At 42.0% G+C, this 72,089-nt stretch overlaps 1 long non-coding RNA gene across 1 annotated transcript; it reads right to left on the reverse strand.

The window, feature by feature from the left end:
- Positions 1-27,680: 27,680 nt before the first annotated feature.
- LOC122565410 (uncharacterized) lies at positions 27,681-33,143 on the reverse strand. The gene is made up of 3 exons (XR_006316163.2): positions 32,653-33,143; positions 30,077-30,144; positions 27,681-28,959 (listed from the first exon to the last, which is right to left on the reverse strand). It is a non-coding gene; the product is annotated as an uncharacterized LOC122565410 (long non-coding RNA).
- Positions 33,144-72,089: the final 38,946 nt, after the last annotated feature.

Consider the following 72,089-nt stretch of genomic DNA (forward strand, 5'->3'; position numbering starts at 1 on the left):
TTCCCACAATCAGTGGTAACTGAACCATAAGAGAGCAGAATCAAAGTGTACCCTTAATCTGCAGGGATTCCCCGTTGATGGTTCTCAGCCTAGACAATGACTTATAGAAACTAAAGGGTTGGAGTCCAGAGCAAATGTTGTTAAACACTGGTTCTGTAATCACTGATACAGCCGTGCCAGTATCAACCTCCATTAAATTAGATTACATTTCCTGCAGTGTGGAGACAGGCTCTTCAGCCCAACATGTCCACACTGACTTGACTCTCTGAAGAGTAATCCACCCAGCCCCATTTCCCTTTGACTAATGCAACTAACAGTATGAGCAACTTAGCATGGCCAATTCACTTGATCTGCACATCGTTGGACTGTGGGAGGAAACCCACGCAGACACTGGGAGAATGTGCAAGCTCCACACAGACAGTAACCAAAGGCTGGAATTGAACCTGGGACGCTGGTGCTGTGAGGGAACAGTGCTAACCACTGAGCCACTGTGCCACCCCAAATTGGTGGCTATTTAACCAGATGTTTGTTTTGATTGGTTCTGATTTGGATATTGCTAAGCAATTTAACTGCTCCAAACTATACATTTCCAGTGTGCGTACTCTCCTGGATACTAGCCTATGAGTTCTTTTAATCAGTTCAGGTCTAGTGGGAGTCTTTTGCTGTCTCAAGTTCGTGTACTCGCAGCAACTAGAATAGCTTGCTATCCCGGATCCGAAAGAAAAAATTCACCATTTGGGCGAGGCTTAGCTTTTTTTGTGGTCTTGCTGTGGGCCAACTTAGAGTGCCTTTGTTCAGGATGTGTCCTGAGTGAGTCTATGTAATTGTCTTCACTCAAGTGGTGTTCCCCAAGCTCAGTCGAACTGCCAAGGGTGTCCACTTCCATCAGAATATCCTGTAACACAAAAGCTTCACTTACCGCATTTTCTAATGACAAAATCAGTTATGGTACAGGTCATTCTGCTATCACATGTGTTTTGTTACTGCAAATTCGCTATAACACGATTGACAAATTGGGGACATTTTTTCTACAGCAGAAACTTTTAAAACGTGTGTTGGCTGTAACGCGATTACATCGCCAACACTTTAAACACTGTTTCAAAAGTACAATTTTTCTATAACATGGGGTTGCACAAGAATACAACCATTACATTATAGAAGAACTACTTTGTACCTGTTAGAAGTCCAGTTGAGCTTTTGCATGTTTACATCATTAATCCCACATACTAAACGGTCTCTCAGCATCTTACTTAGGGTTAAACCAAAGACACAAGTCTCTGCCAGTCGTCTTAACTTCGTCAAACATCCCTATATTGATTCCTCTGGTTCTTGAACTGCCAAGTAAAACTGACAGCATCTCATAATTAGTGGAGGCTTGGGGTTATAATGTTCCTTAGCAAAATCCGTCAACACTTGAAAGCTTGAACTGGTATCTCAGAGAAAGTTAGGCTCCTAACAACCAAAAATGCTGAGAGTGAGGAGAATGCTTCATTGCTTTCCATCTGCATGGAAAAAATAATGCATTCTTTCCACATAATTGGCCTAGTCTTTGGCGACAGGATTGAACAAGTCAAACTTCCCAATAGCCGCATGGTGTCAGAAATGCTTACCCAATTAAAAGATGTGAATGAATCTCTTCAGGGGTGCATTTCTCTCTTCTTGCCACTGAAATAACTCCATGAAGGCCAGTGTCCCACAACTGAGTCCTGCTTTATTTACGTGAGCATGGTATATTGCACTGATTGAGCCAGCTTAAAGCCAGCTCCAAGAGTAAACAGAACCTTTGATACTCCTGTTTATATCTGGCAGCCAGAGCTCCCTGATTGGACCAGGTTAACAGCCCCAGTCAGGGAATTCATATTCTATGAGGCCCACCTGACTGACCTCAATCCAATCAATAAAGAACCAGAAAACAAGAGTCAGCTCATGCCCATGAGGTCACTGCCCTATTTTAATAGGTATTAATTATAATTTATTTCTGAGTTACTGCACCACACTGTCTACTGTTGCATTATTGGTTAACATTTCAAATGAAGAAATTAATACTGGGATACAACTCCTAAAACCTACACATAACATTTTTAAAATAAGGGTTTATGCATTTAAAACAGAAATGAGGCAAAAAACCTCACATAGAGGTACATGTGTCTTTGGAGTTCTCTTCCAGTGAAGATGGTAGAAGCAGATTCTTTGAATATTACTAAGGCAGAGGTAGATAGATTGCTGTTAAGCAAGGGATGTGTGGACATCCACAGTAAGTGGTTCTGGTGATGTGAGGTCACAGCCAACTCTGCCATGATTTTATTGAATGATAGAGCAGATTCAAACTGTCAATTTGTCACATGACTCATAGCATTGAACCGTACTGCCTTTTTAAAGAGATGATTTTGTATCAATGGAGAGTTTGGTTGTGGCATTTTCCAAAGTCCTGAACAACATGGAGCCAGATATACCATGGCAGTCATATCAGCAAGCATGCTTGCAGAAGACTACGGGGTACATTTTTAAAGTAAGAGGAGAGAGGCTTAAAAATTACATAAAAGGCAAATTTTTACACAGAGGGTGGCTTGCATAGGGAATGAACATCCTGAGGAAGTGGTGGATGTGGGTACAATTACAATGTCTAAAAGACATTTGGATAGGTACATGATTAGACAAGGTCTGGAGAGATATTAATTAGGAGCAGGCAGGTGGGAATAGTTTAGTTTGAGAATATATTCAGCATGGACTGGTTGGACCGGAGGGTCAGTTTCCATGCTCAATAAATGTATGGTCAATTCTAATCATTTCACCATCAGAATTCTCTTTGCCTTTTGCTGTGTGCTCCCTCACCCTTTCACTCACTCCCTCTCTCCATACTATTTTTAAAATTCTGTCATTTCCCCTTCAGTTCTGAAGAACAGTCATATTATACTGAAAATGTTGGCTGTTTCTTTCTCTAAATATGCTGCCAGGCCTACTGAGTTTCTCTGGCATTTTCTGTTTTTGTTTTAGATTTCCCACACTCTACAGTGTTTTGCCTGTAAGTGATGGGACTTGAGAATGCTTCAATGTGATTGGCTGCTTACTATACTTGCTGACATCACTATAGCTGCTGCTGGATTGAATGGGGAGCTGCCATTCCCACTCCTCGTGACTATGAATTCACTGGGAAGGTGATCCTACTTATTATCCCACCAGTTGCCTCACAGCCATTCAACATTCAGTGCACCATTAAATGGTTTGAAATGGGACTTCTAACTCTCTCTCTCTCTCCATGGATGTCTTCCTCCTTCGGTACCAAACATTCAAATGGCTGGCATCTCTTCATCCCGACAGTCTCTCAGATATGGTGGCTCCTGCTGGGATCACGAGGCACAACAAGGAAGTGAGGAAATGAGGGCTAGGTTCAATAGTCCCCCTTGGTAGGGTTAGTGAAAATGTTGGGGGATGTGGAGGGGTGTTCTCTGATAAGGCAAGAAGTAAAGGAAGTCTTCCCTTGCCTAACACCAGCATGTGCAGCCGAAAGTCGCAACTGGATTACTCATGGCAACAGGATGAGACATTTAAGTGGCCATTAATTAATTGAATTTATTCAGCCATCTTTGTGTCACCACTTCACACCTTCCCATTCATGATATTCCCTGAACATGTGCAATTTGGCCTTTGTGACCCCTTACATCATGTGCAATACACCATTTGTATCCACTTTCTGAGTTTACAAAACAATTGGTTCACATTATGACATTCCTTTTCAGATCAAAAATGAGTCAGTGAGATTTTTTTCTGACATTTCACTGAACACAATTTCCTCTTCGATCCTTTCAAGTTCAAACAGCACAATATTGCTGGCTACTTTCAAAGGCAGGAAATCACTTCTTAAATCACTCGGGTAAAATGAGGTCAATGTCTCATGTTTCAATTTCCTTTTATATTATTCAACCCGAACTGTGAATTTCACATCTTCAATTCCATTAAATCACAATTTATTTGTCCAAGACATAATCCCAATTTGTTTCCAAAACTCCTAATCAATTTCCATCACTGATCTCCTTTACCAGTTATAACTATGACAGTATGGCTTTAAGGGGTGTATTTTGTCCTGGGTATTTTTTTAACGCAGAGAGGTTGAGACAGATGTGCCAAGCAGTCTACTCCAAAGCCAATAAAGTAAACAGTGTGTGAGGCCTTGGGCTTTTTTTTTAAAGCTGGAACAATAGAAGCAACCTGAATGGATGGGGTCAAGCTCTCACAGGACTGGAGCTTTTTTTTTCAGCTTTAGCCTTCAGTAGCAGTTGCTGGCATCTTGAAGCTGGGTGTGGAACTTCTTATTCCTCTCTGTTACAGCCAAAAGCTGGGGTGCTCTTCCTGATGCTAGAATTGCGTGTGAGACAATCTATATTACTGAATTGGTCTGTGTCAAGGGTTTGTATATGGGATGTAACTATGTTGGATCAGTTAATTAGCAGTTAAAATGTATATTATTTTGGTGAGCATTTCAAAAGAGTTACAGTTAAGCCAATTCTTTTATTTTCATTTTGTCTGTGTTTTAATGATCATATATGAATAAAGTGAGTTCTGTTTCAAGCCTGGTAGTTTGACCAATTGAATTTCATGCAGATATTTGTTGCCTTACATTTATTTTTAAAATAAGAAAATGTTAAGGTCTGGACTATCTTCTTAATATATTTTGAGGGGGTTTGGTCTGGTCCATAATAGTAACTAAACACTCCATAAAATCCTTATACATCGGAGGTGGTTTCCTCTGGGACTGCTGACCAGCTCAACCTCTGCTGCAGGGCTCAAGGATACCATCTTCCTTACGGGAGGCACCATTTGTGTCTCAGCACTGCAAGCAGTCCACCTGCTTTTAGGAAGTCTGGAGTATGTAATTTTTCATCCACAATCCTCAAAAGAAGTAATGGCTCAGTGGTATTAAACTATACTGTTAATCAAGGGAATGTTCTGGGTTCAAATCCTGCCATGCCAGATGGTGAAATTTGAATGCAACAGAAATCTGGGAGCCCACAATGACCATGAAACCATTGCTAATTGTCAAGGAAAAGCCCACCTGGTTCACTAGAGTCCTTTAGTGAACGAAACCACTGCCCTTACCTGATCTGGTATACATGTGATTCCAGACTCACAGCAATTTGGGAGACTGTTAAGTATCTTCTGGGCAATTAGGAATAGACATTAATTGCAGACCTATCCAGTGAAAACCACTATGATTGAAAAAATAGCGAAAGACAAAGTCCCTCCTGTCTTATAAACTTTACCTCAATGTTGAGTTCCTCCACTATCAGCTCACCTTGATTCAGAACCAAAGGTAGCTCATACTCTGGAGTCTTCACCACAAATCTGTTGCCACACTGTTTTTTATTGATTCACAGAGAATGACCCTGAGTCAGCGACTCAGAGAGAATGACCCTGTGTCAGGGTTACGCTGAGAATGACCCTGTGTTGGAGTCACAGTGAGGGAATGACCCTGTGCCAGGGTCACATGATAAGAATGACCCTGTGTCAGGGGCACAGTAAGAGAATGACCCCGTGTCAGGGTCACATGGTGAGAATGACCCTGTGTGTCAGGGACACAGTGAGAGAATGACCCTGTGTCAGGGTCACATGGTGAGAATGACCCTGTGTTGGGGCCACAGTGACAGAATGACCCTGTGTCGGGGACACGGTGGGAAAATGACCCTGTGTTGGAGACACACTGAGAGAATGAGCCTGTGTCGGGGTTACAACTGCCTTTGCTGTTTTGAATTCATATATCGCTAGACATCGGAGTGCGTCTAGGAAAATTAACAAACAGTGAAATTCACAACTAATCTTGGAGGAACTGTTTGGGTGAAGTTCACAACACAAAATCAGATAAGTTAATCGTTGTTTTAAGTGTGTCCAATAGAAAGGCTACAGTAGTGAGGAGAGTGGGTTCTTTCTTGATTATATGTTTTTAGAAATATGTCGCTTGATTAAACTTAAAATATAAGCCATAACTATTAATTTAACCTGGGGCTGTGTTTTGTAGAGGAGTAAGTCAGTGTTATTTTCTGGGCCTGTAGATTGTGAAGGAGTAAAAATGGCCTTTGCAGTGATATGTACTTCTTGTCAGATGTGGGAGTTTAAAGAAAGTTTAAGGGTTACTGCGGATTATATCTGCCATAAGTGCTGTTCTGATTTGGAGATGCCGGTGTTGGATTGGGGTGTACAAAGTTAAAAATCACACAACACCAGGTTATAGTCCAACAGGTTTAATTGGAAGCACACTAGCTTTCGGAGCGATGCTCCTTCATCAGGTGATTGTCAGCGAATCTTATCAGATTGAATGGATCGTTGGAGAAACAGTTAGAAGCAATGAGGAATTTGCAACAGCAACAGTATGTGATGGATGGCAGTTATAGGAAGGGGGGGGGGGAAGTCTCAGATACAGTCACATAGATGGGTTAACTCCAGGAAAGGTAAGAGAGGTAGACACCTAGGGCAGGAGTCTTTTGTGGATATACCCATTTCAAACAAGTATGCTGTTTTGGAAAATGTAGACGGTGATGGATTCTCAGGGGAACGTAGCACGAACAGCCAAGTTTCTGGTATTGAGACTGGCTCTAATGCAATGAGGGGTACGTCGGGTTCCAAAAGATCAATTGTGTTAGGGTACTGACCAGTCCGAGGTACAGACAGACGTTTCTGTGGCCAGCAGCGATAAAGCAGAATGTGTGTTGTTTCCCTGGTGCCAGGATCAAGGATGTCTCAGAGAGGGTGCAGAATATTCTCAAGGGGGAGAGGGGCCAGCAAGAGGTCATTGTCCACATTGGAACCAACGATATAGGAAGGGAAAAGGTTGAGATTCTGAAGGGAGATTACAGAGAGTTAGACAGGAATTTAAAAAGGAGGTCCTCGAGTGTAGTAATATCTGGATTACTCTTGGTGCTATGAGACAGTGAGGGCAGGAATAGGAGGATAGAGCAGATGAATGCATGGCTGAGGAGCTGGTGTATGAGAGAAGGATTCACATTTTTGGATCATTGCAATCTCTTTTGGGGTAGAAGTGACCTGTACAAGAAGGACGGATTGCACCTAAATTGGAAGGGGACTAATATACTGGCAGGGAAATTTGCTGGAACTGCTCGGGAGGATTTAAACTAGTATTTAAACTAGATTTAAACTCCTTGAGTTGGGACCCAGGGAGATAGTGAGGAAAGAGATCTATCTGAGACTGGTACAGTTGATACAGAAGTGAGTCAAACAGTCAGGGCAGGCAGGGACAAGGTAGGACTAATAAATTAAATTGCATTTATTTCAATGCAAGGAGCCTAACAGGGAAGGCAGATGAACTCAGGGCATGGTTAGGAACATGGGACTGGGATATCATAGCAATTACAGAAACATGACTCAGGGATGGGCAGGATTGGCAGCTTAATGTTCCAGGATACAAATGCTACAGGAAAGATAGAAAGGGAGGCAAAAGAGGAGGGGGAGTGGCATTTTTGATAAGGGATAGCATGACAGCTGTGCTGCGGGAGGATATTCCCGGAAATACATCTAGGGAAGTTATTTGGGTGGAACTGAGAAATAAGAAAGGGATGATCACCTCATTGGGATTGTATTATAGAGCCCCTAATAGTCAGAAGGATATTGAGAAACAAACTTGTAAGGAGATCTCAGCTATCTGTAAGAATAATAGGGTGGTTATGGTAGCGGATTTTAAATTTCCAAACATAGACTGGGACTGCCATAGTGTTAAAGGTTTAGATGGAGAGGAATTTGTTAAAGGCGTACATGGATGTACCTACTAGGGAAGGTGCAAAACTTGACCTACTCTTGGGAAATAAGGCAAGGCAGGTGACTGAGGTGTCAGTGGGGGAGCACTTTGGGGCCAGCGACAATAATTCTATTAGATTTAAAATAGTGATGGAAAAGGATAGACCAGATCTAAAAGTTGAAGTCCTAAATTGGAGAAAGGCCAATTTTGACGGTATTAGGCAAGAACTTTCGAAAGCTGATTGGGGGCAGATGTTCACAGTTAAAGGGATGGCTGGAAAATGGGCAGCCTTCAGAAATGAGATAACGAGAATCCAGAAAAAGTACATTCCTGTCAGGGTGAAAGGGAAGGCTGGTAGGTACAGGGAATGCTGAATGCCTAAAGAAATTGAGGGTTTGGTTAAGTAAAAGAAGGAAGCATATGTAAGGTATAGACAGGATAGATCGAGTGAATCCTTAGAGTATAAAGGAATGTATTTAAGAGGGAAATCAGGAGGGCAAAAAGAGGACATGACATAGCTTTGGCAAATAGAATTAAGGAGAATCCAAAGGGTTTTTACAAATACATTAAGAACAAAAGGGTAACTAGGGAGAGAATAGGGCCCTCAAAGATCAGCAAGGTGGCCTTTGTGTGGAACCGCAGAAAGTGGGGGAGATACTAAATGAGTATTTTGCATCAGTACTTACTGTGGAAAAGGATATGGAAGATATAGACTGTAGGGAAATAGATGGTGACATCTTGCAAAATGTCCAGATTACAGAGGAGGAAGTGCTGGATGTCTTGAAACGGGTAAAGGTGGATAATTCCCCAGGACCTGATCAGGTGTACTCAAGAACTCTGTGGGAAGCTAGAGAAGTGATTGCTGGGCCTCTTGCTGAGATATTTGAATCCTCGATAGTCACAGGTGAGGTACCGGAAGACTGGAAGTTGGCAAACGTGCCACTGTTTAAGAAGGGTGCTAAGGATAAGCCAGGGAACTATAGACCAGTGAGCCTGACCTCGGTGGTGGGCAAGTTGTTGGAGGGAATCCTGAGGGACAGGATGTACATGTATTTGGAAAGGCAAGGACTGGTAGGGGATAGTCAATATGTATATATGTGTGGGAAATCATGTCTCACAAACTTGATTGAGTTTTTGAAGAAGTAACAAAGAGGATTGATGAGGGCAGAGCAGTAGATGTGATCTATATGACTTCAATAAGGTGACAAGGTTCCCCATGGGAGACTGATTAGACAGGTTAGATCTCAAGGAATACAGGGAGAACTAGCCATTTAGATACAGAACTGGCTCAAAGGTAGAAGACAGAGGGTGGTGGTGGAGGGTAGTTTTTCAGATTGGAGGCCTTTGACCAGTGGAGTGCCACAAGGATCGGTGCTGGATCCACTACTTTTTGTCATTTACATAAATGATTTGGATGCGAGCTTAAGAGGTACAGTTAGTAAGTTTGCAGATGACACCAAACTTGGAGGTGTAGTGGACAGCGAAGAAGGTTACCTCAGATTACAACAGGATCTCGATCAGATGGGCCAATGGGCTGAGAAGTGGCAGATGGAGTTTAATTTAAATAAATGTGAGGTGCTGTATTTTGGGAAAGCAAATCTTAGCAGGACTTATACACTTAATGGTAAGGTCTTCGGGAGTGCTGCTGAACAAAGAGAGCTTGGAGTGCAGGTTCATAGCTCCTTGAAAGTGGAGTCGCAGGTAGATAGGATAGTGATGAAGGTGTTTGGTATACTTTCCTTTATTGGTCAGAGTATTGAGTACAGGAGTTCAGAGGTCATGTTGCAGCTGCACACGACATTGGTTAGGCCACTTTTGGAATATTGCATGCAATTCTGGTCTCCTTCCTATCGGAAAGATGTTGTGAAACTTGAAAGTGTTCTGAAAAGATTTACAAGGATGTTGCCGGGATTTGAGCTATAGGGAGAAGCTGAACAGGCTGGGGCTGTTTTCCCTGAAGCGTCGGAGGCTGAGGGGTGACCTTATACAGGTTTACAAAATTATGAAGGGCATGGATAGGGTAAATAGGCAAAGTCTTTTCCCTGGGGTCAGGGAGTCCAGAACTACAGGGCATAGGTTTAGGGTGAGAGGGGAAAGATATAAAAGCGATCTAAGAGGCAACATTTTCACTTGGAGGGTGGTACAGGTATGGAATAAGCTGGCAGAGGATGTGGTGGAGGCTGGTACAATTGCAACATTTAAGAGGCATTTGGATGGGTATATGAATAGGGAGGGTTTGGAGGGATATGGGCCGGGTGCTGGCAGGTGGGACTAGATTGGCTTGAGATATCTGGTCGGTATGGACGGGTTGGACCAAAGAGTCTGTTTCCATGCTGTACATCTCTATGACTCTATGACATGGTGAGAATGACTCTGTGTTGGGGTCACAGACAGAGAATCACCCTGTGTCAGCGTCACATGATGAGAATGACCCTATGTTGGAATTACAGAGAGAGAATGACCCTGTGTTGGGGTCACAGTGAGGGAATGACCCTGTGTCGGGGACACAGTGAGAGAATGACCCTGTGTCGGGGACAGAGAGAGAATGACCCCATGTCAGGGTCACATGGTGAGAATGACCCTGTTTCGGGGACACACTGAGAGAATGACCCAATGTCAGGGTCACATGGTGAGAATGACACTGTTTCGTGGACACAGTGAGAGAATGACCTCATGTCTGGTCACATGGTGAGAATGACACTATGTTGGAGTCACAGAGAGAGAATCACCCCGTGTCATGGTCACATGATGAGAATGACCCTGTGTCAGGGATGCAGTGAGAGAATGACCCTGTGTCAGGGTCATATGTGAGAATGACCCTGTGTTGGGTACACATGGTGATAATGATCAAATATAAATTATAGTTATGCATTGAAATGCCTCTTCTACATTGTCAATGGATGGTGTCCATTTCAACAAGTGATTTTGCTTAATCCTCTTCGCGTTCTTTTTGTAATTCAACGCATCCATTTTGATTTGAAATGGTCCTATCTCACGCTGATCTTATGATTCAATGTCTATCTGTTCTATCTCCCAGGTAAATACCAAACCAAAATGATTGCCGAAGTATTAAACAATCTTTCTATTGCTTCCTGTGGTATTATCCTGTTCAATCTTCAGAAGTTATATTCCTAACATAGCCTTCTTCTCTTATTAACCTATTTGTATATTATTTTAGCAGTTTGTTTTATGTTTCCTGATAATTCAACTTCAAAGTTCCTTTTTATACAGGAACATAGAAAATAGGAGCACGAGTAGGTTCTTTGGCCCTTTGAGTCTGCTTTATTGTCATCCTGTTTCCCTATCCCCATATCAGTCGAAGCAAGCACTCAGAGACACAGTACGACTTTACCTCCTTCATCTTTATTCCGGGTCCTGGAAGGAGAGAGAACGATCACCCATGTGCACAGAGACATGAGTTCTCAGTCTTCTCTCGAACAGCAGACTCTTAAGGAATTATATAGTCACTTTCAGGGAGCAGCAACCAAATAAGGCAACATCTAGATTGATTGGGTGGCCATTACAATCAGTAAGCATCAACAGTAAAGATTAAGTTAACTGGCATTAAATAATGAATGTTCTTAATGTTGTTAACTGGTTTCACATAAAGAATGCTTTTTCATCTTGTTAAATGGCTTTACATAAGGAATGTTTTTTCACCTCGTCAACCCACTACCCTTGCCTCCAGCACCTAATTGTTTACTGCAAGTTCTTATCTGATCCAAGTCATGTTAGCTGAGCCTTTGTCTCACACAACCCAAAACGTAACTCTTTCCATACCTGCTCATAACTTAGACACTTTCCCATTCCCTCCTTTTATCATTTCACGATAACCACCTAGATAGCAGTACCAGCTTTCATAAGATCCTGACAGCCAGTGTTTAAGCAGGTTATTGACACACAGCATACAATCGTTATAACAACAAAAATTACTAGTTTGTGCAGTAAATAAAATTTTTAGGATCCTCTCATATGCAAAGAAAATTCACCAGTAAAGTTTTTATATTCATAGTCCTTAGTGACCACTTCATCCCCTCTAAGTTGAATGGAAATGAGCCAGTTCTCCAAAATTTCCTTCAGTAAAGACCAACCTGAAAACAAAATTCAGTTTGTCCATGCACACCACTCCATGGAGAAATGTGAATACTTGGGTAAGGGCAGTTAAATATCTAACAAAGCTGACAAGACTTCTGTCCTTGTGGAGATACATCAGATGGAGGATCCCAGCACATGTGAGTGTGCAGTGCAGCAGCTGCAGCTGCAGGCTAGGTGAATGCAGCATTCCTTGCTGCTTCTACTCCCAGTCTGCTGTCAAATGTAACAAAGCCAACTGGCTGTTGTGATGTTAGCTTGATCAGTGAACCTTCATATCCCATAAATGATTGAAAGGTAAGATAAAGCTCCCGTGGTTTAATATCCATAGAAAGACCACTGACAAAAAGCGTTGTTAGCTTCTTCACTTTTCGTGCTCATGACTGGGGAGCTAATTGAATCTGTTGGATCAGGTTGTGGAGGGGCAGATGGTAGTCTGAAGATGTGCTTTACCTGTGGATGGAGAAACTCTAGAGATGATGACAGCTGCTGAAAGTATCTTTGCATTTCCTCTCTCATTCCTTCCTTGCCAAGGTGGGTCTCAGTATGAAGATAATCACACATTTAACTCTACTACATTGTGTCTGCCTATTTCAACATTCTTTGAATTCTTGAAGTCTGTTACTCTGTTCACTATTTATGACATTATCAAGTTTTATACAATCCATGAATTTCTAAATTGTATTGCTTAAACAATTCCATCAATTATAAACAACAATCAATGGTCCTAAAATCAAACCCTCGGGGGACCCCATTCAGGTTATTCAAAAATTATTTTCCTTTAACACATTAATACTTTGCTAATGTGAAAGCCATCGGTTCAGATTTAAATCAGGAAAATTATTTCAAAACCAGGAACAGCAAAATAAAAACAACAAAATGCTTCTTGTGCTTTAGCTATTAAAGAGGCAGTTTTAGTTCAGATTTAAATCTCAAATATTTGTGGGAAACAAATGCAGAATCTTCTCCAAATGAAAGTTCCCAAATAAAATATTCAGAATTACAGTGGCAACTTTGATGAGATTAGATTACTTACAGTGTGGATACAGGCCCTTCGGCCCAACAAGTCCACACCAACCCTCCGAACAGCAACCCACCCAGACCCCTACAACTAACGCTACGGGCAATTTACCATGGCCAATTCACCTAACCTGTACATCTTTGGACTGTGGGAGGAAACTGGAGCACCCAGAGGAAACCCACATAGACATGGGGAGAATGTGCAAACTCCGCACAGACAGTTGTCTGAGGCGGGAATTGAACCTGTGTCTCTGGCACTGTGAGGCAGCAGTGCTAACCATGCCGCCCGTTGATAGCAACCAACATTCTTTAAATTTGCAATATGAAGGGGGCCAATGAAGTCTTAACAACAACTTTAAACAGTTCAGCCTCAAGTTCTAAGGGCCTAACGGGTGGCGGTGCGCAGGTCTGGGCTGGTACAGTGCCCCTGCCCAGTCCTAGTGCACTTCCTCACATATAGGAACAAGCAAAGAGTGATAGAAGCCTCCAAGTCACTGGGGAAAGAACCACAGGCACTGCTGCACAAGTGGTCAAAAATCATGTTTTTCCAGGATTTCTCAGCTGTAATTCAGAAGAGGAAGTCTTCGAAGTTTTCGATGAAAAAAGAGGCTGAGGGAGCTGGGCATGCAATACTCCATGAGGTACCCACAGTGTTCTGTTTCAGCCACGAGGACTCAGTTTATACATTTGACTCGGCGGATAAAGTCAAGAACTTTGTTGACACTTTAAAATAGACCAATTGGTCTGAAGAAGGTTAATGTTCGCCCTCTTTTCCTTCTTTCCTTGTGTTTTCCCTTTTTTCTCTTTCCTAATAATTTTAAAAAAAATAAGAGTGTTGGAATATGCTGTTCCTATTATATTTTTTATACCTGGATTTTATTATGGGAAATTTTGTGTGTGCTCTTTGTTGTTTTCCTTTTTTTTGCTCTTAATTTCTTTTACTCAGAAGTAATGGTGACATGGAGCCGGGGATGGGTGGACTGCCTTCTTTTGTTGACTTAAGGATAATCTCCTTGTTTATTTACTTTTTTTTACCTAAGACTGCAGCACAGTCCTGGCCTGAAGGAGCTGTGCAGGAGGGGATGGGTATGGTGAGTGTGCCCTATGGACAGGGGGAGAGTCTCCCATTCAAGGTTTTATAGTTGGTTTTCATTGTAGCTTTTTGGTACCAATAGTTGTTTGTAGTTATGATCGAATGGTTTTTTATAACAACTCTGCAACTCTATGAGTCGCCACTTACTTGTGCTTGGCGCATTGCAAGCAGGATTCTCCATCATGGGGGTTCAAGGATCCCTGAAAGGGAATATGGCTGTGTCTTTTTAAATGGTGCACCTGGAACATCAAGGGAAGTCATTTGCCTGTTAAAAGGAAAAATAGTGCTTTCTAGCATTAAAAGGGAAAAGGTTGTTATCGCCCTATTGCAGGAAACTCACCTCGATGAGGAGGAATACCTGAAGTTACAACGGGGGATTATGATCTTCTCATCCTTTACTACTAAACGTAGGAGAGTGGCTGTATATATCCAAAAGAATCTTCCATTCACATTATTAGGACAAGTGAATGATGAGCAAGGGCAGCTTGTGATACTTAAGACCCTATGTCGGGAGGCATTTTAAATATCTACTGTCCTCCGATGCATCCCCTCAAACTTTTGGTTAGTGCCTTTTCTAAGTTGAGCGTCTTTGGAATACGGCACATTATTATGGGGGGGGGATTTAATTGCCTTTTGGATCCAACTGTGGACATGAGGCCTAGTGAGTCCCCAACTATTTATTCGCAGGCCAAGCGGGTGGCTGACTTATGCGAAGAGTTGGGGCTGGTGGACAGTTAGAGATGTCTTCACACTACCAGCAGGGACATCACCTTTTTTTCAAACCCACATAAATGTCACACAAGGATTGATCTTTTTTTGGCTCCCTCGGCCCTTCTGGATTCAATTATAGGTTGTAAAATTGGGAACGTAGCTATCTCTGATCACTCGGTAGTATATTTGGAGGTTAAGGCCAAGGCTAAGGGGCTAGGTTTGCAGCACTGATGTTTGGATCCTTTTCTCCTTAAGGATTTCAAATTTGTGGAATACATTTTGAGGGAATTTCAGGAGTTTTTGACTATCAACTCAGGCACAGTTAGTAGTCCATCAGTGGTATGGGAGACCGCTAAGGCCTTCGCCATGGGATTAGCTGTTTCCTATTCGGCTAGCCAGAAATGACAGAATGAGGAACAGCAGTGTCTACTTGAGACGTAGCTGAAAGCTGCTGAGATGGCACATTTTGTGAGGCCTTCAGTGACCAAACTACAGCGGATCACAGTCCTTTGGGTGGCTCTGAATTCAACAATTACACAAACCAGAAAGAAAGAACTTGCTTTTGCTAGACAAATGCTGTTCGAATATGGGGATAGACCAGGGAAGTATTTAGCATATCTAACTAGGAAAAAGCATGCTCCCCAATCCATTACTGCAGTTAGAGACAGCGCCAGTGTCCTTACACATGATGCCAAAAAGATTAATGAGATTTGTTTGGAGGTTTAAATCTGAATTGTATTGGTCTGAAGGTTGTGAGGATAGAACGGTCAAGATGGAAGCCTTTTTTAAGCACATGGACCACCCAGGAATAACCTTGAAACAAGCTTCTCCCCTTAATGCCCCCTTATGGGATCAGGAAATACAGGAGGCAGCTAGACAACTTCAGAGTGGGAAAGCACCTAGCCCTGACAGTCTCCCGGGTGAGTTTTACAAGGAGTTTATAGGGATTCTGTCAGGGCCGACGTTGGAGATGTACAATCACTCCTATATTATGAATGCCAACCATCATCTTTGAGAGAAGCTAATATTTCCCTCACTCTTAAGAAGGGGAAGGAAGGTTCCTGTGGATTGTGCCTCAAACAGTCCCATCTCTCTATTAAATTCAGATTTCAGGATTTTGTCTAAGATTTTGGCACTGAGATTGGAGAAGGTGCTGCCCTATATTGTCAAAGAGGACCAGACAGGCTTTATAAAGGGACCGTAGATCTTCTAATAATATTAGAAGGTTGCTGAATATGGTCCAACTTTGTCAGCAACGATCGACTCAGGGGTTGGTGATTTCCTTAGATGCAGAGAAAACACTTGGCTGCATGGAATGGCTGTATCTCTTTTATATCTTAGAGTGGCTTGGGTTGAGTGGGGTCTTTGCTAGGTGGGTGGAGGATTTATAATCGCCACCCTCTGGCTGCGGTCATTACCAATGGGTGAAGTCCAGCAACTTTAGGATTGGCAGGGGTAGTCAGTAAGGCTGCCCCCTCTCACCGTTGTTGTTCACGTTGGTGATAAGCCGCTGGCAAAGGCTATTCGTCAGAACGTCTACATAACTGCTCCGGAAGTGGGATCGAGGGTAGACAAGATTACACTGTATGCAGATGTTGTCCGTCTGTTTTTTTTATAGATATTTTTATTGGAAATTTAACATTTTTACAAGTTTACAAAAATAAAAAAATCTCTCAAGTACAAACATTGATATACAATTAAATCTTAAATAAATAATAACCAAAATTTAACAAAAGAAAAATACCGAGAGAAAAAAACAAAACTCAACTAACTACTAATCTAACCTACAACTAACCAGAGTGTACATTTAAGTCTCTTACATTATTCAAATAAGAGAAAGAAAAAAAAACAGCGGATAACCCAGAAATTGGGTAGTGAGATACATGCTCGGAATGTGTTAACATCAAATGTAACAAAACTCGTACTTGTGCGGGATTCCTCTCCCAACGGGCCCCGGACCAGCCAGGTTTGTAATCTCAATTAAATAAAAGCCCTTGTTAAGATAGCTGAAATATCTGTATTTATATAATTCAAGAAGGGCTGCCATATTTTATGAAATAATTCGGTCTTTCGGTGCACCATATTTGTAAGGAGGTCAAGGGGAATACATTCCATGATTATTCTGTGCCAATTTGAAAGTCCAGGGGGGCCCTCAGCCACCCAGTTTACCAAAATATTTTTCCTTGCACAGAAAGAGAGAATAGAAAATAATCTCTTCCCGTGCATACAGGGAGGGTAAGTTCGAAAAGCCCAAAAGGAGAGATACAGGGTCCACTTTAACTTTCGTTCCTAAAATTTCTGTCAGGGTACTTGTTACTTTAGTCCAGTATCTACGGATCTTATGACAGGTCCATAGGCAATGTACAAGAGTTCCCACCTCTATTTTACATTTGGGACACATTGGAGATGCTCCTGCCTTAAATTTTGCCAATCGACCCGGTGCTATATGGGCCCTATGAAGTATCTTCAGCTGGATAGCCTGAGTTCTGTTGCAGATGGTGATTCTTCTGGCGTTTTCCCAAATGTCATTCCACGTTTCTATAGAGATTTCTAGTCCCAAATCCTGATCCCGTGTTTTAAGCAGATTGTCCATATCTCCCGATACTTCAGCATGTAGTAAATGATAAATAGTACTAACGGAAGATACCCCCATTGGCCATCTGATTTATAAAGACTATCTAATAACGTAGTCTTCTTCTGTATATAATCTCGAATTTGGAAGTATCGATAGAGGTCTCCATTAGGTAATCCGAATTTCTGATGCAGCTGTTCAAAAGACATCAGGACCCCATCTTTAAATAGGTCCCCTAGACATGAGATACCCCTGGATCTCCAGAGTTTAAAAGTGACATCTGGAACCCCCAGTTGGAATCCCCATGTTCCCACTATCGGAGCATAGGGGGATGTTTTATGTGAGTTGCCCTCATTTTGCCGCATTATATTCCAAGCTTTAATTGTGTTTAGTATTATAGGGTTTTTACAGTGATCCGTAATGATTTTCCTCTTGTCTGAAAATAAAAGGTTAATAAGTGGGCATTTTACTTGAGAAGCCTCGATGTCCAGCCAGATTGATTGCGGGTCAGACAAGACCCGATCAGCTATGTAACCTAATAGGGAACTTAACTGATATTTCCTAACATCTGGGAAGTCCAATCCTCCCCTTGCCTTCTTCAGCTTAATGAGGGGCCGAGTATGATTCCAGATAAAGGAACCCAACCAACCATATAATTTACGTAGTGCCAGCCTTGGCAGCATCACCGGAAGCATTCTCATAGGTTTATAGGAGACGGGGCAGGACATATATTAGGATCAGCTCGTATAGCTTCTGCTAGTGGTTCAATTATTAGCGTAAATAACAATGGCGAGAGGGGACATCCCTGACGGCAGCCCCTACCCACACTGAAGCTATCCGAACCTAATCCATTGGCAACCACAACTGCTTTGAGATTACTATGCAATGTTGAGACCCATTTGATAAACATCTTTCCAATGCCAAACCTTTCCAATGTGTAAAATAAATTTGACCATTCAACCCTATCGAATGCCTTTTCCGCGTCTAATGAAACTACTACTCCCGGTATCATTCCCTGATGGCAGGCTTGAATCATATTCAAAACCCTTCTAATATTATTGGATGATCTACGGCCCTTAATAAACCCCATCTGATCCTCCTTTATGATATGTGGCAATACCCTTTCTCAACGCTAACGTTTTAGAAAGGATTTTAAAATCTACATTTACCAAGGATATTGGTCTGTATGACGTGCAATCTTCTGGGTCCTTTCCTTTTTTAAGGATAAGAGAGATATTTGCCTCTTTCAACAAAGGCGGGAGACAGCCCTGACTATGCATAGTTATACATGTCCATAAGTGGACCAGCCAATATTCCTGTAAATTCTTTATAGAATTCAGCTTGAAAGCCATCTGGGCCAGGTGCCTTACCGCTCTGAAGTTGCCTGATTGCGTCAAGTATTTCTTGGACTGTTAGGGGAGCATTTAGGACCGATACCTGTTCCGGAGTTAGGCCCGGAAAGGTCAAATTTTTAAAAAATGATTGCATCCTCCTAGTCCTGTCTTCATAATCCTGCGATTTATATAAATCAGAATAAAATTTTCTAAAGATTGCGTTAATCCTTTTATGATCATGAGTCAAAATACCTGTACTTTCCTTGATAGACTTGATAGTTTGAGGGGCCTTTTTTTTCTTTGCAAGAAATGCTAAGTACCCGGTTTGTCGCCATATTCATATAACCTTTGTTTTACAAATAATATTTCCCTCTTAGCCGTTTGGGTAAGCGTGGTGTTTAGATTCGTCCTAAGAGCCGTAATCCTTTGCAATTTGATAATAGAAGGTCTGTCAGTGTATGCTGTTTCAGCTGCTTTTAAGCGAGCTTCAAGCAGACGCTGTTGTTCTCCCTTCAATTTTTTTCTGGGTCGCTGAGTATGGGATGATCAAACCTCGCGCATAAGCTTTGATGGTCTCCCACATCATTGACGGGTTGCTAGCTGTACCTAAATTAATTTCTAAAAAAAAGTTTTAAATTCTTGAGAGAAGTACTTTACAAATTTACTATCTTTCATCAAGAAGCAGTCCATATGCCAATGCCGAGGGGATGTCCCATTGTTCCTCGCCTTGATTTCCATATATACAGGTGATCGGAAATTGCTATCCTACCTATTTCACAGGATGATATGGAATTTAAAAAAATCGAGGGGGCAAAAAACATATCAATTCTGGTATGACATTTATGTGGATTGGAGTAAAAAGAAAAATCTCTGCCCTCTGGATGAAGACATCTCCATACATCTACTAATCCTAATTCCTTGTTCAAATCCACCAATTGTCTAGATCTGGGAGATACTCCTGCAGTACTCTTGGGAATCCTATCTATTTCCGGATCCTTAATACAATTAAAGTCTCCCCCTATAATTGTATGACGGGCACCAAAAGGCCATCAATTTTGAGAAGGCTTCCGTTATAAATTTAAAAGGATATGCCGGGGGATAATACAAATTTAAAATCCCATATTCCTCTCCAATTATAAGGGCTTTAATCAGAATATATCATCCTGATTCGTCTTTTATCTGATTTAGGATTTTGAAAGGGAAATTCTTCCGAATAAGAATAACAATTCCCCTGCTTTTTGATCTAAAAGAAGAAAAAAAGGCCTGATCAAATCCACCCTGTCGTAATTTCAAGTGTTCTTTATCCAACAAGTGTGTCTCCTGTAGGAGAGCTATATCAACCCTTTCTTCTTGAGATTTGATAATATTTTCTTCCTTTTGACTGGCGAATTACTCCCCTTGACATTCCAGATGCACCACTTAACCAACTGATCAACCATAATCGTCCGGGCAAATCCGAGACCCCTCGGGAGGGGAAACCCTATCCAGAACATCCCGAGCATAGAGCATATAAAATTCACAAAAAAAAGTCTCTCTAATACACTCACAACAGAATAATAAAAAATTATTTCTAAATAAAATAAATATAAAACATATTTAAATGGAGATTTTCCCCCTTGTTCCCAGGGGGTGTCACTTCCTTTCCAAAGGTCCATTGTATCCTCTCCCAACCAGTGCCCCACCCTTGGCCCAGGCGCTCCTCAATAGGATGAGGAAAATTCAAATATACTACAGAGCTAGAGTTAACAGTGAGCACCCTACCCCATGCCCCCCCCCCCCCCCCCCCACCCACACCAACACCTGGATATATTTGGTAATGTTAATACCATGTATAAACATACATAACTATAAAATTACAACCTCAACAAGTAATAATTAAATATAATAATACAAAATAACAAGGGAAAACAGCCCTGCTCCTAGAGACAGAGGTAAAATAGAATAAGGTAACCACCTCCCCCCACCAACATTAACTAGACCCCCCGGCCTACATATATATAGAGAAATTTTAAAAAAAAACAAGGGGGGGAGAGAATTGTTAAGTAGAGAACAAATAAATAAATCCCTCTCCCCACCCCCCAAGATAATATTAAACAGTAAGGTAAAAAAAGAGGGGGAGATATAAACTGGATTGGGGGGAAGGCAAACCAACATCAATTATCTCTTACAATTTATCTAAGAGAGTCCAAAAATTCCTTGGCCTTTTCCGGCGATCCGAAGTTATACACGGATCCTTCAAGGTTAAAGTGTAGCGTCGCTGGGTAGCGTAAGGAGTACTGAATAGTTAAGTCCCTTAAACGCTTCTTCGCCTCATCAACCACCTTCCTCTTTCGGACCAGAGCTGGGGAAAAGTCCTGAAATAACATGATCTTGGATCCTTTATAGATCATGACTTGGGGATCTTTTCCAAGATTTCTAGAGACTTCTAGGAGAACCTGCCTCTCCTTATAGCTCTGCAGCCGGAACAGGACCGGGCAGGGCGCTGGTTCGAGCCGGGACCACGTATTGCAACCCGGTAGGCCCATTCCACCCTTACCTGGCTTGATCCAGCCTCCAGATTTAAAAGCTGTGGAAGCCACTGTTCAAGGAACCTTGTAAGCTGGCCTTCCTCTTCCCGTTCGGGAAGGCCCAGCAAACTAATATTTTTTCGATGACCTCGATTCTCGAGGTCGTCAATGTGGTTCTCTAAGGTCCGGACTCGCTGTTCGAGAGTCCGGACCCGATCCACGGCCGATTGCGCTGTAGTTTCAGAGGTCGCGGCATTTAGCTCCGCCCTTCCGACTCGGCCCTCAATTTCCTTAATGTCTCGGTTGTGCTTTTGCAGCGCGGCCGAGAGTGAGTCCCATCGACTTTGGGATTCTTCAATAAAAGCGTCGATCTTCGCATCCAGTTTGGAGATGATTTCCACAAGGCTTGTCACTGTAGGCAAGTCCCCCGGGGCGGCTGTAGACGCTTCTGCTGCAGCTGGAGAGGGTAGGGGAGGGGTTCCTGCTTGCTGAAAGATGCGGGCTCCCTTCCCTTTAGTCATTTTTACTGAAGATTAAATTGTTTAAATTCAATACTAAACAACTAATTAAATTAAACAGCTATTTTCAACAATTTGGTGAGTGTGGTGGGGGTGGGTGACCCACTTTGCCCAAGTCTTGGGAGGAGCACTGTAGACTCAGACTTGCTGGGTCACCGCCATCTTGGATCCCCCAGTCCTTCAGTTTTTAATTGAACCCTATGACTGCTGTACCCCATCTGATACAATGTATCAATACATTTGGGGCTATTGCAGGATATAAGTTTAACTTTGCAAAATCGGAGACTATGCCTTTGGGGAACCTCAGGAAAGTGCCAGAGGTTGAAGGTTCCCTTCTAGGTTCCCCTTTACATGGTCACGGGTCAGTTTCTGATACCTAGTTATCTTTATTGCCTCCCTGTTTGATGTTATTTCAAACTAACTTTGCTCACTTGCTCGACAATATTAGGTGGGATCGCTAGAGATGGGAGGCTCTTCCAACTTCATGGCTGGGCCGAATAGCCGTCATTAAGATGAATGTCCTTCCTCGTTTGCTTTATCCCATGCATATGCTCCCTATAATGTTTCCTAGGTCAACACTGCAAAAACGTATGGGTTGGTTTAGTTCCTTTGTCTGGCATCGTGGGCGGTCCCTCATCAAACTTACTAAATTGCAGTTGCCTCAAGGAGGAGGAGTTGATTTCCCAGACATCAGGAGGTATCAATTGAGTTCCCTGCTGTCCTCTGTGTGCGATTGGCCTGGTAACGATCCAGGCTCAATATGGCTGGATTGAGGCCTCCCAGGCAAAGTGTCCTCTAATTATCCTGTTGATCACGGATAAGATGAGGACAGTTATGGACCATTGCTGGAATCCCATTGTTATTAGTACGGTCAAGGCATGGAGGGCGATGCTTCAGAGTAAGTCTTGCTTATCCAAGACTTCACCACTTACGCCCATAGTTGGTATGCCGGGGTTTTGACCAGGGATGATGGACTCAGGGTTCAAACTATGGGCAGCAAGAGGAGTTTCTAGTTTGGGAGACTTGTTTGAGGGGGAGGTTATGATGTCTTTCGTGCAACTGAGCCGCAAATACAGGCTGCCCAGCAGAGATCTTTTCTGTGTTTTTCAGGTTAGGGATTTCATCCAGAAGAAGATTATGCTTCTCAATCAGCCCTATAAGCCCGATACAGAGAGGCTGCACAAGCACCCTCTCGGTTAGTGCCTTCTATCGGCAGTTGGGTGCCAGGGCTTGGCAGGATATTAACCGGTTCTGAGGTCAGGAAGCAAGAGCTAGGAGTGGAGATCTCTTCTGAAATGTGGGAGGACATATGGGAGAAGGTGCAAAAGATCTTAATTTGTAATAAGACATGGTACTATGTGGTTAAAAGTTCTGCACAGGGTTATTTGGGACCGGGCTGTCTGACGAAGTTTAAAAAAGGGGCATCTCCAATGTGCCCCAAATGTAAAATAAGTGTAGGTACTCTTACCCATTGCTTCTGGACATGCCAGAGGCTCCGTGTTCATTGGAGAGCTGTGGTGGGAGAGATAGGGAGGGTATTGAGGACCAAAGTTAAATAGACCCTCCTAGGTCTACCAAATTTATCATCTTTAGACGGGCATGGGAAGAAACTATTTAATATTCTTACTTACTGTGCACGGAAGAACATTCTGATGAACTGGGCTTGCTGGGATGGCGGAACTTAATTATGGAGCACGTTCCCTTGGATTTTTTCACAAATATGGTGCACCACACAACAGACCTTTTTCATGAGATATCAAGTTATTTGGTCCCAGATCTGTCTGCTATCTTAACTAGGGTGTTCGTTTAACCAGGATGGTTAGGTTTGCTGAGCCCTGGACCCTGCAGGGGTCCTCCTGAGTTAATACAGGTGTCTATACAATGATCCTTTTTTTGGGGAGCTTTGTTATTTTGTATTCTTTTGTTGCTTTTTTTTGTTTTATTAGTCACTTATTTATTTATTGGTATTGTTTTGCACAGTGTTTGGTTTTGTTTTGTATTATTGGATAGGTTAGTAGTTAGTAGACAGTAGTTGTATTGTAATTTGCACTTTTTTATTATACTGGTATTTGTTATATTTTCAATAACTTTATCTTTTTGTAAAGTCAAAAGAAGTTTTTTTTGCTCATCAATATATTTACAAAAAAAACTAGGCATTGTAGAATTTCAAACAAATCAGGGGCTCAAGCACTCAATCAATTTGCTTTAAGGTTACAAGTTTGATAATTCTAAAAGAAAGGACATAATGTTATACATATTTCAATGTAAAAGAACAAAATCTGCCCCATTACACAGCCCACAAAACACATTGAATTGAGATCCTGATTCAAACAAGGCAAAACAGTTACTGAAAAGGATTTTCTGAACCAGCCTTTTAACAAACCAAAATTTTTAAACATCAAATACTCTCAGCATGGCACAGTTTACGTTGAAACTGCCTTTTCCGAGTATTAGTACAATTTTAATTTCAGCATTTCTCTTTTTTTTGCATCCTCTTGATGAAATGACACTCATAAAAAGAGAAAACCCTCTGAGTGGACGGCATGGCGGAGCAATCCAGGCCACTCTCCTTCTCACCAACAAAGACACACAGACCCTCACATTTCGCTACTGGGAGACTTTAACCCTTTTCTCATTTTAATTCTCATGGGGGCTTGAACCCCAATCAAATTCAGAGGACTTGAATCTCACTTAAACACAGAGAACTCGAATCCCAGTGAAACAGAGAGGGCCTGAACCCCAATACAGCGTGGAGGATTTGAACCTTGATAAAACCCAGAGAACGCAAACCCCAATACAGTGCGGAAGACTTGAACCTCGATAAAACCCAGGAGACTCAAACCCCAAAACAGCGCGGAGGACTTGAACCTCAGTAAAACCCAGGGGATTCAAACCCCAAATGCAGTGCAGAAGACCTGAACCTCAATTAAACCTTGGGGACTCGAACCTCTGTGTGTCTGCGTGCTTACAAAACTGTGTCTCTCGACTGAATTAATTACCGTTCAAGGAATCCGTGAAATAGACAGCGATTGAGCAAGTGGACTGTCTCCGACACACAGGAATATCGAGAGGGACCAAGGTTTAAAATCTTATTTTGTGGGTTTGAACATCTTGAGACACTGATGTTCTGAGCGATCGCTGACATCGTCCAATCATAATTATTAGTTTAGATCCTGGCGACTACACCAGTATTGTCATCCTGTTTTCCTAACCCCTTATCAGTCAAAGCAAACACTCGGAGACACAGTATGGTTTTACCTCCTCCATCTTTATTCTAGGCCCTGGAGGGAGAGAGAACGATCACCCATGTGCACAGAGACAAGAGTACTTGGTCTTCTCTCGAAGAGTAGATTCTTAAGGAATTATATTTTCACTTACAGGGAGCAGCTTCCAAATCAGGCAACATCTATATTGATTGGGTGACCATCACAATCAATGAGCATCAACAATAAAGATTAAGTTAACTGGCATTAAATAATGAATGCTTTTCACCCTTGTTAACGGACTTCACATTAATAATGCTTTTTCATCTTTTTAAATAGCTTTACATAAGGAATGCTTTTTCACCTCATCAACCGACTACCCTTGCCTCCAACACCTCATTGTTTACTGCAAGTTCTTATCTGATCCAAGTCATGCTAGCTGAACCTTTGTCTCACACAAGCTAAAACTTAACTCTTTCCCTACCTGCTCATACCTTATTCACTTTGTCAGCTTGACCATTCATTATTATCATAGCTGATTGATCAGATGGGAAAATGGAGTGGCAGATGGAATTTCATTTAGTCAGGCATATCAGGGATAGACTTCAATATTGAAAGGTAAGTTCCTTGGCAATATTGCTGAACAAAAAGACTTGGAGTGCAGGTTCATAGTTCCTTGAAAGTGGAGTCGTAGTGTTGACTCAAAAAGTCTCAGACGCAGAAGTTTAAATTTCAACATGCACTTTATTTCAGTTAAGCTGATGAGAGATCAATAGTCTACAGTCCAGAGCAGCAATCAAGCTGTCTCTGGATGAAACCTTAACAGATCTCTGATCTTTATCATAAAGGCAGTATATCTTATAGCCCTCATGTACGTAATCAATTTGCATGTTCACATTCCCACATTATTTAAAGGTACAACCTCCAATAGAATGCTCATAATTCAAAAGTAAATAATCAAAGTAGTTGATTTAAATGTGACACATCTAACTCTATTCTCATAAGTAAAAGTAGACAAAGCAAAGCAGCAATCAATATTCTATTTATTAAAATGATGACATCTTGGTCTGGGAAGGAACATCTCTGAGGTCACACTGAGACGCCTGCATTCTTTAATTCATATTCTTACGGTCACTGCAGCTGCCATTTTAAACTTGTAAGGCAATTTTTAATTGCAAAATGGAGACTTACAAAATGGAGGCTTTTAACCGTTGATTCGCCAATATCATTCCCTTCCTTTGATCATTTTATGATCAACCAGGCCATTCCTAAAACCTACAATGATAGCAATTAGATATCAGTGGCCATAACCATCTGAATGCGAGAATGCAGGCGAATACAGTAAGTAATGTAATCCCAAAATGTAACAACATGGCCCCAATATACCCGAAGAGACCTCCAAACGGTCACCGTCCTGTGCCATTACCATAAATGTAAATCATAATCTACTTCTCTGATTTTCTGGATCTCCTGGGTAATGTGCTTGGAGAGAATGTAGGTACAATGGCAACTTAGCTTGTAGAAAGTCCAAGGCCAAGCAATTCTGAAGAGCCACGACTAGTTCAGCATTGATATTAATTAGGGCATTTGCAGTATCATTGTCTTTAATTACTTAATTCTTGGCCCTGCAAATGAATTCCAGTAGGAGGGGAGGACATCCCAACCCAGGAAAGGAAACTAGCGAGGAACCTTTTAGTCTTTAGAGGTGAAAGTAACTTATCTAAGACTACATACCCTATACAACATGATCAGTCTGAGGGAAGCCATAGATAGTCTTTGAGTCTGCAAATAAAATAAGTGCCATTATAGCTGGTTAGGCTAGAATGCCCCTTCATAGCTAAGGTGCAGGGTCATTCCAGAGGGACCCTGATGTCTTATTAAGAATGGCGTACCAATCAAACAAAAATAACCAAATTTCGCCAAATTTTGCCTCGATTCAATCCATGGGATAATAAAGGAGCATCAACTAGACCCTATATAAATGCCACCACAGAAGTTCACATCTTGATTAAAGCAAATAGTGTCATTAATAGCACTGCAAAGGACTACAGAAAAGGGGTAGATGGGATCTGTTGTAGCCAAGTTGGTACCAATCCCTGAATAGGTTCATATCATACCCTGCTGACTGCCATTCTCGCATGGCCTTAGTTTTATCAGGATCACCGGAAGAGTTCCGGCATGTTAGCCACTCGGCCACCTCCGGCCAGCTAAAGGAGACAGGCCACAAAGGAATACCCCCCTGTGAATAGGGCAGCGCATGAGCACAAACCCCACAATCAGTTATTCTTCCCGTCATTTGGGCACTCTGATAAGCCAAATACAAAAAGGCATTATGATATATAGATCATCTTAGTCACCCTCCCAGGGACAAAGGGGTTTCGGTCTGAAATCCTTCTGCCCCCAAAGTAAATCCTCCCAAAGTCACCAAGTCACCAATATCCAATGCATTTTCCTTCCTAATCTTTGTCTGTTCTTTCACTGACTCGTTTGCAGTCCGTTCTATGGATCCAGCAGAGTTGTCCTTGCACTTTCACTTAGGGGTTGTCAGCAACACCTGAAACGGTCCTTTCCACCTTGGCTTCAACATTCCCCATTCCCAGTTCTTAATCAGGACAAAATCTCCAGGTTCTACAGTAGGGCAGTCTCCTTCAAGTGAATCATCACCCTCTCGATAGACTTGGCGTACCTGTGAATGTAAACTTTGAAAGGTTTTGGTTAACTTATGCAGATATTTTTCCACTTACTAAATACATCTACTATTACTAGACAATATTTATAACAATGTACTCTCAGTAGTTCTATAAAATCAAGTTGTAGACAAATAAAAAGTCCACCAGGCAAAGAGATGGTTCCAGAACTGCAGGGCATCCCTTTTCCAGCATTAGTCTTTATACAAATTAAACATGCGCTAGCTCTTTTCTTAGCTGCTTTCTGAAAATCCGAGTGTCACCAGGTTTATAATAAAGTATTAACCAATCCCACTTTGCCCAAGTGTGTACAATTATGCACATAATCAAGTAAGATAGGTAGGAGAAAAGATGGAACACAAACTTGTCCTGCAGGGGTAACCCATTGCTTTGTTTGAATGTTGAGGGAGCATCCCATTTGAGTCAATAGTTTGTGCTCCTCAACAGGGGCGGCCCCTGGTAATTTCTGTATCTCACCCAGGGCTGGCATACCCATTCTGATACTGTTTCTAACCAGGTTTTGGTGGGAACCCAATGGGACCAGAAGCTCGGAGTGTGAGGCCGCCTTCTTAGCAGCAGCATCCACCTGCTCATTGTCTTTGGAGACTGTATTTTTTGCACCCATGTGAGCCGAACATTTGATAACAGCTAGACTGGCTGATAATTGCAAAGCCTGTAAAAGGTTATGAACAAAAACAGCATTATTGATAGGCTGTCCTGTAGAAGTTAAGAATCCCCTATGTTCCCGCAAGGAACCGTAATCGTGGGCCACACCAAAACCATAGTGGGCGTCAGTAGGTATATTTGCTGATTTTCCTTTGATAATATGCAAGGATAAATGAGGGCAATCAAACTCAGCTTTCTGTGCTGACAGCGGAGTTTTGAAAGCTGCTTGCTCAGCAATCACAGAATCGGTGGCAACCACATATCCTGAATAACATTGTCCTATCCGAGGCAGGGTAAGAAGCTCAGTAAAACTGTGGTATTGGTTTCGCAGCTGGACATGCTGCTGTTGCTGACAACAAGCAAATCATCCACATACTGTACGAATGTCAATTCCTGCAGTAGTTTCACGGTCACGCGAAGGACGCTTCCCTCTCCAACGGCCATATCTCCCACAGTTAAAACAAGGGCCTGCCATTCATCCCATTCACTGTCTTATTCCTAGTCCCAAAGGTGTAATACTAGGGCCTGCATGCCCCCCTTTCCAGGGTCCCTTTGGGAAAGGGTTACTCAGCGGTGATTGCTGGGACAGCATCTGAGGTAGGTTCCATTCCCAGTGGGTATCCTGGTCCCAATAAACCTCATCGGGATTGGCACGGTGATATAGGGATCGCAGGACAAATTTGGTTTTTACTTGTAACTTGGATCATGGCTTGGGCTCATTCTGGCCATCCCAGTAGAAGACCGCCGCTCACCTCATTTGCGACCGGGAGTTCTTGGACAAGTTCATATTGTTTGTTCGGATCATGGCTGCACCACTAGAAGGAATTCATTGCAAAAGCATAGTGTTAAACAGAGGTGAGTCATCTTCTTGATTAAAGACTTGATCAGCTGCAAATGTTCCATAACAGGCAACAAACCACTCCCAATAATCACCTCCCTACCCTGCCCCCCAGATCTGGGTCTACACTCCAGTATGTTACTAATATTTACAGGTTATTGTAAGGCACGTTCTAATGACTGGATTAAGTGGTCAGCCTGGGCATCATTGTTAAGGAAACTCTCCTTTAAGTCCTCCTAACTGCAGACTGGCCCTGCATCACCCTGGCCCATCTGTTCATGCCCCTTGGTAACTTCTTTAGGGGAAAGGATCATACAGCAAAGAACCAGCAAGTCCTGAGGAATGGCATTATACATCTGTATCATCCTTCGGCCATATTGAGCAAATTGGGCCGGTTTCTCCTTTTGGTCACGGGCTTGATTCATTACCATTATCATCTCTTGAGGTTTGCAGGGGACATAAACACCAAGAATAGATGGTTGCTTGGCTTCGGGCAGCCCTAGGATTCGGAGTTCATAGGTTAAAATTGTCCCCTGCCCCTTCAAGATCTATGGACTCTGCTTTCCGGGACAGACCTTGTTTGAGGATGATCCAGGCCCATGATGTTGTCTATGAAGCTGGTGATTGATACCGGACTTTTCATCTTCAGAGTAAGAGGGAGGTTTAGAATCAGCGGGTATGCAGGGGTTTTCAAGAGATGTTTGGGGCTCAGTGCAGATCCTAGGATAAAATTCCCATTCCTCATCCCTATCAGTGTCATCCCCTTCCTCAAATAGTGTCAGTATGTCAGACATAGGCCTGGGATCCTGAGTAGAACTTAAATTCTTTTTACAGCGCTGTTGCTTTAACCCTTTTTTATCTTCCTCAGCATATGTGTCCTTACACTGTTTCTCCTGCTCCCTTTTACCATCTCCCATCTACCTAATCACACTCAGCTTTTAACATCTCCCAGCTTTTGGGAGTTCCATCTGCTGTACGTTACTCTATCCCCCCATCACATATATTATTTCTCCAAGTGGTCAGTAAAGTATCTTTCCATTTACTATCAGCTTTATCCTTCCATTCTTTAATTAATAATTTACACTTTTTCTCACATTTTTCTTTCAAATTAGGTTTACCGCCTGTTCACAAGAGGCCACATCCCAGGTCCCAAGTTTCCAACCTATACAGAGGGTACAGAATCAAGAATTAAATGTCATGTACACAGTATAATAAAGTGTTTAAATAATAAATTTACACTCATTAGTAACATTTATCACACTTCCATTTTAAATTTTCTAAATTTTTAAAGTAAGTTGATTGACTATTGTTCTGCTCCTAAAATTTTTAATGTACCCACTGCATCTGCTATATTGGGCTGCTCCCAATGTTGCAAATTCTCCAAATGTGACCTTTCTTTTGCAACTTTTGCTTTCAATTCTTTAAATTTTCCTTTTTGCCCTGTCATTAATACATCCAATTTGAACATCCAAGAAAATTAATGCCTCCTTACTACCCAGAAATAGCTGTGTATTCAAGAAATTCTTTTTAAAAAACTCCATTAGATTTATCATACTTTTCAGCAAGCTTATCATATAACACAAAATCAAAACAGCTACAGCACAAAAGGTTATTCAACCTGTTGTTTCAGTGTCAATTGTTTGCATGAAGATCACATCAAATCTCACTCTTCCTCAACGTTTCTTCTCTCGCTGTGCTTCCTACACTTTCCCTCATATTGCCTTTACTTTCATTACCAATTGCATGTACAATGCTCAACTTGCTTTAAGGGATCGTCCAGGTGAACATTAATCATTACAGCCATGCTTCAAATTAATCATGAGGCAATAACACAGATCACTGACAATGTATAAAGGTGTAAAAACCTTGCTAATTAATCCTGATTTTGTAATTCAAGATTAATACTTACTTACTTACAGTGTGGAAATAGTTGTTTCCACACTGTAAATAAGTAAGTAAGTATTAATCCACACCGACCCTTCAAAGAGCAACCCACCCAGACCCATTCTCCTACATTTACCCCTGCCCCTAACACTACGGGCAATTTAGCATGGCAAATTCACCTAACATGCACTTCTTTGGACTGTGGGAAGAAACCGGAGCATCCGGTGGAAACCCATGCAGACACGGGGAGAATGTGCAAACGCCACACAGACAGTTGCCTGAGGCGGGAATACAAATGATTTAAAATATATTGACTAATATCACCATATTCTCTAACTGAGAGATGGAAACTTTTGAAGTGGCTGAGACATTTCACTGTTAATTAATAAGAACAAACAGATTTTAATGTCACAAAATGATTCAAATCTGCTTCGGGTTGTATATAGAAAATTGTATCAGGATTGTTGTATTATGTGCACACTAACCAACATTTAGTCTGCATTAAAGTAACTCAAATTCCACTCAGCTATTAAATGACACACATTCCTTCAAAATATGTTATAGAATTCAAAATTAATTTGAAACATTTGCACAATGAGAAAATTCTAGATGAGCTCACCCATTAAACAATATTTGCAAATTCACTCTAACCAGAAAATAAAATTCCAACATGAAAAATTCCAATTTCACGTGATAATTTTTACCAATCTTTAAAACCCATTTTTTAAAATTAACATTTCGTAGCAGATTTTGCTCTACACTAATATTGATAGTTCCTCAAAAGGACGTTAAATTAACCATGTATGATCCACATTGATACAGGCACAGACTACATTTTCAAATTACCACAGATTTCCAAAATGTAGACTTAAATCAAAACATTCCCGGATCTCAAGTTCCAGGGCTCAAAAAGGACAAATATTACACAAGATTACATGTAACCACCAATGAACACTAGTACATTCAAAACAGACTACAAAGAGTTACCACTTATTTCAGTGAACGCAACACCAAAAGCTGATATTTCTCTCTCTCTGTATCCTTTGCTTTTTCAATTTTCTCAAAATTTCTGCCAATTGCTTAATGCAATCACACTTAAATGTGCCATCAGGTAGAAACGGCTTCTCAGTTCTATGCCCATTTCACCTATTCATTGACAAAGTTTTTGTTTTGGAATCAGGCCCATAATGGACATACAAATACGTTAAAGGTGTTCCCTTCTGAGGGCATGCCTCATGAGAGATGTTGTTCCCCATTCTTTTGACAGCTGTCTCTCATACACACACACTTTCAGAATTGTGCAATCATTCAAACTAGACATTTTTTAATTTGCATATTAAAATTTACCAAGTTGCCCTATTCACACAAAGAATTTACCAAAATGTCCAATTTTTCTGAGGCGCCTCTAACCTCTATAAATCATTTTCCTCATCAGGTATTCTCTCACACATAGTCTGAAAGGGAGCCCTCTTTCCAACTACATAGAGGGACTGTCCCATTGTACCTTATGACTACGTATTCTACTCTAAACAAATTTCAACTGGCTATATCAATACTATAGAGTGAGAAATTTACCAAGCCTGCCCTCCTTTCTCCATAATCTCATAATTTCAACTGGCCATATCCGAGGGAGGCAGCTTACTAAACCGAATCCGTCCAATAGTGGCGACTATTTCCCTGACCGGAGTCCCCAGTCCTGACTCTCTATCTCAGGAACGATACAGAATAGCCAATGCCACCCCGCAGCAACCTAGAGCAACCTTGTCAAAAAAAAAAACCCTCTTACCTTATAATCCTGGTCCGGGTGGTTCGTTTGATCGCTTCAAGGTACCAATCTCACTAGGCGAGTAGCAGATCGTCTGTCTGAATGCAAGGAGTAAAATACCTCAGAGTGCCCTACCATTCTAATATGCTCAATTCAAACTCTCAGTCACTTATTCAGCCGAGAGAAAGGTTGCCTATGTTGGGATCCGAGTCACGGCACCAAAAATTATGACTCAAAAAGTCTCAGACCACATAGAAGTCTCAATTTCAATACACACTTTAGTTCAGTTAAACTGGCGAGAGATCAATACTGCACAGACCAGAGCAACATTCAGGCTATCTCTGGATGAAACTTAACAGATCTCTGATCTCTAGCGTAAAGGCAGTATATTTTTTATCGCCCACATGTGCGTAATTAATTTCCAAGTTTCACATTCCCACACATGTTTACTACCTCTCCTGGATTTTTCATAATTCAAAAGTAAATAATCAAAGCAGTTGATTTACATGTTACTACATCTGGCGCTATTCTCGTAAGTAAAAGTAAATAAAGCTAAGCAGCTATCAATATTCTATTTATTAAAATGACGACATCTCTGTCTGGGAAGCAACATTTCCAAGGTTATGCTGAGGTGCCTGAATTCTTTAATTCATGTTCTCACAGGTACTGCAGCTGCCATTTTAAACTTGTAAGGCAAATTATTATTGCAAAATGGAGACCTACAAAATGGAAGTTTTTAACCATTGATTCCCAATACTTTATCAGCAGGGAAATAGGTTAGTGAAGAAGGCATTTGATATGCTTCCTGTTATTGGTCAGTGCATCAAGTATAGGAGGTCATATATCAGCTGTGCAGTACATTGGTTAGGGCACTTTTGGAATAATTCTCAATTCCCTGCTGGAGGAAAAGATGTTGTGAAACTTGAAAGGGTTGAGAAGAGACTTACAAGGATGTTGCCAGGGTTGGAGAGTTTGAACTATAGGGAGAGGCTGAATAGCCTGAGGTTATTTACCCCGAAGGGTGAAAGACTGAGGGGTGACCTTTTTCAAGTTTATAAAATCATGAGGGGCATGGATAGAGTGAATAATCAAGGTATTTCTCCAGGGTAGGGGAGTCCAAAACTAAAGGTCATAGGTATAAGGTGAGAGAGGCAAGATTTAAAAGGAACCTAAGGGACAACGTTTTCATGCAGAGGGTCATACATGGAAGGAATGAGCTGCCAGAGGAGTTGGTGGAAGCTGGTACAATTACAATATTTAAGAGACATCTGAATGGATATATGAATGGGAAGGGTTCAATGGGATATGGGGCAAGTGCTGGCAAATGGGAGTAATTTAGATTAATTTAGAATACCTCATAGGCAATAATGAATTGGACCAAATTGTCTGTTTCCATGCTGTACATCTCTATGACTCTGTGATCTTTTACTCAATAGTTTGTTCTTGTTTTTCCCAACTATCATTTGATCCAGATAGTTAAAAAGCACATAACACCAAGTTATAGTCCAACAGGTTTATTTGGAAGCAGTAGCTTTTGAGGCACTGCCTCTTCATCAGGTGTTTGTGGAACAGGATTGTAAAGCATAGTCCAAGTGCCATGTACAACTCTGTCTTGTAATGATACAATATATTGGCTTCAATTGCTTTCTGAGGTAGGGAATTGCCCAAGATCACTATTCTCTGGGTGAAGAGATTTCTCCTAATCTCAATGCTAAATGATTTACCTCATATCCTTAGGTTGTGCCTCCTGGTTCGGCACACTTGGTTCTGATCATCCGTCCTGCATCTACCCTGTAGAGTCCTGTTAGAATCATTCTTCTGAACTCCAGTGAATATAACCCCAACTTATTCAACATCCCCCCATATGTCAGTCCTGCCTTCTCAGGAATCAGTCTGGCAAACCTTTGCAGCATTCCGTGATTAGGAAGAACATCCTTTCTGAAATAAGCAGACACAAACTGAACACAATGTTCCAGACATAGTCTAAGCAAGGTCCTGTACATTTGCAGCAAGCTATCCCTGATCCTATACTCAAATCCTCTCACGATGAAGGTCAATTGGCCATTTGCCTTCTTGACTGTCTGTTCCATCTACATGCTTATCTTTAGTGACTGGTGTATAAGGACACCCAGGTCTGGTTACATATTCCCCCTGTTAATTTAATGCCATTCAGATAATAATCTGCCTTCCTGTTTTTGCTGTCAAAATGTTTACCCTCATATTCAGCCACATTATTCTTCATCTGCCATGCATATGCCCAGTTGTCCAAATTACACGGAGGATCTTTGCATGCTCTCACAGTTCAGCTTTCCAATCAACATTGCCTTGTCTGCAAACTTGAAGGTATTAAACTAAATCATTAAGATATATTGTGAATAGATTACTTACTTACTTACAGTGTGGAAACAGGCCCTTCGGCCCAACAAGTCCACACCGACCCTCTGAAGAGCAACCCACCCAGACCCCTACATTTACCCCTTCACCTAACACTACGGGCAATTTAGCATGGCCAATTCACCTAACCTGCACATCTTTGGACTGTGGGAGGAAACCAGAGCATCCGGAAGAAACCCACACAGACACAGGGAGAATGTGCAAACTCCACACAGACAATTGCCCGAAGGGGGAATTGAACCCAGTTCTCTGGCACAGTGAGGCAGCAGTGCTAACTACTGTGCCACCATGCCACCCATAATAGCTAAGGTCCAAACCCGGATCCCTGCAGTGCCCCACTGGGCCTCTCAGAAAATGCTCATTTATTCCTACCCCTTGCTTCCCTATCTGCCAGCCAGTTCTCTATCCACGTTAGTACACTACCCTCAAGTCCATGTGCTTTAAGTATCTAAATGGTGAGGAAGGAATATGGCGTACTGGCTTTTATTGGTAGAGGAATTGAGTTCCGGAGTCCTGAGGTCATGATGCAGTTGTATAAGACTCTGGTGCGGCCGCATCTGGAATATTGTGTGCAGTTTTGGTCGCCATACTATAGGAAGGATGTGGAGGCACTGGAACGGGTGCAGAGGAGGTTTACCAGGATGTTGCCTGGTATGGAAGGAAGATCGTATGAGGAAAGACTGAGACACTTGGGGCTGTTTTCATTAGAGAAAAGAAGGTTTAGGGGTGACTTGATTGAGGTGTACAAGATGATTAGGGGGTTAGATAGGGTTGACAGTGTGAACCTTTTCCCGCGTATGGAGTCGGGTATTACAAGGGGGCATAGCTTTAAATTAAGGGGGGGTAGATATAGGACTGAAGTTAGGGGTAGGTTCTTCACTCAGCGAGTCGTAAGTTCATGGAATGCCCTGCCAGTAGCAGTGGTGGACTCTCCCTCTTTATGGGCATTTAAGCGGCATTGGATAGGTATATGGAGGATAGTGGGTTAGTATAGGTTAGGTGGGCTTGGATCGGCGCAACATCGAGGGCCAAAGGGCCTGTACTGCGCTGTATTCTTCTATGTTCTATGTTCTATGAATGCTGAGCTCTGAGATGCAGAAGGATTTGGATGTCCTCGTGCATGAATTGCAAGAGGTTTTGTTTACAGGTCCAGCAAGTAATTTGGAAAGCTAATGAAATGTAACCAGACTGTGAGGGGAAGTGAATACAAAAGTAGGGAGGTTATACCTCAGTTATTCAGGGGCACTGACGAGACTGCACCTGGAGTTTTGTGCACAGTATCAGTCACCCTATTAAGGAAAGGTGTAAGCATGTTGGAGGCAGTTTGGAGAAGGATTACAACATTAACACCTGGAATTGTGAAAGGAACAGCTTGGAAAGGCCAAGTAAGAGGTGATTTGATTGAAACATATTATAAAAGATTCTGAGGAATTTTTGCAGGATAAATATGAAGGGATGTTTTGTCTTCTGGGAGAATTTAGAACTAAGGTTGTAGAGTCATTCACCGAGCTGGTCTGGTGTTTTGGATCTGGTATTTACGCGTCTTTTCTTTGGTACTTCCAGTTCTGTATCTGAATGGTTTGCACAGGGAGTCCCTTTCAATGTGTTTATTGATTGAGTACCACATAAATACCAGTTGGGACAGACCACCAACATCATATTGAAGACACACTGATGATGTCACCGAGTGAAGCGACAAAACATCTGCAGAAAACCACACCAGCTCAACAGATGAATCTACCACTTCATCCACAACCCGAGCTACAAATCTTTTCAAAACCTCTAAACTAGGATCACGGTTTAAAAATAAGCTGTCACTCATTTAAAACAGAGATAAGTGAGATCTTTTCTTTCAGAGGCTCAATGGATCTTTGGAACTCTTTTCCAGAAAAGGTGGTAGAAGCAGGATCCTTTAATATTCTTAAAGCCATGATAGATAGATTCTTGTTAAGTCAAGGGGTGAAAGTTAATCAGGGTAGACAGTAGTATGGATTTGTGATTACAAATAAATTTGTCATAATCGTATAGAATGGTGGAGCATGTCCAAGGGGCTGAATGGCAAATTACTACTCCTCATTCATATTTTCATAAGGGCGTCCGCGTTGCTGACTGGAATGCCTGGAGACAAGCAGTCAGGAAGAGCAGGTTAAAACAGAGGATAAAAGAAATGATCAGATGGCGGAAAAGAGAGCTGTTGAAAGGAAAGAACATCAGTTGGCCTTGGACCAGTGCTATTCATCTCTGCCAGCTGCAGATGGATTACCGCTCATGAATCAGTCCGTACTTTCACAACAGATCATATTCATTCTGGAAGTGACATACACATCAGGCTCTCGGTCCAACATTTCCCAAAGTAGAGACTGCTAAGAAACCCTTCCTCCTTTTATATTCTGTCTATCTCTTCTAAAAGTCAAGAGCCCTGGTATTGTAAATTCTCAGCTTTGCTCTATCAATCAATCAGCCATGTCTCTATAAAGACAATTATACCACAGGTATTTATTTCTATTACTTTTAATTCATTTCTTTTGTTGTGAATTCTTATTCAAGATTCTGTTGTTCTCTGAACCTACCTTAGTTTCTAATGTCCTTTTGTCCCTTCCTGATGTGAAATTTATTTTTACTAAATCACTTCTCTGCTCCACATTCTTGACACTTCCCTTCCTGTTTTTGAATTTACACTCCTCTGAACCTGAATCGAAAGCCCTACTTACCATTTTAATTCAAATTGCTGGGAGATTGGTCCCAGTCCAGTATAATTGAAGCTCATCCCAATGGAACAGTTCCCTCTGTCCCCTGCAGTAGTGCCAGCAGCCCATGAATCGAAGTCCCTGCTCCCAACACCACTCTTTCAAATGTGCATTTAATCTTCTCATCTATTCATCCACCAGTCAGTTTGTGGATGGTTTAGATACCAATCCAGACATTATTACCTGTGAGGTTCTGCTTTTTAATTTTCTCAGATAGAATCTCATTCCTATTCCTACTTATGCCATTAATTCTTACGTGGACCACAACAGCTGGATTATCCTCTCCAAACATTTTCTGGAGTGGATCATGAGTTTTTTTTTAAAGAATCTTACGAGAAAATTAAGTGATAAACCCGTGAACATGTAGTTTTATTGGTAAGCCATGTCCCTTTTATTAGAAATTTAAAAAAATTCACTGAACTTCTAAAACTCAGTTTTGAAAGGGACCTGAATGACTGGAAGTCAGACATGACCGAAAATAACCCAGAGGTTGGGTCAGTGTTCCCTAGTTGGCACCAAAGCCAGAGACAAGTTTTGTTATTTTTGTAACAAAGAAGCCTCAAATCTATGCACAAGAAGGACATTTTATTACGACTGAACTGGTAGACTCCAGAAACCACTTGATTAAAGAAAATAATTGGAAGTTTATTGTCTCACTGTAGCCCGTTGATTTAATTTGGCAGAAATGTAGACGTCCAGCTAAAAAGGCTAGATTAAAAACACTGTTGGGAATAGAATGATGAGAACTGTATTTACAAGACCTCACTAAGATTTCAACACATTTAATGCAAAATTCATCAACTATCAACATTGGCTTGATTTACAATTAAATAGCACCCAATATTGAGTTGGAATGTTAGGGTATGTTATGTTCACATTTCTGATATGCAACTTACTACTATCTGGATATTAATGAGTCTCTGGCAACAATAGTCCATATTCACTTGTTTACTTTTTTTAACCTTCCTTGTTTTTTTTCCCACAATTTTCTTCACTTGCGCTCTCCCCTCTTCAATCTGAAAACTCATGATGGGTATGGTTCAGTGTGTACTCTCAGACTACTTGTGTCAGCTATGACAGTGTCACGGGTCTATTCAGCTGAAAGACACAGTGTGCTGATTGAATTACTCCTGATTTTGTCATGGGAAGAAAGGCTAGGAGGGTGCCATTAGTGTTCCCAAGCCTGATTTTGCCATTCAAGAGGTCAGAGCAAGTCTTCCTCTCAATTCCGTCAGCTTCTTTTTTTTACTCTTGCTAGAAAAAAAGAGGTTAATTTCAAATTTTTAAAAAAAGGCTTCCTTTCCAGCAGAATCCAAATGTGGATCTCCATTTCATCAACTAGTCCATCATGATCTTGAATAATATCTCATCTTTTGAGTGGGCATTTTACACTTGTGCAAACACAGCATAGAGTTCAAAAATGTTGGATCTTAACCTTTGTCACTATCTTTAATCAGTTATTGATAATGCTTCTTCAAACTCATCTACTGTGCCCTGTGCTTGTTCCACTGCCATCTCCTTTGGCCTTACACTATCATCTGTTTTGTCATTTAATTACTCCTCTATTCTTCTCCATCATAGAACTTCCCTTTTGTTTTCTCTTCCTCTGCCCTTCTCCTGCCAATGCATCTGCTTAAAACCTGTTACATTTCAAATATACTTTCTGATGCAAAGTTCTTGACCTAAAACATTAACTCAATTTTTATCTCCACAGATGACGCCAGACCTATGAAATACTTCAGGTATTTTCAGTTTTTATTTCCGGGTTGGAATCTATGGCACATTTCACTTTGTAACCCCATGACAAAGGTCAATTGCAATGCCATTCTCTCCTTATATGAATGAGCTTATGCTGAACAAAATGGGAATAGTGGCAGGATTTTTCTTGGTTTAGTATGACATGGGCTGACACATGATTTTTGTCTGCTAGATTCATGTTTTACTGACTTGGAAACGGGCAAATGTTGATGAGAAATGACTTGTTAGCTCTTTTTCACACTCAGAATAAATAAGATGAGTGTGGCACAGAAATAAACAGCTCTGCTATGGTTGAAACAAGCCATGATACCAGATAAATACACTGATAGTTTTGAATAATCTGCTTGTATCTGACAAGTATAAAGTATTATGAGAGGAGCACGGGTCAATGAGTTTGCATTATAAATCATCATTGCTTTTTCAAACATTGACAATTTGTGGAACATCTCTATAATTCTTAAACATTTCAAAAACATTCATTCCCTCTAAGGAATAAACTGAAACAAAATGATGTAAAATAAGTGATCGCTTATAAAAGTATCCTAGGGAATGAATGAGTGCTTCGTATGAAATAAAAATATGAACAGATTATTCAACATTATTGTGTATTTATTTGGCTGCATGCCTTGTTTTGACAACAGCAAAATTGGGTAAACATTTGTGCCAAGTATTTTCATCACGAAAGATCTTTCAGATAGCTCAAAAAGAAATACCTTGGTTCTGAAGGTAGCAATCCTGGGTTAGTTTTCATCCTGAGTGTTCTGCTTGGCTGTTTAACAAATTGATAAGAAACATTTGTGGAATAGCACACATTTTAACATCTGAACACCACACTGCATAAATGTTGAAAATTAATAAAATCAACTTTAGTTCTAAAAAATACTGCAGGTATTTTGAAAGGGAAAAGAAGACATTGTGAGAAGCTACTTTCCTCAGCATTGATAGTAAAGCATAGTGATCATTTGGAAACCTAATGACCTCTGTTATAACTGATTTTCGTTGTACTTTCTCTTCTTTAAAAGTATTGGAAGTGATGATTCCAAGACTATCTTGCAACACTGCATTTTAGTAAACTGAAAAGGTTTCAGACATTAAGTCATTAGAACTGTTCAAGATGGACATCAATAGTTTTTTGTAAGGTTATTGAGAGATATGGTTTAAAGGTGGTAAGTGGCTTTCTGGTGAAGATTATCCACAATCTAAGTGAATGGTGGAACAAATTAGAAATACTGAGCATTCTGCTCCCATCTCTCTTTGGTTCCAGAAAGCATTTGAATTCTTTATTTGTAGTCTTTTGAACAATTAAAAAAATCAAAGGAACTGTGGATGCTGGAAATCAGAAACAAAAATAGAAGTTGCTGGAAAAGCTCAGCAGGTCTGGCAACATCTGTGGAGAGAAACCAAAGTTATTGTTTCTGGTCAAGTGATCTTCCTCAGTTCTCCTTATCAAGGACAAAAGCCCTGCAGCTGTGTCTCCCTAATCATTATTCGATTGTATTTCTTTACAACCATTTTGGCTGTTAATTCATCTACTTTGCTGCAAATTCTCCAAGCATTCACATATGATCCCTTTAGACATATTTACTCATTTTTTTAATACCTTGGTTCTATTTGCCATGAGTTCTTCTTCCCTTTACCTTCCATTTTGCTTTCTAATTTTCTCGCTTTCATTTCCATCTTTGTTTCTATCACTCTGGTCTCCCTGTTCAGGTTCCTGTCTGCCACCACTCCACTTTATACCTTCCCCCACAGTACCAGCAAATGCCCCATGAGAATGTTGGTCCTGGTCCTCCTGGGGCGAAACTCTTCAGCTCATACAAATTCCACCTTCCCCAGAATCGGTCTCTAATGAGGTAAAGAGATGAAAACTGCTCACAGTACTCCACGAGTGATCTCACCAAAGCCCTGTATAGCTGCAGAATGAATGTAAATCCCTCGCTCTCACACCATCCTTCCAGCTTTGCACCAAACCAGTCTGTTCGTCTATTCCTGATCTCACTAAAGTGAGGCTCCGGGAGCAATCCTGAGATTACCACCTTTGAGGCCCTGCTTTTTAATGTATTCCCTATGTTGTCCTTGCAAGGCCCCATCCCACTTTTTCCTACATAGTTGGTATTGACACGTACCACAGCTTTTGGCTGATCTCCCTCCTCCTTCACAATCCGTATTTACAATTTGTATAAGGGATTCAAAAATGATATTTACAAGATGGAGGAGGCGTTGGTCTGGTGGTGTTATCACTGAACTGTTAATCCAGAGATCCAGGTAATGTTTTGGGGACATGGGTTTGATCCTGCCATAATAGATGGTGGAATTTGAATTCATAAAAAATCTAGAATTAACTAATGATGACCACAAATCCATTGTTGATTGTTGGAAAAAAGCATCTGATTCACTAATGTCCTTTCGGAAGGGAAACTGCCATTCTTACATGGTCTGGCCAGTATATGACTCCAGACCCACTGCAATGTGGTTAACTCTTACCTGCCCTCTGGGTAATTAAGGATGGGCAATAAATGCTGAACTAGCCAGTGATAGTCTCATCCTGTGAACAAATTTTTAAAAAAAGTTTTTTCTGATGATACAAAACTAGTTTGGAACGTGAGTGGGATGTAAGGATGTAAAGAGGTTTCAAGGTGACTTAGGTGACTTCAAGGTGAGTTGGCAAATATGTGGCAGATGCAGCATAATGTGCATAAATGTGAAGTTCAGTAGGAAAGATAAGGTGGCAGCATATTATTTAAATATTGATAGGTGGAAAATATTGCTGTACAAAGAGACCTGTGTATCCATGTGTATCAGTCACTGAAAGCAAACATGTAGATGCAGATAGCGGTTAGGAAAGTAAATGGTATATGATCTTTCATTGCAAGAGAGTTTTCAGTATAGTAGCTGAGAAGGCTTGCTGCAGTTGTACAGGGTCTTGGTGAGAACATTTCTTGAGTATTGTGGGTAGTTTTGGTCTCCTTACCTACAAAAAGATGCACTTGCCATATAACTATTATACATTTATCCAGATTCTCTGGACTGAGTTTTGAGATGTTAGCGTTGCCTCCCGGTTAATTGGGACTGTATTCCCAAAAGATTAGAAGAACGAAAGGAAATATCATTGAAGCATATACAATTCTGGACATGGCTGGACAGATTGGATGCAGGGATGATGTTGCTTCTGGCTGGGGGAGATAAAACAAGGTGTCACAATTATAGAATATGCTCTTTCAGACTGAGATGAGAGTGATGAAGCTGTGGAATTCTCTACTGCAGAAGGCTGATGAGACCAAGTCACTGAATATATTTAAGAGAGGAAAGGATAGATTTCTAGAGGTTAAAGATGTCAACATACATTGTGTGGACATAGAGGATCAGTCATGACTATGGTGAATGGTGGCCAAGGCTGAATGGGCCACATTACCTTCTCTTGCTTCTATTGTCCATGTTCCTATATTTATGTAAGTTGCAAGAGTATTGGTTCAACTGAGCCTTGAGAGAAGTAGACAAAGGGGCAAGAGACAGGTGACAACTTGGTGGGATTATAATTTATGAATAAGCAGGAGGGACGTTGAATGTGTGTATATGAAATTTTTGGAGAGGTTAAAGCATTCAGCTAGAGGCAACTAAGTTAAGATATTTTTTTAAATGAACGAAACATTCAAATTGATCAATGGGTTAATTTCCCTGATGGATGCCGTGATGGAAAACTTATAATTATATCAAAACATTTTGGCTGTGGCTTATCATACATTACTTGCTAACATAGGATTTGGATGCAAACTAGACACAAACGATAATTCTGTCCGGATGCTAACTGACTTGTTCTGTATTTTCAGCATTCTCTGCTTTTATTGTTAAAATAAAACATTAACATAAGATAATTAATGTCTTGCTTTGATTCAATAAATTGAATCTTCTGTCATAATGAATGGTTCCACAGTTTGGCAGTTTATTCATTGTACAGTGCTGTTTGTGCACGAATTTAAAAATTCTAGTGTTCATTGTAAAACTTGACAAAAGCTGTCTCTTAGCATGACAGTGACCAGTGGTTCTTGGCCTGGAGAGGGTCAGGCTTATTGACAGTCAAATCTGTGTTCCGGTCAATTCAATTGAATGATTTCCCATTCTCTCACTTCCTTGTATTTTGTTCATCACCATTGAAGTTGTCTCAGTGTAGATTAAAAAAATTACTTTTATGAGTCAATTAAACTTCGTAACTCTTATTTAGTGACAATGGGGGTTTTATACAGTTCTAGCAATCCAAGTTAACTTCAGTTAACACACATTTGTTACCAACAAGATAAAGGAAAGAAAATTGCATTTATACGGTGCCTTTAACGATTTACAACCAACCAAATACTTTTGAAATGTAGTCACCCCTGTGATCTAGAAGACATCACAGCCAAGAAATGCACACCAAACTCCCACCAACAAATAATGACTAGATTATCTATTGCAGTGTTGTTATTTAAGGGCTGAGATATCATGAGAGCTCCATGCCCTCTTTCAAGATAGTACTGTGAGTTTTTATACTCCATTACCACCATCCTTCTCCAGGGCTAACTCCAGCAATAGTTGTGAAGACTTGTGCTCCAGAACCTTCCAGTTACAACATTGGCATCTACCCAATGGGAGAATTGCCTGGGTTAGTCCTGTGCACAAAAAGCAGGACAAATCCAACCCTGCCAATTACTGCCCTATCAATTTTCCTTTGATCAACTGAAAAGTGACAGCAAGATTCATCAATCATTCTATCAAACTTTCTGATGCCCAGTTTGGGTTTTGCCAGGGTCACTCAGCTCCTGACCTCATTACAGCCTTAGTTCAAACATGGATAAAAAAGCTGAATTCCAGAGGTAAGATGAGAGTGACTGCCCTTGACATCAAGGCTACATTTGACCGAGTGTAACAGTAAAGAGCCCTCACTGGAACCAGTGGGAATCAGGGAGAAAACTACATGCTGGTTGGAGTCATGCCTTGCACAAAGAAAGATATTTCTGGTTGGTTTGGAGGTCAGTCATCTCAGCTCTAAGATATCTCTGCAAGAGCTCCTCAGGGTAGTGTCCTAGGCCCAATCACCTTCAGCTGCATCATCTATGACCTTCCCTCCACCATAAGGTCAGAAATATGGATGTTCACCAATGATTGTGTAATGTTCAGCAATATGTGACTCTCCTCTAATACTGAAGCAGTCCATATCCAAATCTGGAATGATGTGGACAATATCTGGGTTGGCTCACAAGTGGCAAATAGCAATCACATCACACAAGTGCAAGTCAATGGCCATCTTGGGAAGAGACAATCTAACCACTTCCCCCCTGACGTTAAATGGTGGTATCAACACTTATTCTGCCACAATCAATCACATGGGAGTTGCCATTGACCAAAAACTGAACTGGACTAGCCAGATAAATACCAACTTTATAAGAATATGTCTGAGGCCAGGAATCCTGCAAACTCACCTCTTGGCCCCCTCAAAGCCTGGTCAAGTCAGGAGTATGATGGAATACTCCTCACTTGTCAGGATGAGTGCAGCCCCAACAACACTCAAGAAGCTTGACACCATTCAGATAAAGCAGCCTGATTGATTGGCATCATGGCCACAAACATTCAGTCCCTCCACCACTAATGCTCAGTAACAGAATCTACAAGATGCAGAAACTCATAAGGCTTCTTTGATAGAAGCTTCCAAACCCAAGACCACTTCCACCTAGAAGGACAAGGATAACAAATACATGGAAATATCACCCCCTGCAAGTTTCTGTCCAAGCCACTCAGCAACCTGACTGTCACTGGATCAAAATCCTGGAATACCCTCCTTCACGGCATTATGGCTGTACCTACACCAAATGGACTGCAGTGGTTCAAGAAGGCAGCTCACCACCATCTTCACAAGAGCAGCTAGGGATGGGTATTAAACGCTGGCCTAGCCACTGATGTCCACATCCCATGGGTGAATAAAAGAAAATGCTTATTCCCAAAAACAATTTCCAAAGGACTCCCAAATACCTTTGTACAACAACATGTTCATCTCTGATAGCGACAACCATGACTAGCTGCCTAAGGGGCAAAGCATGGTCAAGCAAGGCAGAGATAATATGAGCAGCCATGCAGGCACAATTTGCTTGAACATTAAGACAGCAAGAAACCTTGAGATGCTACCTTGAGATGCTGGTGCCTGTCAAAGCATGCAAAGTGTTCTTGCAGCAGGTTACAATGAGAGGTGTCACTGTGCTCCAGCATACAGCTTTAAAATGCAGAAGCATACAGTAAGTAGGTTGGAGGTGTGCCATAATGATGTGGAGAGCCTTGCAAGTGTCATATGCCAAGGTCCATGGAGGTGGGTCATGTGCAGATGTTGCTCTGGAGCATACCCTGTGTTGTTGATGCCAGGTGTCAATGATGGAAGTCCCGAAGAGCAAGTGGCGAGTGGAGTTGTCCGATAGCTGTTCTGGCTTTCATGTCATGAATTATCAGTGTCTAGTTTCTATCTGGTGAATGGTAGAAATGGAACCTGCTTATTAATGTGGAAGTTTTGATATTAATGAGGGTGGTAAGGAGCCATAATTTCAGTTAATAGGTTTCTCGCAATTCCTTAGAGAAAATCTCATCTTGACACCCCAAGCCCTGTTAGAACATGAAAATTGTTGCTCCAAATGTCAAGGCCTCACTGCACATCTCACAGCATTTCTCACCACAGCCCAGATCCTTCAGGGCTTTACAACTTTATGCCTGACATTTATCTGAAAACAAAAACAGAATGTCACTTCCCATTCCTTTCCACCACCAGCAATTAGATATTAGCTATATCATATTGCCCCTGCCTAAGTGTGCTAACCCATGGTAAACACTGCATGGAGTTTGTTGGCAAAATGTGCAAGCTATCACTTTACCATACCTTCTCCAAATATTGCCTGCTCCGCCAGCTTTAACCCATTCTGCTTTTTCCTCTGAATTCACTGCTGCTTGCAAATTTAAAAGCTTCCATGCATCATCTTTGGTCTGATTTTCTCACAGCTGCTATTGATCTCACTCCGTGTTTGAACATTGCTTTTGCTGCAGCATCAGCATAGTTGCTCCCTCTCTGCTCTGGTGTATGAATCTTTCAGTATATTTTTACTTTAATTACTGCTGCCTCCCATGGTTCAATCGCTGCAGCCACCAGGTCCTTGACTAGGGTGCCATGCTGAATTACACTACCACATGAAGTAACATAGCTTCGTCTTGCCCATGCCATCATGTAGTCATGGATTACATTGAAGACATACCTACTGCCTGTGTAGCTGTTAACCTTTTGTCCTTTCCTAACCTCAGGGCAGCAGTAAGTGTCTTTAATTCAGCTTCCTGGGCAGAGTGACATCCTTCTATTCTTTCTCCTACTAAAATCTCCCCATCCAAATTAACCACATCTCACCTTATCTGGGCTTTCCCATCACAATACTTCTGTGCTCCATCTATAAACATGCATTTCACATCTGGGCCCTCTAATGGCTCTTCCTTCACCTGACCCTGTCTCTCTCTCCTTCCTGATTCATATATTTTTGCTGGGGTCTCTCTTACTTTTAACTACTTCCACGTGCTTTTTTTCTGGCAACAGTGTGGCTTCCTATTTAGCTCACTACTGTCTGTAACATCTCTGTTTGCCACCTTCCAGCAGCTGGACTAAACTACTTGGAGAGTGCAAGATGACCTTCCCGAGTTATGTTAAGGGAGGATGTCATCAGTACCCAGTGGTACATTAGATGGCTCAAACACAGGAGTGTTGTCCCATCATGACTGCATCCATTTTACCTGAGTAGTATCCCACAGGCCGGAGCTTGTCTCTGTGTCTGTGTAGCACTACTGCAGATTGATTGCCATTATATTCACTGCAAGAGAGGTGAAAAGGCTTTTCAGGTCAGGCAGTTCTAAGTATTGATGCAGAGGCCAGTATCTGTTTGATCTTGACAAAGGCGGCTTCCTTCTCAGGTTCCCAGTCAGTTTTCTGTAGGCTAACCCACAACCCTTTTGTCAGGACTTGCAGTGGTCCAGCTCGTTTGCTGTAATTTTCTACAAAGCCTCTGCAATAGTTAAATACTCTGAAGATCCGTCTTATTCTTTTAATAGTAACTGTTCCTTTTTAGTGCATTTGTTTAAATCCTTGTTTTTACGTATGTGAAGACCAAATGTTCTCCAAACATTATTGAGAGTTATTGGTGAAGTTCCCATCTTTATTGTACATAAAGCACACTCCCCCCTTCTTTTTGTGACCCATTGGTTCCCTGTTGAAATGTGTTCCCTGTAATAACTGCCGCTAGCTTAGAGTCTTAGAGATGTACAGCAAGGAAATAGACCCTTTAATCCAACCCGTCCATGCTGACCAGATATCCCAACCCAATCTAGTCCCACCTGCCAGCACCCAGCCCATATCCTTCTAAAACCTTCCTATTCATATACCCATCCAGATGCCTTTTTTTTGTAAATATATTTATTAGCAAATTTTTTTTAACTTTACAAACATATAAAATTATTGAAAACAACAATAACAAATATCAGTGGAATAAAAAGAAAAAAAACACAAATTACAACACAACTACTATCTATTAACTACTAACCTACCCTATAATGCAAAGCAAACCCTAACACTGTGCAAAGCAACACCAAAAAAAGAAAGAAAAGCAAACAAAACCAAAAAAAAACACAAAATACAAAACAGCCATGCTCGGCGCAAAGTTCCCAGAGGAACGGGAGCATTGTATATGTACCCATATTAACTCGGAAGACCCCCCCTCCAGGGCTAAGGGCTTGACAAATCTAATCATCCTGGTTAAACAAACGCCCTAGTTAAGATAACTGATAAATCTATATCCAAATAACTCTAGTAGGGCTGCCATGTCTTATAAAAATAGTCTGTTGTGTAGTGCACCATGTTTGTAATAAAATCCAAGGGAATGTGCTCCACAATTAACTTCTGCCATCCCAGCAAGCCCAGTGGGTTCTCAGACACCCAGTTCATCAGAATGTTCTTTCATGCACAGTATGCAAGAATATTAAATAGTTTCTTCTCATGCCCGTCTAAAGATGGTAAACTCGGTAGACCTAAGAGGAGAGATATCGGGTCTACTTTGACTTCAGTCCCCAAAACCCTTCCTATCTCTCCCGCCACAGCGCTCCAATAAACACGGGGCCTGTGGCATGTCCAGAAGCGATGGGTAAGAGTACCTACACTTATTTTACATTTGGGGCACACTGAAGATGCCCCTTTTTTAAACTTCGCCAGACCGTCTGGTGCTAGATGAGCCCTGTGCAGAACTTTTAACTGCGTAGCGCATATCCTATTACAGATTGAGATCTTTCGAGTATTCTCCTATATGTTTTCCCATGTTTCAGAAGAAATCTGCACTCCCAGCTCTTGCTCCCAGAACTCACATAACCGGTTAATATCCTGCCAGGCCCTGCCGCCCAGCAGGCGATAGAGGGCACTAACCGAAAGGGTGCTTATGGAGCGTAGCAACATCCTCTCTGTATTGGGCTTATAGAGTTTAGTGAGAAGTGTAGTCTTCTTCTGGATGAAATCTCTAACGTGAAAAAAACGGAAAAGGTCTCCGCTGGGCAACCCGTATTTGTGGCTCAGTTGCTTAAAAGACATCATAACCTTCCCCTCAAACAAGTCTCCAAAACTAAACTCCTCTCGCTGCCCATTGTTTGAACCCTGAGTCCAGCATCCCTGGTCGGAACCCTGGCATGCCAACTATGGGCGTAAGTGGTGAAGTCTGGGATAAACAACCCTCACTCTGGCGCATCACCCTCCATGCATTGACGGTACTAATGACAATGGGTTTCCGGCAGTGGTCCATAACTGTCCTCATCTTATCCATGAACAACAGGTTAATTAGAGGGCACTTTGCCTGGGAGGCCTCGATATTCAGCCATATTGAGTTTGGATCGTTACCTACCCAATCACAGACAAAGGACAGCAGGGAACTCAATTGATACCTCCTGATGTCTGGGAAATCAACTCCTCCCCCTCCGAGGCAACTGCAATTTAGTAAGTTTGACAAGGGGCCGCCCACAATGCCAGACAAAGGAACCAAACCATCCCATAAGCTTCCGCAACGTTCACCTGGGAAACATTATTGGGAGCATACGCATGGGATAAAGTAAACAAGGAAGAACATTCTTCTCAATGAGAGATATTCAGCCCAGTCATGAAATTGGAAGAGCCTCCCATCTCAGGTGATCTGGCCTAATATTGTCGAGCAAGTGAGCAAAGTTAGTCCAAAATAACAGATCAAACTTGGGGGTAATAAAAATGCCTAAGTATTGGAACCCTGCCCGTGACCACTTAAAAGGGAAGTTAGGGCCACCTTCAACTCCTGGCACATCCTTAAGGTTCCCCAAAGACATAGCCTCAGATTTTGCCAAGTTAATCATATATCCTGAAATAGCCCCAAATGAATTGATACATTGTATCAAATGGGGTACAGAGGTCATCAGGTTCGATAAAAACAGAAGGACATCATCCGCATGCAGTGTAATCTTGTGTGCCCTCGATCCCACTTCCGGAGCGGTTATGTGCACGTTCTGATGAATAGCCTCTACCAGCAGCTCTATCACCAACGTAAACAACAATGGTGAGAAGGGGCAGCCTTGCCGACTATCACTACCAATCGTAAAATTCCCAGACTTCACCCCGTTGGTGATGACCGCAGCCAGATGGTGGCGATATAAAACCTCTACCCACCTAGCAAAGACTCCACCCAACCCAAACTGTTCTAAGACTTAAAAAAGATATGGCCATTCCACCCGGTCAAATGCTTTCTCTGCATCTGAGGAAATCACCAACCCCTGAAGCGATTGTTGCTGACAAAGTCGGACCATATTCAGCAACATTCTAATATTATTAGAGGACCTACGGCCCCTTATAAAGCCTGTCTGGTCCTCTTTAATAATATGGGGCAACACCTTTTCCAATCTCAGCGCCAGGATCTTGGACAGAATCTTGAAATCTGAATTTAATAGAGAGATGGGCCTGTATCCTCAGGAGCCTTCCCCTTCTTAAGAATTAAGGAAATATTAGCTTCTCTGAAAGATCGTGGTAGGCATTCATGCATATAGGAGTGATTGTACATCTCCAACATCGGCCCTGACAGAATCCCTATAAACTCCTGATAAAACTCACCCGGGAGACCATCACGGCCAGGCGTATCCCACTCTGAAGTTGCCGAGCTGCCTTCTGTATTTTCTGAACTGTCAAGGGGGCATTAAGAAGAGAGGCCTGTTCCAAGGTTACCTCGGGAGGTCCAGGTTCTTAAAAAAGGTCTCCATTTTAGTCCTCCTGTCCTCGCAACTTTCAGACCGATACAATTCAGAGTAAAAGCTCTGAAAAGCCTCATTAATCTTTTTAGCATCGTACGTAAGGACCCCGACGCTGTCTCTGATTGCAGTAATGGATTGGGGCAGCACGCTTTTTCTGAGTCAGGTACACTAAATACTTCCCTGGCCTATCCCCATATTCGAACAGACTTTGTCTAGCAAAAGCAAGTTCTTTCTTTGCGTTTTGTCAGTATTGAATTCAAGGCAGCCCGGAGGGCTGTAATCCACTGTAGCTTAGTCACCGAAGGCCGTGCAAAATGTGTCACCTCGGCTTTCAACCGCATCTCAAATAGACGCTGCTGTTCCTCCTTCTGTCATTTCCGGCTAGCCGATAAGAAATAGCTAAACCCCTAGCAAAGGCCTTTGCAGTCTCCCATAGCACAGATGGACTACTCGCCGTGCCTGAGTTGATAGTCAAGAATTCCAGAATCTCCTTCAAAAAGTATTCCACAAATTTGGAATCCTTAAGGAGAAAAGGGTCCAAACGCCATTGCTGCAAACCTAGCCCCTCACTCTTGGCCTTAACCTCCAAATACACTGCTGCATGATCAGACATAGCTATATTCCCAATTTTACAACCCATAATCGAATCCAGAAGGGCCGAGGGAGCCAGAAAGAGGTCAATCCTTGTGTGACAATTATATGGTTTTGAAAAAAAAAGGTGAAGTCCTTGCCAGTAGGGTGAAGACATCTCCAAATATCCACCAGCCCCAACTCCTCACATAAGTCAACCACCTGCTTGGCCTGCGAAGAAATAGTTGGGGGCCCACAAGGCATCTGTATCGGGCTTATAGGGCTTAGTGAGAAGCATGGTCTACTTCTGGATGAAAGGTCGGTCCAAAAGACAATTAAAATCCCCCCCATAATAATATGCCGTGTTCCAAACGCACTCAACTTAGAGAAAGCACAAATCAAAAATTTGAGGGGATGCGCCAGAGGACAGTAGACATTTAAAATGCCATATTCCTCCTCATGTATCAGGGCTTTAAGTATTACAAACTGTCCTTGCTCATCTTTCACCTGCTCTGATAATGTGAACGGACGAGTTTTCTGGATATACCACCACTCCCTACTTTTAGTAGTAAAGGATGAAAAGAATACTCGGTCATAACCCCCCTGTTGTAATTTCAGGTGTTCCCCGTCTTCAAGATGGGATTCCTGCAACAAAACGATATCAACCCTTTCCCTCTTAAGGCTAGAAAGCACTTTTTTCCTTTTAATAGGCGAATGACTTCCCTTAATGTTCCAGGTGCACCATTTAATAAGACGCTTAGCCATATCCCCTTTCAGACACCATTGAACCTCTGGGAGGGAGAACCCTGCTTACATAGAGTCGAAGAACTATATATACAAAAACTACTCTATCATAACTATAAACAACTATTACTACCAAAAAATCTACAAAAAAAAACAACTATAAAACCTTGAATGGAAGACTCTTCCCCCTGCCCATAGGGGGCACTCACCCTACCCCCCCCCCCCCCCCCCCCCGCCCCACCATTCACAGCTCCTTCAAACCCGGACTGTGCTCCAGCCTTAGGCCAGAAAAAAAATAAGGAGATGATCCTTAAATCAACAGAAAAAAGACCAAGTCAGAATGAGCACTCCACCCATCCCTGGCTTCCTGTCACCCCCTACTTGTGACTAAAAGAGAAACAGAACAAACAAACAAAAAAAGGGGAGACAACAAAGAACATTTCCCATCAGAAAATCCAATTATTTAAAAAAAGGAACAACTTATTCCGAGGTCTTTTCCCCCCTTTCCAAAAAGGAAATTATTAGGGAGAAAGAAAGGAATTTTAAAGAAAAGGAAAACAATGGGGAAAGATAGAAAAGAGAACAAACATTAACTGTATTCTTCAGATCAATCAGTCTATTTTAAAGTGTCTACAACGTTTTTAGCTTTACCCGCTAAATCAAACGTATAAACTGCGGGGTATTTCATGGAGTACTGGATGCCCAGGTTCCTCAGCCTCTTTTTAACTTCACCGAAGGACTTCCTCTTTCGAATTAAAGCTGCAGAGAAATCCTGGAAAAACATGATTTTTGACCCCTTGTACAGCAGTGCCTGCAGATCTTTTCCCAGGGATCTGGAAGCTTCTATGACTTTTTGCTTGTCCTTATATGAATGGACGTGTACTAGGACCGAATGGGGGTGCTGCACCAGCCCTGACGTGTGCACTGTAACCCGATAAGCCCTTTCAATCTGTAGCCTGCTGGACTTCAGCAGCCAGTTTTCAAAGAAGCTCACTGGCTGCTCACCTTCCTCACCTTCAGGGAGCCCAACAATTCGGGGATTTATCCTCCGACCTTGATTTTCGAGGTCGTTGATATGGTCTCGCAAGGCCCGCACCCCTCGCTCCAGTACCTGGATCAGACTGGATGAGGACTCTATTGGAGCTTCCAAGGCCTTAGTTCGACCCTCTACCTCCTCCAGCCACTCCCTGAGGCCCTGGATCTCCTGCTCATGCTTCTGCAGCATGGATGCGATAGGTTGGACCTGGGCACGAATCTCCCCACGGATCTTCTCTGAGCAGTGTGTGGCCCTGCTCTTAGTGTTGGTGTAGGTGTGATAGGGGAAATGGTGAGGTGTCAGGAAGGAGTCAGTCCATGGTGTTATTTCCATGCTGTGTTATTAGTGTGGGTGGGAAAGTGGAGGGAAATTGTGTGTGAGAGAGAGAGAGAGAGAGAGAGAAGGTGCAATAGTGAGAGTGGTGGAGCATGAGCCTAGTTCGGTGGTCGGTGCTATAACAAATATACAGTGAGTGTGAGTGTGAGTGTGAGAGAATGACTAGAGTAATTTTAGGGTCAATCAAGGATAGTAGTGGAAAGTTGTGTGTGGACTCTGAGGATCTTCTCAATTGCAGCCCCAACTTTCAAGGTAGCCAATTCATCACCGCAGCCAATTCTTGTGAGTCTGTCAGGTCCCCGGGGATTCAGGAGAGGCTGCTGCTGCTGCTGCTGCTGCAGTCTCTGATGTGGTAGGTGCTGCAGGGGAGTGCCCTCCCTGCTGCTGTTTGCTTGCTCCTTTTCCCTTTGGCATCCTTTCCACTCCCGAATATTAACAAATATGTGTTCTGTAAGGTTTTAAACTAATAATTCCATCACATAAGTTGGCCAGGGATGGCAAAAAACACCAGTATGCTTTGGCTGTTAGGCAGAGCTGTCCACAGCAATTCTACAGAATCGCCGCCATCTTGCTGAGTCATCCAGATGCCTTTTAAATGTTACAATTGTACCAGCCTCCACCACTTCCTCTAGCAGCTCATTCCATACACGTACCACCTGCTGCCTGAAAACGTTGCCCTTAGGTCTCTTTTATATCTTTCCCCTTTCACCCTAAACCTATGCCCTCTAGTTCTGGACTCCCACACCCCAGGGAACGGACTATGTCTACTTATCCTATCTATGCCCCTCATGATTTTATTAACCTTTATAAGGTCACCCCTCAGGCTCCGACGCTCCAGGGAAAACAGCCCTAGCCTATTCAACTCTCCCTATAGCTCAAATCCTTCAACCCTGGCAACATCCTTGTAAATCTTTTCAGAACACTTTCAAGTTTCACAACATCTTTCCGATAGGAAGGAGACCAGAACTGCATGCAATATTCCAAAAGTGGCCTAACCAATGACCTGTACAGCCGCAACATGGCCTCTGAATTCCTGTACTCAATACTCTGACCAATAAAGGAAAGAATACCAAACGCCTTCTTCACTATCCTATCTACCTGCGCCTCTACTTTCAAGGAGCTATGAACCTGCACTTCAAGCTCTCTTTGTTCAGCAGCACTCCTGAAGACCTTACCATTAAGTGTATAAGTCCTGCTAAGATTTGCTTTCCCAAAATGCAGCACCTCACATTTATTTAAATTAAACTCCATCTGCCACTTCTCAGCCCATTGGCCCATCTGGTCCAGATCCTGTTGTAATCTGAGATAACATTCTTTGCTGTCCACTACACTTCCAATTTTGGTGTTATCTGCAAACTTACTATGTCTCTTTTGCCCACATCCAAATCATGTATATAAATGTCAAAAAGTAGTGGACCCAGCACCAATCCTTGTGGCACTCCACTGGTCACAGGCCTCTAGTCTGAAAAACAACCCTTCACCACCTCCCTCTGTCTTCTACCTTTGAGACAGTTCTGTTATCTAAATGGCTAGTTCTCCCTGTATTCCGTGAGATCTAACCTTGCTAACCAGTCTTCCATGGGGAACCTTGTTGAATGCGTTACTGAAGTCCGTATAGATCATGTCGACTGCTCTGCCCTCATCAATTCTCTTTGTTACTTCAAAAAACTCAATCAAGTTTGTGAGACATGATTTCCCACATACAAAGCCATGTTGACTATACCTAATCAGTCCTTGCCTTTCCAAATACATGTACATCCTGTTCCTCAGGTTTCCCTCCAATAACTTGCCCACTACCGATGTCAGGCTCACTGGTATTTAGTTCCCTGGATTATCCTTACCACCTTTCCTAAACAGTTGGGCCACATTGGCCAACTTCCAGTCTTCCAGCACCTCATCTGTGACTATCGATGATACAAATATCTCAGCAAGGGGCCCATCAATCACTTCCCTAGCTTCCCACAGAGTTCTAGGGTACACCTCACCAAGTCCTGGGGATTTATCCACTTTTATGTGTTTCAAGACATGCAGCACTTCCTCCTCTGTAATTTGGAGATTTTGCAATGTGTCACCATCTATTTCCCTACATTCAATATCTTCCATAACCTTTTCCATAGTAAATACTGATGCTAAATACTCGTTTAGTATCTCCCCTATTTTCTGCGGCTCCACACGAAGGCCACCTTGCTGATCTTTGATGGGCCCTATTCTCTACCTAGTTACCCTTTAATGTATTTGTAAAAACTCTTTGGATTCTCCTTAACTCTATTTGCCAAAGCTATCTCATGTCCCCTTTTTGTCCTCCTGATTTCCCTATTAAGTACGCTCCTACTACCTTTATACTCTTCTAAGAATTCATTCGATCTATCCTGTCTATACCTGACATATGCTTCCTTCTTTTTCTTAACCAAACCCTCAATTTCTTTAGTCATCCAGCATTCCCTGTACCTATCAGCCTTTCCTTCCCCCTAACAGGAATACACTGTATCTGGACTATCGTTATCTTCTTAACATTTCCTTATTAATTCCTGCGTATAGCCCAATTGAATACTTTCTTAATTTGTGTTTGTTTTTTATCCTCTAGATCTCAAGCCATAGATTACTTCACCCAGTAGCAATAAAATAACATAATACATGGGCTCAAAATTTCTAAAGCAACTATGGTTTAATTAGCATTGATCTATTATGGATTTTCAAAAATGGGGTGGAGTGTAAACTCTTGCACATAATTACATCATTGTCACTCCTCCTCCTGGAAGAAAATAAATGTTACCCTTTAAGAGGGAAAGAAACACCTCCTTTGTTAAATTTTGTCTTTCCTACTTTCTCTATCAGCTTTTTCAGATTTTAGACGATACCATCTGGATTCTGTTCAAAGAGATTTCCAAGATTCCCAATTTTGTTTCTTTTCATTTGCCCACACCAAAGTATTTTTACAATGAGCAAATCTTATCATCTGGAATTAAAAATTTACTCGTGTGTCAAAACAGTCCTGTATTTGGAAGTTCATTTATGGCCAGTAAATGAAATCCCAAGCGTGGTAATTTCTGAAATTAATATCTGCCCAAATCCAAACACAACACAAAGCCAATTTTAAAAGGTACATTTTTACCAAATTTTACAAACCAACTTCTTAAATCAACATTTTGTTGCAGGCTTCTGCTTGCTCAACACCTGAGTTTCTTAAAAGGTCAGTACATTAACAATGCACAGCCCATACTTTCAGAGGCACACCACCCCTTTAAATCTCCAAACATTCCCAGAATACAAACTAACTCCAAAGCATCCCCAGATCTCGAGCTCCAGGGAACAAAAACACACAAATTGCACAAGACCACATTTGGCAACCAACAAACCGAGATACATTCGAACCAGACCGCAGTTAACCCTGCTACCCGGTTTCGTGCAATCGCAGAGAGTCGGTCCTCTCTCTCTCATCGATGAACACTGCAGCTTGTCTCTTTTTTAAAAAACACAATCTGCAGATTCCCCTTTTTTACTGGAGACACCAATCGTTCGGCTCTACCTCAGTCTCTTCCCTATTCCAACCTTGTTCTACCATGTTCTTAATCAAACATAGTCTGCAGGATGGACTTTTCTAAACACCCACCTACTTGCTAACGGTCCTTCCCTACCATTTTCCGGGTTCCCTCTCAATTGTGTCGGCTACCCCTTATTTACTGTTTTATTATCCCTTTCTGGGATTTTCAATTTTCTACCGACCTCTATCTCGTGTCTTCCATGCCCAAGAATTCTATCCCCACCCCCTTTCTCTCTCTATTTTGGTGCCCGCTCACACTGGGATTCTCACTCTCTCTCTATAGCCATGATTTTGTGCCCCTTTAGCGGAGGTTTCGCAACCACTCGCCCTCTCTCTCTCTCTGGACGAACACGCTTCCTCGCACCAGGCATCCCCACTTCCATTCTGCTTGGGACCATGACTCGCTCCGATTTAAAAGTTCATTTTGTACTCTGGCTCACAGAAGTCCCCCACCAAATGCCACGCCAGCTAGAAAGGATGGTAAATAAACATATTCACTGAGATCATGGCCCAAGATGTGCTGGCTTTAGGCAGAGCTCCTGGCTGGCTCGCCAATCTGTAGGAATGTTTTTCCCTGATAGAGAATGAAAGCCCGGGAGGCCGGCAGAACTCAGGCAGGTAGAAGTTTATTCATGCAGAGACGGATTAAAGTAGGGAAAGGGCCAACGGTTATTCCCTGAATCTGGCCCTGTTGTATGAACTCAATTACTCACTTAATCTTTGGCTCAGATCAGAAGATAGATCAATGACACACTCTAACAAATACAGTAAAAAGTAGTATTTTTATACATTTCTGTATTACAATGAAGACATACAATGGAACTATAGTCCTTCCCTCCTAACCCATACATTCAATCTGGTAAAAGACTTAAATAGTGACAGACATCCATTCGACTAGCCTCAGCTTCCCAAGATCTCATGGTGTTTAACAGACACTAAAATCTCTCGGCCTTGGGATTGTTCTGTGCATCCTGTTCATTCACATTCTAATGTTTAGTGCTATACTCCTTCGAGCATCTCAGGCTGTCTTTGTCTGTAGAGACAGTTTGAATTCATGGTCCATTTTGTTATAAGGAGGTACAGTACGCCCCTACAAGGGTGACCAAGGTGGAAACTCAACATCTAAGGATTGTCAAGCCTTAAGAACGACAGGCAAAAAGGACAAGGAGATGGAGTAGTATCATCAGTGTAAGATGAAATTAGTGCAATGATGAGGAAGGAATTGGCACAGGAAATGTAAATGGCGAATCAGTCTGGGTGGAGCTAAGAAGTAACAAGGAGTGAAAACCATTAGTTAGAGTTCTCTATAGACCTCGAATCATGAATGATGAGGTAGGAGATGGTATTTAATAGGACGTTAGAAATGCCTGCAGTAAAGTACTACAAGAATCATGGATGGCTTTACTGTACATATAGACTGTGTAAACCACATTACAGTTGACACCATAGCATATCAATTCTTGGAATGTTTACAAGATGTCTTTTCTTTACAATGTTTCAAGGGTTCCTTTAAGAAAAAAAAAGTGACAATATTGAGACAAAAATTCTGATTGAATGGAAGGTTAAGTAATACAATTTAAAACGCGGGGCCGAAATCAAAACAAAGCAAACTCAGAAGGCATTGAGTGATCAGCTAGCTTTGATAAACTGGGTAACTTCACTAAAAGGCATGACAATTGGAAAGGTAATAAGTAACAATTGAGGAACATTTGCAAGTATTACAACTATTTACATTCTTTTTGGGCAAAAGAACCAACAAGATGGTGGCACAGTGGCTCGATGGTTAGTACTGCTGCCTCACAGCACCAGGGTCCCAGGTTCAATTCCAGCCTTAGGCGACTGTCTGTGTGAAGTTTGCACATTCTCCCCGTGTCTGCATGGGTTTCCTCCAGGTGCTCTGGTTTCCTCCCATAGTCCAAAGATGTGCAGGTCAGGTGAATTGGCAATGCCAAATTGCCCATAGTGTTAGGTGCGTTAGTCAGAGGGAAATGGGTCTGGGTGGGTTACTCTTCGGAGGGTCAGTGTGGACTTGGGCTGAAGGGTCTGTAGGGAATCTAATCTAAAAGTAGCCCAACCATAGCTAATTAAAGAAATTATGAATAGTATGAGATCCAAAGAAAAGTCATGTAGAGTTGCTGGAAAAAGCAACAAGCCCAAAGACTGGGAGCAGTTTAAAATTCTGCAATGGAGGACCAAGTGGTGATCAAGGTGGGAAAAATAGAGTATGAAAATAAAATTGCAAGGAACATATGTGCAGACAGCGAGGGTTTCTATAGGTATGTAAAATGAAAAAAGATTGGTGAAGACAAATCACAGAAGCCCTACAGTATGCAAGCAGCCTCATCGAGTCCACACTGATACTCTGAAGAGCATCCCACCCAGGCCCACCTACTCCTGCCACCCCATATTTCTCATGGCTAGTCCACCCACTCTGCACATCTCTGGACACTATGGGCAATTTAGCTTGGTCAATCCACCTAACCTCACATCTTTGTGACTGTAGGAAGAAACTGGAGCACTCAGAGGAAACCCACACAGACACGGAGAATGTGCAAACTCCATGCAGACAATTGCCCAAAGCTGGAATCAAACCCGGCTTCCTGGCATTATGAGGCAGCAGTGCTAACCACTGAGCTACCATGTCTTGCAAGCTGAAATGTGAGACTTAATAATAGAGAACCAGGAATTAAACAGTTACTTTCGTCCTGTCTTCACAGAAAAAGATGCAAATGACTTTCTAGAAATGCTAGGGAAGCAAGGATTTATTGGGAAGGAGGAATTGAAGGAGATTAGCAAACAAGTAGTGTTGGGAGATATAATTGGACTTTAAGCTGATAAATCTCTGGGCCTAATAGTCTACCTCCCAGGATTCTTAAAGAGTTGGACTTGGAAATAGCCGATGTGTTGGCTGTCATCTCCCAAACTTCAGTAGATTCTTGAATACTCTCAGCATAACAGAGGGTGGTAAATGTAACCCAATGATTTAAGAAAGGATGCAGGAAAAAATCCAAGTACTCCAAACTAGCCTAACATCAGTAGTAAGGAAATTGCTCGTGTTATTATAAAGGAGGCAATTACGGGACACTTAGAAACAGAACACTTAGAAAATAAAAATGGGATCACACAAAGTCTACATAGATTTATGAAAGGGAATCATTTTTGACAAACCTGCTGGAGTTTTTTGAGGATATAGCTAGTACAGAGTTTCAGAAAGCTTAGAGGACAATATCAGAGCAAATGGGATTGGTGGTAATATATTGCTCTGGATTGAGAGATGGGAAACAATGAGTAAGAGTTCAGAGTTGAAGGCGGTGACATTTGCGTACCTCAGTGATCAGTGTTTGAAGCTCAACTATTCATAATATCTATATTCACAATTTTAGATCAAATGTGATATTTCCTGATGACACAAAACTGGTGGAATCTTGACTGGCGAGGAGGGTGTAAAGAGGCTTCAGAGTGATTTAGAAAAATTGATTAATGGGCAAATAGATGGCAGATGCCCCATAATGCAGATAAGTGTGAACTTGTTCACCACGATAGGAAGAAGAGAACAGCAGAGCATTGTTTAAATGGTGATAGATTGAAAGATGTGACATGGTAGCACAGCAAACAGTTAGCAAGGTAAATAACATATTGGTCTTCATTTCAGGAAGGTTTGAATACAGGTCCAAGGAAGTCTTAATGCAGCATTACACTGCCTTGGTGAGACCATTCCTGCAGTATTGAATGTATAAAGTTTTGGTCTCCTTACACAAGTAAAAATATACTTGTGACAGAGGGAGGGCAGAAAAGGCTCACTAGACTATTTCCTGCAATGACAGGTTTGTCATATAAGGAGAGATTAGGTGAACCGGGTCTGTAATCACTGGAGATTAGAAGAATGAGAGGGGATTGCAATGAAAGATATAAAATAATTTTGGCAAGGCTGATGCAGGGATGATGTTTCTCCTGGCTGAGGGAGGGTGTGGTGGCAGTGGGGGTACTGTGTGGTGGTTAAGAAAACAGTTTCCATTTTCAATGGATCACCTCTGCCATTTTTACTACCTCCAGCATGCTGCCACTGCCTTCCCTTACAAGTATTTCAATGGCACTATTCCTTATGTTACATCCAGGTCCACTTCTGCATCACCACCACACCTCCCCAAGCAAGCAGTGGAAATGCAAAATGTGTTAATTAACCTCCTCTTCTCACCAGCCATGCCGCTAAACATTCCTTCAATGTACTCTTCCAATTTAGTAAATATATATGTCGCTCACAATTTTGGCTCCTCTACATTGCAGAGACCAGATGAAAATTGGGTGACCAGTTTGCAGAATATCTCTGTTCTGCATGACCCTGAGTATCCAGTGACATATCATTCTAAAGAAACTAAACATAAACTTGAAGCAGGTGTACTATCTTGCAATTAGGCAATTTACCTCCTTCTAGATTCAACATTGAGTCTAACAATTTAAGACTGTGATAGCTTTTTCTTAACTTATCTTTACTGTATCTTGTTTTTTTGCTTTCAGATGCCAGCACTTCATAATTCTGTTGGACTCTTCTGGATCCATGGTGTGTTTCTTTACTGGTTCCATCACTACTGTCTGCACACTGCCCATCAACTCTTTATTTATGTAATGTCTTGCTTCCTTCACTCTATTCCAGAACTTCACATTTGTTCATTTCTGCCTTCCTCTATTTCACCTTGCTAAGGGCTATTACAGAGAATCCCTACAGTTTGGAAACAGACCATTCAGCCCAACAAGTCCATATCAGCCCTCCAATGAGCAACTCATCCAGACTCATCCCCCTAACCTTTCCCTGTAACTCTGCATTTCCCATGGCTAACACACCTAATCTGCAAATCATTGAACACTCTTGGAAACTGAGCATGGCCAATCCACCTACCCTACCCATCTTCAGATTGTGGGAGGAAACTGGAGTAGCCGGAGGAAACCCATGCAGACGCAGGGAGAATGTGCAAACCCCACACAGACAGTAACCTGAGGTGGAATTCAACCCAGGTCCCTGGTAGTGTGAGGCAGCAGTGCAGACCACTGAGCAACCATGGTGCCCATGCTTTTCAATTTTCCCCAGTGCTGTAGATTGGTTGATTACCGACTTTAATATTGGCTTGGGTTTTCTGATGGAGTGGATAGGCAGATGAATGATGGAATGGGCGGCAGGTGGGTGCTTGGTTAGTCTAACAGGTGCTGAAAATGTGTTGCTGGAAAAGCGCAGCGGGTCAGGCAGCATCCAAGGAACAGGAGAATTGACGTTTCGGGCATAAGCCCTTCTCCAGGAATGAGGAAAGTGTGCCCAGCAGGCTAAGATAAAAAGTAGGGAGGAGGGCCTTGGAGGAGGGGCATTGGAAATGCGATAGGTGGAAGGAGGTCAAGGTGAGGGTGATAGGCCGGAGTAGGGTGGGGGCGGAGAGGTCAGGAAGAAGATTGCAGGTTAGGAAGGCAGTGCTGAGTTCGAGGGATTTGACTGAGACAAGGTGGGGGGAGGGGAAATGAGGAAACTGGAGAAATCTGAGTTCATCCCTTGTGGTTGGAGGTTTCCTAGGCGGAAGATGAGGCGCTCTTCCTCCAACCGTCGTGTTTGGGTGAGGGTGTATGGCGAATGTGGGTGAGAGGTAAGGTGGCAAATAAGTAAATGAGTGCTGAGAGTAGTTTGAAGCAGGTTCAGAAGATTGGGGGGGGTGCTGTCTTAAGCAGGTTGGCAGGGGTGTAGACAGGTCAGTGGACTGGGTGAGTGGGGAGTCAGGTCAAGTCTGATGGATATGGTGGTATGTGTCTGTGGGTGTTGAGGAGATTAGCCTGCGTCATTAAAGGGTCAGTTCTGAGTAGGGTCAGGGAGAGGTGTCGGGGGAAGTCAGGTCAGAATGGGGTTGGTCTAGGATCAGAGCCTTATGAGGAATGATGAGTCCAGAGTTGGGTCAGGTTATTGGGTTGGGTGGGGCATAGGGGATGGTCAGTGCTGAATCAAGGAGGCAGGTCAGTTTAATAATTATCCTAAGAGAAAACAGGTTTTTAATCCATACCAAGCATATCCTAAATTGGTCTCGTCCCATTTGTCATCATTTGGCCCATGTACCCATTCAGATGCCTTTTAAATATTGCAATCGTATCTGCTTCTACAACTTCCTCTGGCAGGTCATTCCATACATGCATCATTCTCTGTGTGAAACAGTTGCACCTCAAGTTCCTTTTAAATCTTTCTTCTCTCACCTTAAACCTATGCCCTCTAGGTTTGGAATCCCCTATCCTAAGAAAACGACCTTGATATTCACCCTACCCACACGCCTCAGGATTTTATAAACATCTATAAGGTCACCCCTCAGTCTCTCCTCCAGGGAAAAAGCCCCGCCTATTCAGCCTCTCCCTACAGCTCAAACAGTTTTCAATTTCTTCCATGCTTTTTCCCCTTTCTGTCGCTTCAAGAGGCTCCAGCAGTTAAATTTCTGAGATGTCTCCGCTCCTGCACTTCTGGCCTCTTGAAAATCCCCAATTTTAAATCATTCCACTCTTATCACCATACCTTCAGTTGCCTACACATCACACTTCGGAATGCCCTCCTGTATGTCTGTCCACCTCATTTTCCTCTTTTAAGATTCTTGTTAAAGCTTACTTCTTTGACAAAGGTTTTGGCCATTTTTAACTACTCAAGAGGCAGGCTGGATTCAGGCAATTGGCAGACTTTTATTCAAGCAAAAACTGGTTAATGCAAGGAGAGGGCCAAAGGATCTTCCCTAAATTTAGTCTCAACATGAGAATGTGATTTTTCCCTTAATCTTTAGATCAGATCGGAAGAGAGATCAATAACACACTGTGATTTTTACAGTGAAATACAGCATTTTTATACATTTTGTGTTACAATAATAGCATACAGCGTGGTCACTATGTCCTTCCCTCTTATTCTAAACACACCCAATCCTGTGAAGCATGTAATCAATGATGGGCATTCCTATGGATAGTCCCAGTTTCCCGTAATCTCATGGTAATTTAGCAGACATTGTAATCACCAGGCCTTAAGGTCTTTCTATGCATCTTATAAATTCACATTCGAAAGTTACTGGTTATACGCCTTTGGGTCTGTCACAGACATGCTTATCTTTAAGGACTGCTTGAATTATGTTATTCATTGTATTCCATGGGCTATCTCTACCAATTCTTCTTATATTTTTCACTGTCCCAATTATATACATAAAAATATAAAAGGCAGTTGGTTTTAACTAAATGGTATAATATTTGTAATATTAATTTCTGTTATAAAGTTAGTTATAAAATGTAAAGTTTTACAGCTACTTCTACTGTTAGCACTTTGTGATTAATAAGTTGCAACCAAGCTATTTCTTTCAGGGCATAACAGGCATCTTTTTAGAGATGAGAAAGTGCTTCCTAAGACAAATTAATTTTCACACCTATGTTTAAATGCTTTTCTCCTAATGCTTCTATTATAATTTGGTTATATCTATATTCATGTTGAAATCTATCTCTATGATTATCTGGAGAATTTTTAACTCAAACATATTTCTTAGTATTGTAAATAATGCCAAAGAAACAACTAATTACTACAAAATAACTTTAGCTGTTGTTTTTACAGCTACTTAATGAGTTAGGCTGGCTGGTTCATGGACTGAGGTTTACACCCCTTGCTCTAACTGGTGCTGAACACTGAATGAGCCAACATCCTTTCATTAATGAGGCTGCAATCAATCACTTATCTATCCTCAGACATCATCTTATCAAACTGTCTTAGATGGTTGTTTGCAGGGTCCTTTGTTGACCTTGGACCAGGCCTGTTCAAAGGTACCATTATGTTTTACTTAAATGGAGGAGCAAGCTGTCTCATTCTTGGGACATTGTCCGCCTTGTCGGCCATTTTGTGTCTTCCAAACATGGGCTGCCCTGATATGGCTCAATGTCATATACTGTTTTATAATGTTCCTGGAAAGAGTCTTGATGATTTATTACATTAGAGGGTGTTATATATAAATAAGTAGTTGTTCTTATACTAATGAAGACGTAGCAATTTGCTTGTTTAAGATGTATTTTATTCACAAAGGTTGGTTAGTGAGGGTTCATTTTGATTACAATATCAGACTGTTTAATTACTGTCCGTGAAATAAAGCTGGCGAGTAATTTCTTTCTGACTCCAGTTTGCTGAATTATATTCAGTCCAACCATCAAAAGTATAGAGAAACATATAGAGAGCACTGCAAAGGCACATTATCCAGTTCAGATTAGAAATGGACATTAATTGTTTCTGCTCTGGGAATGCTGTCATCTGAATTATACACTGGATCCTCCAGGCACACTCATGAATTTTAGAGTTAATGAACACTAATAGACTTGACTAATACTTTTGAATGCCAGTCAATACACAAGTCTGGCCAGAAGTTGGTTATAGGGGTAATTCAGCCTTTGGAGGAGAAACAGAGACAAGAGTAGGCAAAGGTGTAATATTGTGGTGCACAATTAATGCAGCACTGTTTGCAAGGTACATTTTATGACACAGTGGAAGAACATGCTTTTCTCTAAACAATGCTCCTTTAATTTATTTGATTTGATTTGCTTTACCTTCCACCCTCGGGCAATTGTGTAGAGTTTGCACATTCACCTCGTGACCATGTAGGTTTTCTCCGAGTGCCCCAGTTACCTCTCACAGTCCAAAGATGTGCAGGTTCGGTGGATTGGCCATGGGGAATGCAGATTACAGGGATAGGGTAGGGGGCTGGGTCTGGATGAGAAACCCTTCAGAGGGTCAGTGTGGAATTAATGGGTAGAATGGCCTGCTTCTGCACTGTGGGAATTGTATGATTCAGCTGCTGAGAGCTAGAAATGTTTGAGATAAGAACCAGATTTGTTTCTTTCTCTTGGCAGTTAACCAGCGATATGTTATATTAAAGATATAATTGCAAACCTCCATTTTGTTTGCTAAATCAATGGCCTGGAAATTCTGATGATTCGATAGCAACTTCTGCAAAGTAGATTGGAATTGTGCATTGTGACTCTGCAAATTCTACAATTCCACAGGAATCACTTGGGTATTTGAAATTTCTGAAGGACAATTATGCAGTACCTGGAACACTCCTAAAGAGGCCCCTTTGACATTTCAGACTTTCAAAACTTCTGACTCACTTAAGTCTAACTCCATTTTAATTGCAGCGAGGGCGGAGAGAACAAGGACCGGGCGCTGCCGGGAAGATAAACCGTTTAAAAAGCTGATACATTTGGGTAGTGGCTGAACCCAAAACACGATCCGTGTAGTATCTCCCACCTGCCCTCCTCCTCTGACCAAAAAAAAGAACTCTGTGGTGTGTTCATAGGGTCAGGATTTTGGTAAGTTGATAAAAAAAACTTCTCTTTCCTTTTTTGTAACTTTAATCTCAATTTAGGTAAAGTTTAAAATTAAAAATCTTGGTTTTAACGTGGTTCCTAACTCCTTAAATTCTTCTTGTAGGGCCTCATCCCGTTTTTTACTGATATCATTGGGCAGCACAGTGGCTCAGTGGTTAGCACTGCTGCTTCACAGCACCAGGGACCCAGATTCAATTCAAGCCTCGGGCGGCTGTCTGTGTGGAGTTTGCACATTCTCCCCGTGTCTGCGTGGGTTTCCTCTGGGTGCTCCAGTTTCCTCCTACAGTCACAAAGATGTGCAGGTCAGGTGAATTGGCCATGCTAAATTGCCCGTAGTGTTAGGTGCATTAGTTAGAGGGAAATGGGTCTGGGTAGGTTACTCTTTAGAGGGTCAGTGTTGGGTTGAAGGTGCTGTTTCCACACTGTAGGGGAATCTAATCTAAAAATGGCAAGAGATGACAGACCTGTGTTATGCTCCTCTTGCTCAATGTGGGAGCTGAGGGACATAGCTGATGTCCCTGGCTCCTTCACTTGCAGGAAGTGTGTCCAGTTTCACCTCTTGTTAAACAGCATGATGGCTCTGGAGCTATGGATGGACTCACTTTGGAGCATATGCCATGCTGAGGAAGTCGTGGATAGCACGTTTGGTGGATTAGTCACACTGCAGATTTGGTTTGCTGAGGGAGAAAGCGAATGAGTGACCAAAAGGCAGAGAAAGAGCAGGAAGGCAGTGCAGGTGTCCCTTGTGTTCATCTCCCTCCAAAACAGGTATACCATTTTGGATACTGTTGGGGGAGCTGGCTCACCCAGGGGAATGGAGCAGTTGCCATGTTCATGGCACCGTGGCTGGCTCTGCTGTTCAGAAGGGCAGGAATATGAGTGGAAGGGCTGTAGTCACAGGTGATTCAATTGTAAGGGGAGTAAATAGGTGTTTCTGTGGTCATAAACGAGATTCCCAGATGGTATGTTGCCTCCCTGGTGCACAGGTCAGGGATGTCTCAGATCGACTGCTGAAAATTCTCAAGAGAGAGGGTGAACAGCCAGTTGTTGTGGTGCATGCAGGCACCAATGATATAGGTCCTACAAGAAGATCAGATCCTACAAGAAGAATTTAGGGAGGAGGAACCAAGTTAGAAAGTAGGACCTCAGAGGTAGTAATCTCAGGATTGCTACCGTTGCCACGTGCTAGTCAGAGTAGGGATGGTAGAATAATCAGGATGAATGCATGGCTTGAGAGATGGTGCAGGAGGAAGAGGTTCAGATTTTTGGGACATTGGGACTGATTCTGGAGGAGGTGGGACTATTACAAATTGGATGGTCGATTCCTGAGCCAGATGTCCTTGGGGGTGCTTTTGTAATGCTGTTGGGGAGGGTTTGAACTAACGTGATGGGGGATGGGAACCAAATGAGGAGGTTGGTGGACAGGAAAGAGATAGTAACTAAAACCTGTAAGGAACTAGATAATGAAGTCAGCGTGACTAAGGGGAAGAGTAGGCAGGAAGCGGAGATGAACGCAGAGGGACTGGTGGTCTGAGGTGCATTTGTTTTAATGCAAGTAGTATAGTAGGTAAGGCAGATGAACCTAGGGCTTGGATTAGTACCTGAGAGTATGATCTTATTGCTATTACTGAAACTTGGTTGAGGGAAGGGCATAATTGTCAAATAAATATCCCAGGATATTGATGCTTCAGGCGGGATAGAGAGGGAGGCAAAAGGGGTGGAGGAGTTGCATTATTGGTCAAAGAAGGTATCACGGCTGTGCTCAAGGAGGGCACTATGGGGGATTCGAGCTGTGTTCAGAAATGGGCAGAGCTCAGAAATAAGAAGGGTGCAGTAATAAATGTTGGGATTGTACTACACACCTCCCAACAGCGAGCATGAGATAGAGATACAAATATGTAGAGAGATCATAGAAAGATGTAGGAGCAACAGTGTGGTGGTGATAGAAGGTTTTAATTTCCCCAACATTGACTGGGCTTCACTTCGTGTTAAATGTCTGGATGGAGCAAAATTTGTAAGGAGCATCCAGGAGGGTTTTCCAGAGCAGTGTGTAAATAGTCAACTCGGGAAAGGGCCATACTGGACTTGGTGTTAGGAAATGAGCTTGGCTAGGTGGTTGAAGTTTCAGTAGGGGACTACTTTGGGAATAGTGATCACAATTCTGTACATTTTAGAATACTCATGCACAAAATTGAGAGTGTCATAAAGGAAGAGTGCTAAATTGAGGGAAAGCTAACTATACCAAATTCGGCAGGAACTGCGGAACTTAGATTGGGATCAGCTGTTTGAAGGGAAATCCACATTCAATATGTGGGAGGCTTTTAAAGAGGGATTGATTAGAGTTCAGTACATATATGTTCCTGTGAAAACGAGGGATAAAAATGGCAAGATTAGGGAACCATGGATGACAGGTGAAATTGTGAGACTAGCTAAGAGGAAAAAGGATGTGTACGTAAGGTTGAGGTGATTGAAGACAGACGAAGCCTTGAAAGAACATTGAGAATCTAAGACCAATCTGAAATGAGGAATTAAGAGGCTAAAAAGGGTCATGAAATATCCTTAGCGAGCAGGGTTAAGGAAAACTCCAAAGCCTTTTATTTATATTTAAGGAGTAAGAGGGTAACTGGGGAAAGGGTTGGCCCACTTGAGGACAAAGGCGGAAAGATATGCGTGGAGTCAGAGAAAATGGATTAGATTCTTAATGAGTACTATGCATCAATATTCACCGATGAGAGGGTCATGGCAGATGTTGAGGTTAGGGATAGATCTTTAATTATCTAGGTCAAGTTAGCATAAGGAGGGAGGAAGTGTTGTATATTCTAAAGGGCATTAAGGTGGACAAGTCCCCAGCTCTGGATAGGATCTATCCCAGGTTACTGAGGGAAGCAAGAGAGGAAATAGCTGTGGCTTTAACAGATAGCTTTGCAGCAATCTTGAACACAGAGGACTGGAGAATTGCTAATGTTGTCCCCTTGTTTAAGAAGGGTTGCAGGGGTAATCCAAATAATTACAGACCTGTGAGCCTAACAGTGGTAAGGAAGCTACTGGAGAAGATACTAAGGAATTGGATATATGCATATTTGGAAGAAAATGGGCTTATCAGTGATAGGCAGCATGGTTTTGTACAGGGAGGTCATGTCTTACAAAACTAATAGATTTCTTTGAAGAGGTGACAAAGTTGATTGATGAGGGAAGGGATGTAGATGTCATATACATGGACTTTAGTAAGGCATTTGATAAAGTTCCCCATGGTAGGCTGATAACGAAGGTGAAGTCGCATGGGGTCCAGGCTGTCCTAGCTGGATGGATAGAGAACCGGTTGGGCAACAGGAGACAGAGAGTAGTAGTGGAAGGGAGCTTCTCAAAATGGAGACCTGTGACCAGTGGTGTCCCATAGGGATCTGTGCTGGGACCACTGTTGTTTGTGATAGACATAAATGATTTGGAGGAAGGGGTAGGTTGCCTCATTAGCAAGTCTGCAGATGACACTAAGATTGGTGGAATGGCAGATAGTGAAGGGGACTGTCAGAGAATACGGCAGAATATAGATAGGTTGCGGAGTTTGGAAGAGAAATGGCAGATGGAGGTCAATCCAGGTGATGCATTTTGGAAGATGCAATTCAAGAGTGAACTAGACAGTAAATGGAAAAGTTCTGGGAAAAATTGATGAAAAATTGAGATATCTGGGTGTTCAGGCCCATTGTTCCCTGAAGGTGGCAATGCAGATCAGTAGAGTGGTCAAGATGGCATACAGCATGCTTTCCTTCATTAGACGGGGTATTGAATACAAGATTTGGCAAATCATGTTACAGTTGTATAATATTTTAGTTCGGCCACATTTGGAATACTGCATACAGTTCTAGTCGCCACATTACCAAAAATATTTAGATGCTTTGGAGAGGGTGGAGAGGAGGTTCACCAGGATGTTGCCTGGTATGGAGGGTGCTAGCTATGAGGAGAGGTTCAGTAGATTAGGATTATTTTCATTGAAAAGAAGGAGGTTGGGGGGGGATCTGATTGAGGCCTGCAAAATCATGAGAGGTGGATAGCACGAAACTTTTTCCCAGGGTAGAGGACTCAATTATTAGAGGTCACAAGTTCAAAGTGAGCGGGGAAATGTTTAACGGTGATATACGGGGAAGTTCTTTACGCAGAGGGTGGTGGGTGCTTGGAATGTGTTGCCAGTGGAAGTGGTAGAGACGGTCACGATAGCATCATTTGAGACGTATCTAGACAGATACATGAATGGTCAGGGAGCAGAGGGATACAGATCCTTCGAAAATAGTCGACAAGTTTAGATATAGGATCTGGATCAGGTTAGGCTTGGAGGGCCAAAGAGCCTGTTCCTGTGCTGTCATGTTCTTTGTTCTTTGTTCTAACATTTACACAGGAAAAGTTAGAGGATTAAAAACCTACATTAACCCCAGGTAACCATTCAACGGAACCCCTCAACTCATCACTGACCACTCCCAAAACAACATCTGTCTGATACGCTTGACCTGACAACCCTCTCACCCTCTCAACCCCGCCAGACCTGGAACCACCTCCCTTCCTCTGTTCTTCAGACTTAGCACCCCCCTCCTGATCCCAGTGATCTATCAGACCTGACACTGTGGGCACTCCACCCAATCCTCAAACAAACCTCACTGGACCTAAAACTATGCCTCCCCAACCCAATCTTAACAGACTTGATTCAATTTCCTCCAAACAACCTGGCCTCACATATTCAACATACCCCAACACAAGCCCATCAACCTACTGTATGCACTCAATTACTTATAGACACCATACCCCTACCCATCTGGTACCTGAAACACCCCACCACCAACGGCTTCCCCACCTCCACCCAACCTTCCACGCTCACCTTTTCAGCAATCAAAGTGGCATTAGACCATTGAAACGACAGAATAAGACACAATTATTCCTTCCTGGCTATAATGTTTTCCACTGTCTCATAAGGGTGATATTGTTAAGCTGGACAGGGTTCAGAAGAGGTTTACCAGGATCTTGCCAGGTATAGAAGGTTTAAGTTATAAAGAAAGGCTGGATAGGCTGGGACATTTTTCACTGCAGCATAGGAAGTTGAGAGGCAACCTGATAGAAGTTTGTAAAATAATGAGGGGTATAGATAGAGTTAATGGTAGTTGTCTTTTCCCTTGGATGGAAGAATTTCAAGACTAGGCAGCACATTTTTATGGTGAAAGGAGAGCGATTTTAAAAAGACTCAAGGGGCAATTACACAAAAGGTGGTTCATGTGTGGAATGAACTTCCTGAGGAATTGGTGGATGTGGGTACAACTACAATGTTTAAAAGACATTTGGATAGGTACATGCATAGGAAAGGTTTGGAGAGAGTGTGGGGCAGGAGCAGGCTGGTGGGATTAGTTTAATTTGGGATTATGTTGAGCATGGACTGGTTGGACCGAAGGGTCTGTTTCTATGCTGTATGACTCTATGACTCAATGACCCTATGGGATGCTTTTGTCCAGGAAATTCCAGAGCAGAATGTATGAAATGTTCAGTCTGTATCCTTCAGTCTGATCTGGCTCAGAAATACAATTTACATAATGAATGGAATTTCTAGGCCAATATAGTAACACCAATCACTCAAAAATCTTTCAAAGCACAGTGAAAACAAAATGAGACCATTTACATGCTTACTGGAGGAAAAATACCAAATAATCGACATATC

The sequence above is a fragment of the Chiloscyllium plagiosum genome, unplaced genomic scaffold, assembly GCF_037043375.1.
Source record: "Chiloscyllium plagiosum isolate Xiang-an unplaced genomic scaffold, Cpla_swu_hap1 HiC_scaffold_2, whole genome shotgun sequence".
Lineage (NCBI taxonomy): Eukaryota > Metazoa > Chordata > Chondrichthyes > Orectolobiformes > Hemiscylliidae > Chiloscyllium > Chiloscyllium plagiosum.